The following is a 72,089-nucleotide window of genomic DNA, read 5'->3' on the forward strand; positions in this document are numbered from 1 at the left end:
CCCCAGCCAGCATGGCGCTGGCTGGGGCTGATGGGAGTTGTAGTTCAAAAAAAGTAACTTTTCCAAGCTCTGGTCAAAGCTCCTCAGGCCTCAGTCCCAGGATTTGTTTGCAGGGCCAAGGCTGACTCGTGGATTAATCATAGAGTAGCCTCTCACTGCGTGCAGAGTGCCTTTCCCTTATGACTAAGTTACTTGGGAAGACAGATGGACAAATGTTAGCGTTTTGGAAGAAGCAAAGGCTACCAGTGTTGAAACAACGATCCTTCAACATCAACTTCGCTGGACCTGCCATGTTGTTCAAATGCCTGATCACCATCTTCCAAAGCAGCTACTTTACTCCCAACTTAAGGATGGAAAACGGAATATCAGTGGACAGCAAAAGAGGTTTAAAGATGTTCTTAAAGTGAATAAAAAAAAAAGTAAAATGAGCATTGAGAACTGGGAAGTCTTGGCCCATGAACGTCCCAAATAGAGGTATGCTATTATCAAAGGTGCTGTGGACTTTGAAGAAGCACGAATACAGGGTGACCGGGACAAAAGAGCTAACCAGAAGGCACGTCAAACAAATCCTCAACCTGACCATCTTCCATCTGGAAACTTATGTCCTCACTGTGGGAGGCTGTGTGGATCCAGAAATGACCTCCATAGTCACTTACGGACCCACCGTTAGACCTTATCTTGGAAGACAATCTTACTCGGCCACGAGTGATCGCCAATGAATGATGACCAAGCAGAACAGGTCTTGCGGGCAGTAACAGCCCCATTAGGGCTACCAGGTTCTTGGCATGAGACATCCTGTATGTTTAGGAGAAGAGAAAGTCAGCCAAGTGCAGGTGTTCTTGCAACACTGTAATGAGAAAAATCACAAGGTGGAATTCTCCCTTCCCCCTGCACAACTTTTAAAGATACAGAAGACCTTTTGGTTGCCAGGCCCAGCCTCCAAGAGGTCTTTTGTATCTTTAAAAGTTGTGCAGGGGAAAGGAGAATTCCACCTTGTGGTTTTTCCCATTACAGTGTTGCAAGAACACCTGCACTTGGCTGCCTTTCTCTTCTCCTAAAGATACAGGACCAGTCTCAGGCCAAGAACCTGGCAATCCTAAGCCCCATAGCCTTTTCTGTAAATTTAGGATCTATTTGTCTTTTCACGCCAATAAGGCACTCGAACCTCTGTCCACACGCAATTTTTCTACGCTACTCTGAGTAATATTGTTGCGTCCTTTACCCTTTCAAATTCCAACTCCGACCACACAGCCGCTGGCCCCGCCCTACTCCCCTCCTACACGGGGGCCCCGCCCTCTCCTATCCGGTCCGGTGAGGTCAACGGCTCGCCAGAGCTGCCACGTTTCCTTGCTGACGTTGCCCGGCCGGCTGAACCTGTCAGCCAATCCGTTATCTGAATATCAAAGTTGAGTCAACCGGGAAACAGGAAAGAAAGTGTTCGGATTGCGCACGCGTCGGCCGAGCGGCCGGCGTTGCAGGGAAACCGAGTTTTTTGCCAAGGCATATTTCCGCGGCGGGCCAAGAGCTGTTGCGCATCTAGGAACTCGGTTTCCCAGCGTCCCTTGAGCGGGCCGCCGCCACTTCCTTATCATCATGTAAGCTCTAGCCCTCCTCCAGAGGCTTCTCTGTTTCCTGGTTCGGGAGCCGGCAGCCATTTTGGGTTCTAGGTACCAGAGCGGAGGCTGCCGCCGCCACCGCTGCCTGTGAGGGGAGGAGTCGAGCCCGGTGAAAAGAGAAACGGTGCCCGCGGCCGGCGCTGCTCGGTTGGATAGGAAGCGTGACCCCCGAGGAGCTGCCGCCGGTGGGTCTGGCCGCCGCTTGCTCCGCGGAGCGAGTTCGTTCTCTACAGGCCGCGGGGCCCCCGCTGACATGTCAAGCATGAATCCGGAATAGTGAGTAGTGCGGCGGGGAAGCGCGGCTTGCCTCGCCCGTGTGTGGATGGAGTGATGCGGATGGGGGCAGTGGGGAAGCAAGGAGCCTGAATGGGGCGGGAGGGATTGTTGCTCATGCGGACGGCGAAGAGGAAGGCTCGATGAAAGAAACGATGGAAAGAAAAGCAGAGGCTGTAGCAGAGGTCTTGGGGAAAGTGGTGTGGACGCTCAGTGAACTGGTGCTCATGGGATGGGCGCGGGAGGGGGACGCTGAGATAAACCAGCGAAACTGAAATGCCATCAGGCGTCTCCCAGGCCCTGATTCGGAGAGAATAGGGCATGATGGGATTAGGGACATTTGGAAAGAAGGTGCTTAGAGGGTACAAGGTCGGTTAGGTTGTAAAGGGGTTCCAATCTGCAATAGGAGCATGGGTGTTACGAGTGGTGTCTTGGTGAAATCAGCATTCTTGCTAACGGTGTCTCCTGTGGATTTATTCCTTCTTGAAAGGTAGGCTTCAGCCTGAATCTGTTCTTGTGGGAGTCGTCGTCTTTATGTTTGTGTTCTGTGCACCTAAGTAGTATGCCACTTAAGGTTTCAATAGTTGAGCAAGTAGCATGGGTACTTGCTAGTAAACTTTATAGTAGGATTGCACAACTCAAATTGCTTTGAGGGATGCTTCTACTTATGCAAGAGGGCTACATTTTAAGCTCAGGAAAGCATTTTTGTTTTTTATTTCACCTTTCCTCCAATAATCTCATGGTTCCCTCCTTTTTATCAGTCTTTGGAGGTAGATTAGGCTGGAAGATGGTGAGTGGCCCAAGGGCACCTAAGGAGGTGTTATGGTTGAGTGGTTTCCCCGATCTAAGTCAGCACTCTACCTCCCTTCATGCTGCTCCTCAGCTTAACTTTTTGTTCATTATAACCTGTTTTCTTCAGCTCCTCTTTTCCTCTATGACCCATAATGTGCATATGCTTGTGTCTTTCACTCCCCACTGCTACAGGTCTCCCTGAACTTACCTCTCTGTTAACAGGTCTTCTGTTCTCTTTACACTCTACAGCACTCTTCTCCTCTTCGCAGGTGCAATCTCTGCCTACCACAAATCTGCACCTTCGTATCTTAGTTGTGTCCTTTTTTGCTTTCCTAACGGAGCTCTCAACAGTTACTTTTCGGCTGCTGTTTCTTAATTTGTTACCAATTGATTCTCTTTTCCCATCTACCAATGTCTCTCCTTCTCACTCTATTTTCCCCTCCCCCACACTTGCTGTCTGCTGCTCCCTGCCTGCCTGCCTTCTGACTTGTCTCAGCTCTACTATAACTTTAGTAGTATCAGTATAGAAGGATTTTCCTCCCATCACTCCATACTAGTGAAGGGATCTGAGATTCAGGTGTATACGCAGCTAGGTGGGTTAGCTGCAAAAGATGGGAAAAACTGTTATCAATGTGCTTTTCAGTCCAGGAAGAGGAAAAACAATACAGATGTAGTGATGCAGACATTCTTCTATCCCCGTTCTTGGTTTTGATGGCCTGTTCTTACAAAGATGTGGAGACAGGCCACAAATACTGGGTATTTGAGATTTCCTTATTGAGGTTTTTACGCTACCGTGCAATACGAAAGTGTGTTCTAGAAATATTTTAAATAAAGAACTTAGCTGGGATGGGAAGTCTTTGTCAGCATGTGGGCCATGCTGTCTTCTGGGGTCCATGCGCCAGTCATGGGCAGGGCCAAAGGCCAAAGTGGCTGAAATAATTAATATAAATGTTACCTTTGTTCATTTGTAGGCTAGCTTCTATACACACCCACACACTCTATGTCCTTCATCCAGGCAAGCAAGAGGCATTCTCAGAGTTCAAGGACGCATTCCAGCCAGGCAAAAGCACTCAAGTAGAGTGTGAAGCAAGGCCAGTGAAGGGTGTGGCTGGGGAAGGGTTGTAGTCTGGGGATAATCTCAAGGGCCAAATCAAGAGGGTTGCGTTTTGCCCTGGGCCTGAGATTCTCCTCTTTTGTCATATAGGACCACAGTTGGCCACGAAACCTTATGATTTCAGCCCTGCCTTGACAGACAGAAACCCTACAAGAGAAGTCAGTGTTTTTACCTAGTGCAGCAAGTGGAATGAAACTGAGAGTGGCCGTCTAATGAATTTAACCATTGAAGCAAGACTTGAACCAGAGACTCCCTGGCTGAAAACTGCATTCTTAGGGATTGACTCTACACTACTACAGTACTTAAGGACTTTAGCTGTCTTTCAAATGTTGTAGAAACTTGACAGATCTGAAGACAAATGAAAAGAGAAATGAAGGAAACCTCTAATGTTGCCCCATGGGAGTTTGGGTTACAAACAGCAGTGGTCACAGATGGGGTGTAAGAAGATTTTATGACACATCATGAAAAGTTAATGATATTTTCTCCTCTACGCTCAGAATCAATTGCATATATAGCCTGCCTTCTTTGCAAGGTTTGTTTATGCCCTCAGGACTGCCGATGCAGAACATATGAGCTTATTTTCCAATTAATTCTGCTGTTGTGTATCAAAATGCAGGGAGACTTAGTTGGTTTCTCAAAATACTAAGCTGTAAGGGATAAAGTGAAGTCTGGCCTCATTTTGACAGTTGATCCCACTCACTTTCCAGCCAATTGCTGTCGACTGCTTAACATTGATGTCCACCCTTCACTCAGCTGCAGGTCATGTGTTTACCACATGATTCTTACAAAATGCTTTCTGGGCTTATGTTGATTTTGCAATGTTGCTACATTGCAGTGAAACACTTCTAAGAATTGATAATTTAGAACTGTAAGACGGAAATGTCAGGAATGAGAAACATTGATCTTTAGCTGTTAAAAATGGTTTTCCACTGTTTAACTTTTGTGCACCTTTTGAGTTCTTTCTCTGGAGAACTGTGCTGGCTGCTATCAGGAGATCCTGTTTTGCTGTTTCCTGGCTACAGTAATGGCAGTGACACTCTAGGGCAATAAATCTAATTTTATTATTGCTTTTGAAACCTTCTACGGGGAGGCACTAGGCAGAAGTGATGTTAAGGATTGGCCCAGTGACCTCAAGCCCCGGACCCTGGATTTTCTGCCTCTCCCTCTTTCAAAACTTGCTTTAAAAGCAACCAAACAAACACCTGCTTATAGGATGGCTGGATGAAGTACAAAGCACAGCGCTGTGAGGTCCCAGCACCCTCTGTTTTAATTTGCTTTCTATTGTACAGATTTTGTGGTTTCTAGTTGTTGGATGGTATTGACTGGTGATAGGGGGCTTTTAAGTACATGCAATAGCTGATTGGAGTGGGGATGTGTGTGTGTATGTGTGTAAGAAGAGACTGTGAGTGTTATATATATAATGCAAGTGGAGTGTAGGACTCAATTCACATACACCGTCCTTGAGAAATCCTTTTGAAACCTCATAGCTCAGAATAAACCCTGACCACAAGAGATAGTTTTTTCCTCTCTGAAATTCAGTCTCAATTTTGCATCAGTACATATAAATTAGCATATGTAGATTTTATGCAAACTTATGTCATGGGGTTGTTCTGTGAGCCATTTTAGTACTTCACAATGCCCCGGCACTAAGTCCTTCTGGGAGGAAGGGCAGGATATAAATTAAAAAAATAATAAAGAAATAAAATAAATGGGTTTCTGGCATTTTACAACATCTTGAAAATGGAAATGGACTGCCTTCAAGTCGATTCCGACTTATGGCGACCCTATGCATAAGGTTTTCATGGTAAGCGGTATTGAGAGGTGGTTTATCACTGCCTTCCTCTGAGACTGAGAGGTAGTGACTGGGCCAAGGTCACCCAATGAGCTTCATGCTGTGTGGGGATTTGAACCCTGGTCTCCCAAGTCACAGACCAACACTAACCACTGCGCCACACTGGCTATCAACATCTTATAATCATATTTAAAAAATGGTTGGGTGTTGTAAACGAGTTTCATCTTAACATTGCACTTATTGAAACTATACCTTGTTTTGATATGCAGCGGAAACGTAAATTATGGTAACAACTTTTTGGATATTTCAAATTGGAATACTGTGTGATATCTTATTGTAGCTTTGAGGTGACCTCATAGGTACACATGTAGATAATATGACAAATCAGGTTTGTCTATTAACAAGAATGTTCTTCCTGAAATTCTTTATGTAGATACTGTGGAGGTATGATTATTTTGGAGAGCACCAGTGTGGAGTTTGCTGTATTATGAAAAAATAATTTAAGAGAGATGGTCAAATAGTGGGAAAGGGCTGATGATTAAAAAAAAGTCACATTGCCAAAGACACAATCCTCCCATAGTTAAGCATTTTCAAATCTTATTGATTAGCTGAGATAAATTTAAGCAAGTACTCCAGTTGAATGAATAGGATTTAAAAGCACTTAATTTTGGACAGATTGTGCCCTACCCATCAATAGGCTCAAGCTGTAATTTCATGTGCAGTACTGTTGTTGGGTGAGATTCAATATCAATGTCACTGTGCCTCCTTCCCCAGGTAAGGCACGAGCTGGATTGGACCCTGAACCAAGCTTAGGAAGGAAAACACATTTACACACAATGAAATCTTTGGCCAAAGGTTCCACCCAGACAAAGCAGCCCTCAATCCAACCAAGCGACAGCCTTGGTCAGTTGGATGAGTTTATTTAGGAAGCATCAACACTTTATAGATCACCAAGGCACGATAAACAGTAAACAGATGAGAGATAGAGTCATAAACAAAGGCGTGTAAACAGACGTAATAAGAGAACAAAAGGTGCATTTTCACTCTTCCTGTCTTCCTGTTCTTAAAGTTATCACCACCCCCCTTTGACACAGACCCTTCATGACTTATTGGAAAAGAACAAACACGTTTGTTCTTTTCAGGGTTAAATGCATCTCTGCAGGGAACACATTCTTTGCCTATGTCCTAGATACACAAGGCAATTTCAGCAGATTCTAAATGCCAGTACTTTACAAAGAATTAACATATACTTAGTTCAAGCCTGAAGGAAAGGCTAAGGAGAGATGCATTGTAGAACACTCATAAGCCTACAAGGGGATAGTTTACATCCATTTGGGATTGCTACTTCAGGCACTCATATTTTCCACGCCAACACTGTTACATTGATTGTGATGGGATGTTAGGGTGGTACTAGCACTATTGATGTAAGAAACTCATTTGATCTGTAGGGAACTGTGAAGTAAAAACTAAGATATCTTTTTAGTATTGTTTGGGTAAAGTACTGTGCAGAAAGGCTGCTAATGCAATGAAAATGTCCATTATGATTTCTAAGTTGGGTTCATAAATTTTAATAATATGTTTTTGCACCCATGCACTTGATTTTGGTTTTACAGGTCCTCTTCATGTGTTCTGCTGAAATTGATGTTGGTGTAAGAAGAGTATGTGTGCCTGGGAGATGGGGGGCAGGGAGAATTCATTGGCAAGGTCATGAGTAGGGAAAGGTATGAAGTGTGGGATAAGCTTTGTCATCTGTGGAGAGGGGAACGCTCTTATCCCTTCTGAGTGAACAGGCAGTAATATGACAAATGCATTTCAATGTAAACAAACTTAAAGTGATGCATGTAGAGGTAAAAAATTGTAATTTCACATTTGCGCTCAGGGTCCAAACTGGTGGTGACTGACCAGGAATGAGATCTTGGGGTCATAGCGGATAGCTTAATAAAGATGTTGACCCAGTGTGCAGCAGCTATGCAAAAGGCATTACGAAAGGTATTGAAAATAAAACTGCTGGTGTGAGGCCATTATGCAAATCTATGGAGTGACCACATTTGGAATACTGTGTACAGTTCTGGTCGCCTCACCCCAAAAAGGATATTGTAGAGTTGGAAAATGGTTTTAAAAAGGGCAACCAAGATGATCAAGGAAAGGTTGCAGCATTTGGGGCTTTTTAGTTTAGAGAAAAGGCGAGTAAGAGGTGACATGGTAGAAGTTGCTAAAATTATGCATGGCATGAAGAAAGTGGATAGAGAGGGTTTTTTTCCTCTCTCATAACACTAGAAGTTATGGTCATCCAGTGAAGCTGAATATTGGAAGACTGAGGACAGATAAAAAGTATTTCACACAGTGTTTAGTTAAGCTATGGAACTTGCTCCCAAAAGAATAAGTGGTGACCGCTAACTTGGAGGGCTTTAAAGGAAGATTAGGCAAATTCATGGAGGATAAGGGTATCAAAGGCTACTAGCCATGATGGCTATGTGCTGTCTCCACAGTCAGAGGTAGTATGCCTCTGAATACCAGTTGATGGAAACTTTAGGAAGGGAGAGTGTTCTTGTGCTCAGGATCCTTCCTGCAGCTTTCCCATAGGAAACCTGGTCAATGTGAAAACAGAATGTTGGATTAGATGCACACTCTTACGTTCTTAAGGTTTTGGTACTGTGTACAAAGCTCTAAAAGGCATGGAGTCCAAGTATTTGAAGGACAGGCTTCCACAATACCTACCAAACTGTGCTTTCAGGTCTATGAGGGTGGCCCTAGTAGTGGTGCTGCCAATGAGTATGGCTTGTGGAGTATCAACTAGTGACAGCTTCTGTGCAGCAGCACCCTGTTTGTGCTACTATCTCTCCAGGAAGGTGTGTGTCCCCCATGCTGATGGCATTTAGATGCAAATTGAAGACATCTCTGTTCACCCAAGCTCTTGGGACATCAATGACAACTAGACTTTAAGCAGATGGTATTGTTTTCGTATAAGCTTTTTATTTTTGAAATGTGTTTTTAGATGCTTTAATATATGGTTTCCCTGGGCTCTTATGTGAGGAACAGCAATATAGAAATAAAATGAATGATGATAAAAAAGTGCATTACATTTTTTGGTGTATTTAACTATATTCAGCAGTGAATATACCAAGCAAATGAGCACTTATATGAGTACAATAGTGGCTGTGAACTGACAGTACTTAACATGTTTTAATAATAGCACCTTTTCACATTAAAATAAAATGTTGCTTGCTATATTGGCCTATATTCATTGCTGACATTCCAATTCAGATATTCCAAAAAATGTAATGTGCTTTTTGCATGTTTGCTGGCCCACACATCTTTTAATCTAAAGTTTGATACAACACCGGGAATAAAGGAAGAGGAAAATCATAAGGGTAAACATGGGAAGCCAATGAAACAAATTTACCACACAATCCTATATATGCTTTCTCAGAGTAAGACTCACTGTCTCCCAGAAAGTGTGCATAGGACCGCAACATTAAGCTTTGCTTCTAAATCTTGTAATTTAGATCTCTGCTAGTAGGTGCATGCTGATCTGATTCTGTTGCCTGCTCATGTCTGAAATTTTGTCAGCCTATCTCTGAGTTTTTAATATCAAAAAGCATCTGATATGTCATAAGAAGATAAGAAGAGCCTGCTGGATCAGGCCAGTGGCCCATCTAGTCCAGCATCCTGTTCTCACATTGGCCAACCAGGGGCCTGGGGGAAGCCCGCAAGCAGGACCCGAGTGCAAGAACACTCTCCCCTCCTGAGGCTTCCGGCAACTGGTTTTCAGAAGCATGCTGCCTCTGACTAGGGTGGCACAGCACAGCCATCACGGCTAGTAGCCATTGATAGTCAGTTGAGGAAATCAGATCCTTTCTATCTGAAGAAGCATATCAGTGTCAAATCTGATTAAATATGCACAGAACCATCTATACCACCCTAAGCTCCTTTGAGGAAAGGTGGACTATATATGTAATAATGAGTTTGGGCTGCCTTTGTTAAAAATACTTTTGAATAACTGGTAAAACAACATTATTGTATTGAGCTTTTGCTGAACAATAATGTTGTGTAATGCGATGGTTCAAGCAACATGGCTTGGTCCATATTGTTAAAATGAGGGAGATTCTCATTCACTCCAATGCCAAATCTGCAAAATGTATTTGAATTCTTGCAACTGATCTAGGACATCTAAAAACGTAATAGATGCTTATAATGAGCTTCCCTTCTATTTCCTCTATTACTAACTGGATTTAATTACAGTTGTCATAGTATTTAATGATATAAATAGTAAAGAGATTCAGATTAGGTAAATCTAACCATGCAGCAACATAAAGTGCTAAACAAGAAAACTTTTCTAAGGAAGGCTTGGCACTGTGGTGCACTGTTACTCAACCTTCTGCCCCAGATGTTACTGGACTACAACTCCCATCCCCAGACAGCATGGTCAGGGATGATGAGAGTTGTAGTCCATCAGCATCTAGGGACCTAAGGATGAAGAACACTATTGTAGTGGGTGTCTAACTCTCAGTGTTGTTAACAGGCTCAAAAGGTTTAGGACAAACATTGTACAGTAGGGCCCCACGCATATGGCAGGTTAGGTTCCAGACGCCCGCCGAAGAGCGGATCAACTGTAGTACGGGGGTCTGGAACCTAACCTGCTGATTGCATCGGAGGAGAAGATTCCCCTCCTCCGGCATGATCAGCTTGAGCGCAGGAGTCTGATTGCGCTAGAAGAGGAGAAGATCGGCTGTAGCGCTCTACAACGGATCTTCCCCTCTGGTGAGATCAGCTGGAGCACGGGGAGCTCCATCCCCCCCTCCAGCTGATCGCCCCACTGGCACCGTATTAACAGAACACTGACAAGCAGGGCACCGAGAAGCAGGGCCCTACTGTATCCCTGGTAGAGTGTATTGCCTCAGCAGCTGGCAGTACTGAGATAGGTTATTTAAAAGTGTCAGTGGCAATTATTTGCTTGTAAGCCATATATTTAAATGAATATTCACTAATACGCAAAAAAAATCTTTACAGTTTAAGAATGTACCTATAGCCCACGGATATTTCTATCAAACTTTAAAAAGCAGGGAAATTGGGCAGCTATAGTAAATGCACTAGGGGAACAGGAGATCTGACCTCCTCTCTGAGACATTGTGCTGCCATACAAATTTGTAAAAATTCAAACACAATTTCGGTTGGTCTTGCACAGTCCAATCCACTTCCTGTGTAGCTTGGAAGAATTTGGTATCGTGCCTCTGAGCATATGTTGAGTTGTGGCAACACCTGCAGTGAGGACTACATCTCCAAAGATGGAGAATTACTTTTATTGTATGCTTGTTGGTGTTCTTCTTACTTTGCTTTTCTGTGTTACTACTGTTTCTACAGAGAATCTAACCTAGAAAATTATATTTCTCTCATTATTCATCCTAGAAATCTGTGTCAAATTTAATTATTTTCAAAGCCTTTTTATTGGTTAGTGTCATACGATAGTGAATATAGTCTTTTGTGTTTCAAACTGGAGGTTATGTTCTCGGTCAGCGGAGGAGTGGAGCAGACAGGAATGGGTTAACTCCTGGAGGCAGAGTCAGCTCTATAACACAAAAGGTTTAGCTGGTGGCCATCCAGAAGGGAAGGAACCTTCTCCCATTCTTCAGTTTGTGACTCCGCCTTCAGCGAGCAACAGAGTCAGCTTATTCCTCCTGGGTCCCCATAACAGATTCAGGAACAGTTTAGCTATGTTCTCTGTTCTTATCAAAGAGTTTATCATCATCAACTGCAGTCAAAGTGCAGACTTCTGCCTTTCTTCTTTCATTTCCCGCCCTCACTGAATAGCCAGATTTGAGGGAGGAAGAGAGGGATTGTTCTTTCTGAAGAGGTGCTGGAAGCGGTGGAGGCCGGGATCTGTCTCGCACCTCCCCTTGCTGTCCCTTATCAAACACTCTTTCACAGTCCCAAGGAGAGGGAAGCTTCCAGGAGCGTTTTAGGACCCTGGAGGAGCAGGGATTGGGCCTTCGCTATCCAAGGCTTTTTGTTGATTCAAAACCCCCCTGGGGCAACACGCCTCTGCTAAACGTGGTTGTCCTCCTTGCCACATTGTTCTCAGGTAAAGGGCTAAGCTTTCTTTTTCTAATTGGGGGGAGGGGGCAGCTCCAGGCACAGCCTTTTCCCCTCTTCAGCTGGGATTTTAACTATGCCTGTAGGAAGAGACAGCTCTTCTTGTGCCTCTGCAGAGGAAGATGAGTCCCTGAGTGGGGAGGAACCTACATCTCAATTAAGCAATCCATTAGTCACCCTCACCTCAGTGGTGGGAAGCATGCTAGACTCCCCGCCTGAAATAGTTTTGTTTTCTCAGCTCCCTTTTACTTAGCCAGAGGAAGGGGAAGATGCACATGTGGCTCCTGCAGGGGGGAAAAAAGTATGCCAAATCTCACCATCTAGATAAGCCCTCTACCTCTTCGGCTGTGCTGGCCTGGCTTAACAAGGCCATGATGAAGGAGGCAGGGGCTTTCTTCGCCAAGCGTTGGGCCTGTGCACGTAGGAAGAAAGGCTCCAAGCACTCCAGGGCATGCTGCCATGATTTCTTCTCCTCCTGTTCCTCCTCCTGGGAGGCCAGCCCAGTTAGAGAAAGGGGGAAGAGTAAAAGAAGGGGCTCCTTACAGAAGCCTAAACCACACGAAGATAAACACAAAAGATGCTCCTGCTCTGGGTTCCCACCTGACCGCCTTTCCTTCAGCCCATGCTCCTGGGGAGAGAGTACTCCCCCATCATCTGCTGCATCAGACTCAAAAAAGGAAGAAGGGGAACTCTCGGGAGGATTCCCCTATGCCATCCCCGGTGCATAAGAGGCTGTATTCTCCTGACTCCTATCCCATTTTGATTTCTAAGGCTATGGCCTGCTTTCAGTTAGACCCTCCTTAGGAAACTCCTCAGGAGGGGGAACTAGAGGAAGGAGAACAGGGATCTTCAGACGTCTTCCCCAGGTCGGGATCAGAAGGTGGTCATTCCCTTTCCAAAGTTCTTCAAGGACATTGTTAAGGAAGAATGGGATCATCCAGCCAAATCCAATGCTCCACATGCTCTGTCCAAGAAGCAATATGCTCTTCCTGCCATGACCATGGCAACCCTTCAAGTCCTGGCCATTGATGACCCTGTGTCTGCCCTCAGGGCCAAGACAGCTATTCCCAAAGAAGGAGCGGATACTCTTTCAGACCAAAGAGACAGGCGCAGTGAGGCTATCTTAAAACACACACACGAAGCATCTGCATTGGCCATGAGAGCTTTGGCAGCCAACTCCTTCCTGGCACGGACTGCGGTAAAGTGGGCTAAAGCACTACTATCAGAAGTGCCTCCCGATGCTAGACACGTCAGGGAGGGGCTGCACAAATTGGCTAAAACAGCTGAATTCCTAGCTGATTTCTCCTACAGTACTCAGCAAGAGTTCTTGGATATGGAGTGTTAGTAAGACGCAATATATGGCTGAAACAGTAGGAAGTGGACCATCACTCCAAAGCCAGTCTTGCAGCTCTGCCCTACTCAGGTGGGCAGCTTTTTGGCAAGTCTCTAGAGCAGGGCTGTGGAGTTGGAGTCGGAAGCAATTTTGGGTGGAGTCGGAGTCGGTAGAAATGTACTGACTCTGACTTCAAAATAAAATTAATATTTTAATATTAATATTAATTTATTAATATTAATACATTAATATACATTTGCCATTTATGAAGGAGTCAGAGTCGGACAGTAGAAAAATAGAGGAGTCAAAGTCGAAGGTTTGACATACCGACTCCACAGCCCTGCTCTAGAGTGCCACCTGGTGGAGACCAAGGATAAAAAGAAGGCCTTCCATTCCCAGGAAGGATGACAAATCCCATAAGAAGGCTTCACATTCCTTTTGTCCCAAGGGCTATCCAACTACCTACAGGACTACACATCAGTTCCGGGGATCCTGGAACTCTTCCTGGAATTCCTTCTGCCAGCGCACCCATTCCACACCCTCCAGTGGTGGGGGAGGCAACACCCCAAGCCCAGTTTCAAGCAAAGCCATGCATGACACCAGGACAGCCCAGGTGGGGGGTAGACTTCAATTTTTTGCACATGCCTGTGCGGCCTCCACCTCATACAAATGGATACTGAGCACCATCTGGTCTGGCTACTCGCTAGAGTTTGCCACCATCCCGCAGGACAGATGGAGGGCAGCTTCTCTATCTTGTCAGCTGGAGAAGCTGCAGTGAACCCTGGATCACATTTCTCACCTCCTTGAGATAGGCGCCATAGAACCCGTGCCAGAGCATCAGCGGTCCTCAGGAATCTTCTCTGTGTTCTTTACAGTCCCCAAATGCAATGGCAATTACTGCGCCATCTTGGATTTAAAATTCCTGAACCACTTCCTGCAGACAAAGGAGTTCAAGATGGAGACGCTCAGGTCTATTGTGGAAGTCATTCAACCTGGGGAATTCCTGGGATCTATAGATCTCACAGAGGCGTACCTGCATGTCCCCATTCTCCAGCAGCACAGATGCTTCCTCCGCTTTGCACACAGCCACCACTATACAGGGCCATACCCTTGGGCCTTGCCTCGGCCTCGCGGGTGTTCACCAAAATAATGGTAGCAGTAGTGGCACACCTTTGCACTCAGGGAGCCCACGTATACCCTTACCTGGACGACCTTTTGGTGAGGGCCTCTTCATTGACAGTGGCACAACGGGATCTCCAGACTACCATCCAGTGTCTGGAGAACCATGGCTTCATCATCAACAGGGACAAGAGCCATCTGATACCCATCCATCGCCTTCAACATCTGGGAGTGATCATCGACACACCGCAAAGCAAGCTCTTCTTGTCCACCGATCACACGGACAAGCTCCTGCACCAGCTGCACGCGTGCCTGCAAGGCAGCCAGGCTCCTCTGATAATAGAACTGGCTCAGGTATAGGGCTCCATGATAGCAGCCATAGACTCAGTGCCGTGGGTGCACTTCCACTCAAGAGTGCTTCAGTGGCGGCTGCTTCCATATCAGGACCAGATCATCTCACGCCAGAACTGGCTCATCACCCTCCCGAGGCATGTGCGGGAGTCCCTCCAGTGGTGGGGACTTTTACCTCATCTGGAGAAAGGCCTTTCCCTCAAAGCTCCAACAGTCTCAGTAGTCACCACAGACGCGAGCCTATATGGTTGGGGAACAACCTGTTGCTCCAGCATCACACAGGGGAAGTGGTCAGTGCAGGAGCGGTGCCAGTCAATCAACTGGTTGGAGCTCAGAGCAATCCGACTAGCACTCCAGGAGTTCCTACCTCTTATTTATCAGACTCATGTGCTAGTACGCACCAACAATGTCACCACCAAATCGCATGTCTGTTTACGGGGGCACAAAATCAGGCCCTCTTCAGAAGGAGACCAACCTGCTGATCCAGTAGGCAGAAAGGCACCTGGTTTCCATTTCAGCCATACATGTACAGGGGATCCTGAACACACAAGCCGACTGGCTGAGCCAGGAACAAGTCCACCAGTGAGAGTGGGCCCTTCACCGGGACATGTTCCTAGAGATCACTCGGAAGTGGGGGCTCCCATTCATGGACCTGTTTGCCTCATCGGTGAATGCCCAACTGGACCAGATCATGGCACAAGTGCGGAATCCACACGCCCAAGACATAGAAGCCCTGTCAGCCCCCTGGCCTCAGGGACACCTCTACACCTTCCCGCTTCTACCTCTTCTGTCCAGGCTGCTGTGCAGAATCAGAGTTCTCCCGGTCCAGGTGATAGTGGTGGCTCCACACTGGCCACGGAGACTGTGGTTTTCCAGCCTAGTGGACCTCAGCTCCAGTCCGCGGTTGCATCTTCTCTCCAGATCGGATCTCCTCTCACAAGGACCCATCCTTCACCCAGACCCAGAGTAGGGGTGAAGAAAGGGGGAGGGGAAGGGGCAAGAGGGAGGGGATAGGTTGGAGGATAAAGGGAGGGCAGGTTTGATCTTTTGCATGCTTTTTGACTTCAGTGGGATTTACTCCTGTACAGTCATGCCTAGGATAGGTGAAACTGACCTGGGGGAGGGATGGGGTGAGAAGGGAATGAAGGGGAGGGGAGGGGAGGAGATTGGGTGGGTGGGCACTGGGCAGAGGGAAAGCCCCTTTCCTTTCCAAAAGGAGAACATTGTGAACAGTATCATTGTTTTTCAGGGTTTCCCCCACCGTTTTATTCTACACAGGTCCGGCTCCAAAGGGAATAGAAGTCTCCTAACAACTCTCAGTCCTTCACAAACTATACTTCCCAGAATTCTTTGGGGACAGCCATGACTGTTTAAAGTGAAATAAATGTCTGGTGTAGCCCCCTGATTAGTCCAGCCAAACAGCTGTGAGTCTGGCTTTTAGAACACTGACAGTTGGTTCTTACTGAGCCATGCCCGTGCTTGTTATTGACTACAATTTAAATTTCTTAAATTAATTAAAAATCAGCCATGCATATTTAAACTTTTAAGCTGCAGGAAATGAAGGTCAGAGTATGGGGCAAGGTCAGTAATAGGATTACAGGTACTCTGTGAACATGGCTGATTTTTAATTAATTTCAACAAATTATGAGACACAAAAAAGTCCAAAAGGGGTCTGTTCCCCCCCCCCATTTTTTATACTTTGACCTCTTGATTCTCTGAGTGTTTTCTGTATCACCATGAAAATTTAGCAGTTTGTTAAGCAAACGTTTCTGAGTTCAGGACTATAAGTTCTGTAAGGTTTTTTTAAAAATGAGCTTATGGGAAGCATCAGAATGGCATGGGGGTATTTTCAATTTAACATTGCTGAATGCAAAAAATCCATGCTGACTCTCGTGGCTGTATAATGATATGCTGGACTTAAGCTTGCGTGTGCATTATCCATTCCTTCCAACAGTGGCATAGGACAAACAACAAATCAGTTCTTTTTGCTTTCAGTATTCTACCTCTTATTCTTTAACATTAATCCTAAACTAATTGGAAGTAAATCCTATTTGTTTGAGGAGAACTTTGTCCAAGTAATGAGTTTAGAATTGGGGTGTTGTATATACAAAGCTTTTCCATAATTGCTGTTCATGATTTACTTTCAGTTACTCTAGGGCAGCCTTTCCCAACCAGTGTGCCTCCAGATGTTGGACCACAATTCCCATCTTTCCTGACCATTGGCAATGCTGGCGGAGGCTGATGGGAGTTGTGGTCCAACCACATCTGGAGGCACACTGGTTGGGAGAGGCTGCTTTAGGGAGTTTATGGTCACCTGAAACTAGAATTGTTGATGATGTTATATACTGGCTTTGTAATGCAGTCTATGGCAGATATTAAAGCATAGGTGCTCAAAAGGCTTTTCGTAGCAATGTTAATGAAAATGGCATCGCCTGTGTTTTAAAGAGAGGGCATTGCAGGCTAGTAAGCTCATGGACCTAGTGTATAAGTTATGTGGCGGGGGGCTGATCCTCAGATTTGTGGGCCCTCTCCTATCGTCATGATCTCTCTTCTGTTGAAAATGGATCCCATGTATCATTGGTCATTGGCCTTATTTCTGCTAGTAACTGCATTGAAAAGTCTTTGACAGTGGTAACACCTTCTCATCTGGCCTTCAAGAAGGGGTGATAGGGCAAGATGGCATAGTTGATACCAGGCTTCGGAGTCGTGGAGTTGGAGTCGGGAGCAATTTTGGGTGGAGTCAGAGTCAGTAGAAATGTTCCGACTCCAATTCCGACTCCTTCATAAATGGCAAATGTATATTAACTAGTAATAACAAATTTACTGTAGTAAAATGGTAGCACGAGGCATTTCATCACCACCACGTGAATCCAGAGCTTGGAAAAGTTACTGTATAAAACTACAACTCCCATCAGCCCCAGGGATTGGGCTCGTGGGAATTGTAGTTCAAAAAAGTAACTTTTCCAAGCTCTGGATTCACATGGTGGTGATGAAATGCCTTGTGCTACCATTTTACTGCAGTAAATTACTAGTTAATATACATTTGCCATTTATGAAGGAGTCGGAGTCAAACAGTAGAAAAATAGAGGAGTCAGAGTCGAAGGTCTGATGTACCGACTCCACAGCCCTGGTTGATACTTTTCCTGTCACAGATGTCTTAAGCATCCTGCTACTCATAGCTACTGAACAGCTGGATCTTGAACGATCTCTACAATGGTGCATGCATTTCCTGGAGAACTGGAAAGCATCTCCCATGCGTTTATGTATTTGTTACACTTTCTTATTGCTTATTCAACTGTGCCCTTTATGTAGTTCACAAGAAGTTAAACTCAAAAACATCATAGAAGCTTTGCCAATAAAACAATAATTGAAAATCCCAACAATACACATAATTTAAAACAGTATGGAACAACAGCCAAAAATTCAGCACCAGCAAACAGCCTGCAAGGCAGCTCTAGTACAAGATCCAGAAATGTCACTAAAAGGCCTGGGATAACAGGAAAGTCTTCACAGCACTTAAAAGGCAACAGACAGTAATTCACCTGGGAGGTTACCAGAGTGTAGATGACTGTAGCAAGGCTAAAGTTGCCCAGATAGAGTCATCATTGATGGATAAGCTGATAAAAGGTTTTTCAAGACACCTGAGCTTTAAGCAGCAGCTAGAAGTTTCCCAAACAGTACCTCTGATGTGTCTGGATTGCATCTCTGTGCTGATCCCCATCCTGTCTATTACCAAGTTGAGTTCCTGGTTCAGAAAGCCCATTGTCTCACATAGATAAGATTAAAAGACTGTAAAGCTTGTTGTCATCCATATATTGTTGACAACAAATATAATATGTAATGTTATATGTATATATAATAACATATATTACAATATATGTAGTAATATTGTAGCCCAGATCTGGGCTAATCTGTGGTTTCATTTAGGTGTTAAATGGTATGGGGGATAGAACCCTGTGGAACCTCATAGCGTAATCACCAAGGAACAGAAATAATCACTCTACACCACCTGCGGGAATCAGTAGGGGCAGAACCACTGCAGTGCAATACTCCCAACCCAGATGCCCCATCCCAAAGAATACCATGGTCAGTGATATCATTAGTCGCTGATCTCTCAAGAGAATCAACAGTCATACTTCTCTCTATTTATGTGCTGTTGATTATTGATTCATGGTTTTTGTTGACATCTGGAGACAGGTTCCCAAAATCTGCATTAGAGGGGTCATAACCCCATCCAGAGTGTAAATCTCATTTTCTCCAAAATTGTATTAATTCCTACCAACAGTACTTACTTTTATCTGCAGTGAATTTCAGATTATTGGCATTCATCCAGCCTGTTACTGATCTCTGACACTAATTCAACACATCCACCACCTCATCAATGTACCTTACTCCAAATCTCTGGATGATGTCACCCAAAGACAAGATAAAGCCCTATGGAACATGATAGTACTAGTGCCACTGTGTGGAGCAATAGTCTCCCAACATCACATTGTGGAGCCAGCCAGCTAGAAATAGGACTACCGGAGTGTAGTGTCAGCATTTCCTACCCTGGATAGCCTGTAGTTCTATGAGGATGTCTTAACAGTTCTCAGTACTTTCACAAAACTGCAGTTCCACAGAGCCATGGAATTTAGGTTTAGATTTCTGCTTCAGGTACATGTATAGGTACTTGTAGTTCAGGTACTTGTATAGACCTTAGTATACTTTCAGAGTATGAAATTACCCTGATTTGTGATTGGAAATAGAACAAATCAAGTTATAAATCAACCGTTTCAGTTGCTATATGTCATAGTATAGTAGATTTAATTATGGTTTTCTCTTTACAGTGACTATTTATTTAAGCTGCTTCTGATTGGAGACTCTGGTGTTGGAAAATCTTGCCTTCTGCTGAGGTTTGCAGTAAGTTGTCATGTGTTTTCAACTTCTTGTTAATGATTAATGTTCTTAAAACTGACTCTGATACAGAAATGAGTATATTCCAGGTAACCTGATGGTTCTTTCCTGCTGTGTAGTCATAATCAAAAGAAAATACTCATTTACAATTGCATGAAAAGGAATACTACTTATATGGGTGCGCTCAATAAAACATGCAGTTAACACTTCACAAAGCTAAACTGTGCCTCTCACAGGCAGAACTGATGTTTTGTTCTTTTGCTGCATGCATATACACCTAAGAACTGGTGCAGTGTTGAATTCTGCTTGCTGTGTAATTATGGGAAGCTCATTTGCATGATTGGTTCAGATCCTAGCTGATAAGTGGTAAGACTTCACTTGATACGCTACCCTCCATCGGTAGCTTGAATGGACAGCTATCAAAATATGCTGCTATATGATATTTGCAATTACCACATGATAACTGTAAATCGTACTGAGTTGATCCTGTTTGTAATATTTGTAGAATATGAAACACAAGCTTGTTAAACTCTTAGCCTAATTTCATGCACAGTTACCTTTCATGGAGTTCAACAGGACAGACTTTGAATACGTATACAGTAGGGCCCCGCTTTACGGCGTTCCGCTGATGCGGCGCCTTTCATTTTCAATTTAAAGGGTTTTTTTCCCCTTTTGCAACGTTTTCACATCATTTTCGCACAACGCGACCCATTAAAGTCAATGGGGTTCCGCTTTACGGCGTTTTCTGCTTTACGCCGGGGGTCCGGAACGGAACCCGCCATATAAGCAAGGCCCTACTGTACTAAGGATTGCAGTTGTAGGCAGTGCATAAAGCTGCCTAAGACAAGGAAGCTCTTGAACTACATTTAGCTCATAACTGATGAGCATTGTGCTTGGTATTCTCCTTCATTGAACTTACGACTTGGCAGTAGGGAAGAATCAATGGACTGGAATGCAGAGAGCCATCTTGGGCATGCCTGATGTGTTTTTACTTTGAACAGCAGGCCTCAATGCCATGTCACAAACTGCTTTTGAAAGACCTCTGTGGTTTGACCCTTGCACCCTTTTTTATCAGTCTGCTCTTTAAGAGCCCAACAACTGTAATAATGGTAATGGTTTCAAATACAACTCCAGTTGTATAAATAACAGTTGTATAACATAAATATATTAGTGGTATCACATTCCAAAAACATAGTCTTAACGCAAAAGTTCTTGGGGTATATTGGACCCTGTAGGTTTGACCAAATGAGGAATTTAATATCGGAAAGCCTTAGATGAGAAAACAGAAGAAATACATAGGCAAAATACTGGACTCAATACTGAAACCAAAAAATGCCTAGATGAAATATTCGGTTCATAGTAAAATAGTGGAAAGGGTCAAATGTTTCTCAATAGTCCTAACAGCTTAATAGTTTGTTTTTTTTAAACTCAACATTATTACAAACCAAAGTTGCAAGTTTGCTCCATGAGATAAAGCCACATTGAAGCAGAAATAACCCCCTAGGGTAAAGCTTACTCCTTGGGTCCAGTGAACTCCTGTAGTGCCTTCAATTTATTTATTTATTTATTGCATATGTGGGAATTTGCAGGAAAAAGGACCCCTTATTATGGCTGAGTCAAAACTGTTTTCATGTAGAGCAAATAATAGCTCTATAACAGTTACTAACTTATACACTGATAACTAACTTATAACTGAACATTTTTGTTTATAGATGTCAATTTATAGTTTTGTGTGGACAGAATGTGGGGTAATGGAAAACCATATGTTTTTCTTTTTGATAATTGCTTTCGATGTTGAAACAGAACAGCAGGGTTTAAGGGTTTAAGTCAGCAAACTTGCTCTTGGCTCCTAAGAACTAGCTCCTTTTCCAGCCCTAACAGAATTATCATGTGAAGGAGCCCAAAATGCTACATCAGGCAGATGGTGGTTTAAGATTTCCTCACTCATTGCATTACTGAAATATATCTTGCAAGAGTTGTAGCTGTGGCCATACTTTGGCTGCACTGTGCCATGACACAATGAGCCATACAACAGGACATACGAAGAGTCCTGCTGGATCAGGGTAAAGGGGACCCATCTCATCCAGCGCCCTGTTCCCACAGTGGCCGACCAGATGTCCATTATGGGAATTCTGCAAGCAGGAGCCAAGTACAAGAGCACTCTCCCTACTTCTCATTCCAAACAACTGGCATTCAGAAGCAGACTGCCTCCAACAGCGGAGGCAGAGCAAAGTCATTGTGGCTAATAGCTTTATCCTCCGTGTATTTGTGTCGTCCTCTTTTATAGTCATCCATGTTGATGGCCATCAATGCCTCCTGTGGCAGCAAATTCCATAGTTTAACTATGTGCTCTGTGAAGAAGTCCATTCTTTAGTCTCTCCTGAATGTTCCATTGTTTAGCTTCACATTTTCTAGCGCTATAGGAGTGTCTATCCACTTCTCCTCAGAATGCTTAACTTTATACACTACTATCATGTTGTAGTAGTAGTAGTCTTTATTACGGTCACAAGACCAGCCTTAAACAAACACATTTTAATTACATAGAAGAGGATATAAATAAGTAAATTTAAAATTACAGATATCATAGTATGAGTCCTATGATCAAACAGCATAAATCTGAAATGTTAAAAACTACATAGGTGTCAATTATATGAGTCGATTAGAAACAAATTAATCTGATAATTAAAATTAATAGTGAAGTTTTAGTTCACTTCAAAAGTCAGATGAAATTTAAAAGAAATCAGTTCAGTTATTTTTCTTAAAATTTATAACTATCAGACTAAACTTAGCAACTGCTAAAGTTATCTCTGGGTAGTGGTCTGATAATAAATAATCCATCCAAAAGGATTCCGTTTGATGGCTATATGGGTCTAAAATTGGGAGAATTAAATGAGATCTATAAGAATGATAATATCGGCATCGTAATAAGACGTGAGCATTGGTCTCTATTTTCCCCAATCCACATTGGCATATGCGATCTTTATATGGAACTTTATTGTATCTTCCTTCAAGTACCGCTGAGGGTAGAACATTTAGCCTCATCTTAGTGAATGCCTTGCGATATTTAGGAATGATTAGATTAGATATATACGGCAATGGTCTTAAAAAGCTTAAGTTACAGCGATGATTTTTTATAAGCATTTGTTGATGTTGCACGTCAGTATCTCTTAGACGTTGATTAATTTTGCACCAGGCAGCATCAAAACCCATGGCTATAAGTGATGGTAAAGAGAAACCTATTTTTTGGACTTTATTTTGGATCGTGTTAGCCCAGATTGATTTATGATTATCGTAAAGGATAGAAGGAGTTAGGCCAGTCGGGTCCAATATTAATTTTAGCCATGTGGTGATTCTATAGAACCAAACCTTGGATTCTATAGACTGAACACCCAGCTCCAGCCTTAAAACACAATTAGGAACGCAAGGGAAAACTGCCATAATCGATCTTAAAAAACCATTCTGGACCGTTTCCAGTTCAGATAGGTTATCATTTTTACCCAACTGCGACCCAAAGGTTAACTGCGGGATAACTTTAGCATTAAAGATTTTTAACGCCGGGAGAATGGACTGTCCACCTTTAGCATAGAAAAAGGTTGTCAATGCTTTCGTGGTCTTTTTTGCATTGAGCACCGCCAATTTGGTATGTTGTCAGTAGCTACCAGATGATTGGAAAATTATTCCTAGATATTTGAAGGAATTCACTTGTTCTATCTCTTGGTCTTGAATTACCCAGCGATGTTTGGATCTTGGTTTATTAAAGATCATTACTTTCGTCTTTTGATAGTTGATATTCAATAGTTCGGAGGAGCAATAGAAGGCTAATTTAGAAAGTAAGCGTTTCAGACCTATCGGGGTTTTTGAAATTAATATTATGTCGTCTGCATATAAGAGAATGTTTCTAGATTTACCTGCTAAAATAGGAGAGTGAGAGGATGTAGTAGCCATAGTTGTAACAACATCATTAATATAAATATTAAACAGAGGTGCAAGAATGCAACCCTGTTTTACGCCCTTGAATGTCGGAATAGGGTTAGTCAAATGTCCCTTGTTGTTACATCTAACTTGTAAAGAGGTATTTTGATGTAATCCTTGTATTAATATGAGCAGGCGCTTGTCAATCCCTAGGTTAATTAATTTAGACCATAATCTGGCTCTATCAACCGAAACAAAGGCCGCTTTCAGATCTATAAACGCTGTGTATAAAGCACCACCTTTTTTTTGCGTATTTTTTAACTAGATGTTGTAATATAAGTGCTTGATCTAGTATGGAACGTTTAGAACGAAAGCCTGCCTGTTCTGGCGCAAGAATATCGTTTTGTTCCGACCATAAGACCAATTTAGAGTAAAGATGGGCTGTGTATAGTTTACTTATAATATTAAGTAAGCTTATTGGCCTATAGTCGGCCGGATTGGTTTGAGAGCCTTTCTTAAAGATTGGGATAACAATTGCCTTACCCCAATCTGATGGAATTTTCATTGAGGAGTCAATATAGGTGAAAAGCGCCACAAGGATGGGGGTCCACCATTTAGCATTAGCTTTGAAGATTTCAGATGGCAAATTGTCAGGACCTGGTGCTTTGTTGGATTTTAATCGGGAAATAAGCTCTGAGATTTCCTCAAGTGTTACAGGTGGCCAATGTCACCTCTTACTCGCCTCTTCTTTGAACTAAAAAGTAGGGCTGTGTACAGCCCCCCCGATCTGCCCCATGGCTCCAATCAGGGGAGGGCCATCAGCTGTTGAGCAAAGGAAATGATCCCGTGCAATGCTGCCTTGCAAGATCAGCAATTTTTGTTAGCAGATCCGTAATTTTGCATTTGAGTTATTAAAGAAATTTTTGTAGATGCCATCTGGACTTGGCAATTTGTCCGTTTTTACTCATAACTATTATTCGCCTCAGTTCATCAGATTCCCTTCCCGTGAAACTTAGTTGAACCACAGGAATCTGCCCTCTCTTCTGCTGTGAAGACAGATGCAAATAATTCATTCAGCTTCTCTGCAACATCCTGCAAAGATCCAACCACCTTCTTAGATAGTCTCCTGCTACTTATGTATTTAATATTTTTTTATTGTTGGTCTTCATATTTTAAGGAATGTGTTCCTCAAATTCTTTTTTAGGATCCCTTATTGTCTGCTTCCTTTTCCTTTCCCAAAGTTTGTGATCCTTTTTGGTCTCCTCATTCAGACAAGACTTCCATTTTCTAAAGGAAGCCTAGAAGGCAAACCATGGGCAAAACTGGGACAGCGTTCTCCTAGAGATATGTAGCAAAAATAGAGACTGTCCCTGGTCAATAGAGTATGAAATCAACAATGTTAACCCCAAGTGAGGCTAACTAGTGATGTGAACATTGTAATTCTTGATTCAGAAATATTAAAGGTGGTAGTCAATGCTAATCTCATTCAGAGTAGACCCACGGAAGGAAATAGGAGTGGGGCTTTGCACTGAAAATGGGCAGGTGGATGTCAAGTGACATACCTCTGCCTATTTTTTGCATGAAACCCTACCTGTGCTGATACACAGTCACATCACTTTTTGCATGAGGTTGGAGCATAGACTGGCATACAGTAGGGACCCCCTTTTTCGCGTTCTGCTAATACGGCGCCAGCGGGGCAATCAGCTGGAGGGGGGCTGGAGCTCCCCGCTCTCCAGCTGATCTCGCCGGAGGAGGGGAAGATCAGCTGTAGTGCACTACAGCTGATCTCCTCCGGCATGATCAGTGGGTTAGGTTCCAGACCCTCGTCCACTACATACAGCTGATCCGTTTTTGGGTGGTTTTTGCTTTTCTGCGGGGGTCTGGAACCTAACCTGCCATATGAGTGGGGCCCTACTGTACTGGCTTCAGGTGTTACTCTTGCCACAACTTTGCTTGCCTTGATCCTGGTTTCCCTTCTTATTGTTGATGCTATAGGACACAATGTTGCTGATTTGTAAATGGTGAAGTACTTTCATTTTCTGTTCCCAGGATGATACATACACAGAAAGCTACATCAGCACAATTGGTGTAGATTTTAAAATCAGAACTATTGAGTTGGATGGAAAAACGATCAAACTTCAGATAGTAAGTATCCTGCTTGGTGAATCTTGTCTAGTTCACATGTTAAACATCTGTAGTGCTATAATGCTGTTAACTGTTAGATGTAGGAACTGAATGGTCAGGGTCCTTTGCTTCTTCTAACCAGATGGCTGTGAGAATCGTAACTTTTTATCAATATTTAATTAATTTGCGGTCTGGTGATTTGAAGTCAAGTGTTGGAAGACTTGGGCTAAAAATTAGTTCCCATTGATACATAATTCCTGTTCCAGCTTTAAAACTGAAAACTCGACTGCTTTCTGGCTGTACTTTATGTTGCTGTGTTCTAATTCCTTGATGCAATGATAAACAAAACAACCTGTTTTTGTCTCAGATGGGGAGGGGTCAGAAACCTTGTAAAGCAGTGCGCAGTGTGCACATACAGGAGTTTTTCCCCCCCAGGGAAGAATTTTAATCACAGTTGACTTGTCTGTCTGCTGTTTCACATAATGTAAATTGTATTCTCTACTAAGCAAGGCAATATCTCTAAATTAAACACTTGGCAAATTACCAGTCTGGAATATCTTAATGCGCTAAATGCAGAGAGACTTCTGTAACTTATTTATTTATTGCACTTGTATACCGCCCCATAGCCAAAGCTCTCTGGGCGGTTTACAGCAATCAAAAACATTAAAACAAATATACAATTTAAAATGCATATTTTAAAAACAATTTAAAACGCAATTCCAAAATTTAAAACAATTTAAAACACATGCTAAAATAACTGTAATGGTACAACTAGCAGCCCCAGTTAACCCTGAGCTCACTAAAAACCAAGTTTGATTTTGGCATTGCTGGGTATACCAGGGTCAACAAACTAAGGAAAAACGTAGCAAGATGTAGAGCGGAGGTGGGGAACTTGGGCTCTCCAGATGTTGCTAGACTACAGTTCCCATTATCTCTGAACCCTGGCCATGCTGGCTGGGGCTGATGGGCGTTGGAGTCAAACATCTGGACAGCCACAGGTTCCTCACTCCTGTTGCAGGGCTTAAAGCCTTGGGCAATATCAAAGATGACCTAATAGAGCAGAATAATTTGATGCTGATAGTACATTATCCTTAGAACATGGTTATAGCTATGCTGTTCATGTAAGGTGCTACTGTATTTTATTTCTTTACTGAAGGTAATTGTTGTATGATATCTGATGTGTTTCTCTGCTATGGTCCTCTGAGTGCCTGTTCAGGTTAAGCCAACTCTTTTTATCAGCGTTTTAATTGCTGGTTGCAAGTTGTCTCCCAACTTCTAGCTATAGATCTTTGGATCCCTCAAATTTGGCTTGCTGCCCTCTCTTTCAGTTATATTTTCTAGTCAAGGTAGGAAGAATATTTTTCAAGTGTCAGTATGGAAACTCCACATGCACCATGGACACAATTTGAGTCTCTGAAGCCTGTTAGATAGATGTGAATCAAGGTTCCCTTCCAGTATTTGTTGCAGTGAGATGGGTTTCTGCATCTGAAATGGTTACCGGTTTTAGTAATGCTTGTGGCTAAGGTCAGCTGTGCAGGGCATATGAAGAAAGGGTGGTCATGCTGTGTTGTCATTGATGTAGTAGATAAATAGTTGAAAAGTGTCGGCAAACAGCTTTAAGGTGAAGTTTAGGTTGCTTACAGAAGCTGTAAATCTCCTGCACTCTTGGACATAGAAATGTGCGATCAGCCTCTGACACAAACTCCACAGGCTGCAGTTTCTTGTGGCACTTCTAGACTTATGGCTATGGCATAAACAGACTTGCATTACTGCCTGCCTCACATAGGGGCAAAGCCACGGGCTGCATATGTACAGGAATACATGAATGAGGGTGGCTGATGCTGGTGCAGAATTTAAGGGAACTACATGACTTTTGGTGAACCTAAAGGTGGACACTTACCTTGGAGGTGATAGCATTTTTAAAAAACAGGCTGCAGCAGAGGGCTTCTTGCTGTCTACCGGTTTCTCCCTGCACATTTTTCTTTTGTGGGAGGAGCATTGGCAGCTGCCAGGACCTGCCCTGCTGTTAAGTTCTCAATGAATGGTGCATTTGAATGTGTGGAGTTGCAGTAGTTCGAAACACTTGAAAGGCAAAGGCTTTCATGAAAATTCACACTTTAAATGATATTTTGTGCTCCATGGCACAACTGTGACCATTCAGAAATCTGAATCCTAGCATGCTAAAAGACCAGTGCACTTTTCTAAACTGAGGACCTTAAACAGGTATATGAAAATCTGTGGGTGTGAATTATTTTTTGATGTGGAGGGAAAACCTCTGGATTGTAAGTGGATACTAGTTGAAACCAGTAAGTTAGTGATACAACTTCTGCATCCAGGCCAGGAGATTTTTGTCTTGCTGCTCCACTCTCCTGTACTCTCCTTGACTGCTAATTGAAGGAGCATGATGTCAGGGCTGATGTGCTACTCATTGGTGATAGACTTTTCACTCTTCGAAGCCATGTGGTTCTGAGATAGAGAGGGATGCCATGAACGCAGTCCCGCGTTTTACATTTGACACCCCCTACCTTATTGTATGGCAGTATTTTGCAAATGACTTCAGTCATGTAAAGGTTCTGCTTTGGATTCTAGGACATTTCTTTGAATGCCTGATTTTTTTGTGACAGGTGTTCCAGAGCCATCTATATGAATAACTTCTAATATCACAGAACTTCTTTTGACCTTGGGGTAGAATAAGTAGATGTAATCTTCTAAGTTTTCTTCTGCTTTTTGTAGTGGGATACAGCAGGGCAAGAGAGATTTCGAACAATCACTTCTAGTTATTACAGAGGAGCTCATGGCATCATAGTTGTGTATGATGTTACAGATCAGGTAAGCACTTGTATGTTCAGCATTTAAGGTAATAGTGTCTAAAAGCTTGCTTTGAATTTGTGAGCAAACCATGAGGAAATGTAACTTTGTACATATGTGACAACACCTTGTGTGGGAAAAGAGACTCAAGTTAAGTGTTAGCTCTACCCTCCAAGCCTCCTGATCCAATTCTCCTGGCAGTCTTTTAATTTTCCCTTCCTAGGTGACCAGTAAGGTGTCTCTTTTAGGGTTGCCACCCCACCCCACCCTGTCAGTTGATTTATTTATATTGCTCTTATGGGTTTCTGAGCTATGAAGCTTGACAAATCCTTGGCTCCAGCCAAAGGCCTGTTGAGGAGAGGCGTAATGGACAGCGCTAGAACTTAAGAAGAGTGTTTTAAACATCTTAGTTCAAAAATCTAATGGTTTTTTTTAATTGTGGGGTTGGGTAAGAATTAAGCTAGCTTATAGCAATTTTTCAAGATCTTTTGGAGCCCCCCTCAGATATAGAATACACTGTACTGATCCCTTGAAGGCAAAATTTAACACATACCTCTTTATATTCTAGGAGTCTTTCAATAATGTAAAACAGTGGCTGCAAGAAATAGACCGCTATGCCAGTGAAAATGTTAACAAGTTGTTGGTAGGGAACAAGTGTGATCTGACCACAAAGAAAGTAGTAGATTATACAACAGCAAAGGTATGTCAACTGATTTTACATGGGTTTTTTAAACTTTAAAAAAAGTTACGACTTGGGTATGGGCTAGGTGGTGTATGTTAGCAAGAGTTAATTCAAAATATTGATTCCGTAAAGGAAGCCACAGACCTGGACTTACAAGATCTGAACAGGGTGGTTCGTGACAGATGCTCTTGGAGGTCACTGATTCATAGGGTCGCCATAAGTCGTAGTCGACTTGGAGGCACATAACAACAACAACAAAATGTGTATAATAACAAGTGCTGACTTCTAACTGGTAGAAATTCAGGCATAAATACATACCTGGCATGCTCATGTACAGTGGCTAAACACAGAGTAACGTCATTCTTAAAGTTCTGGAAAACAAATAACGCTGTTGTGTTTTTCTACAGGAATTTGCAGATTCCCTTGGGATTCCATTTTTGGAAACCAGTGCAAAGAATGCAACAAATGTAGAACAGTCTTTCATGACCATGGCTGCTGAGATCAAAAAGCGGATGGGTCCTGGAGCAACAGCGGGTGGCGCAGAGAAGTCTAACGTTAAAATTCAGAGCACTCCAGTCAAGCAGTCTAGCGGAGGTTGCTGCTAAAACTCTCCTCCCCATTTGTTTCTCAACAACGAATTTGAAATCTGAACCCAATTGAAAAAAATTGCCTGAATTGTACTGTATGTAGCTGCACTACAACAGATTCTTATCGTCTCCACAAAGGTCAGAGATTGTAAATGGTCAATACTGACTTTTTTATTCCCCCAACTCAGTAAAGCTAACTTCATTTTCAGAAATGTGTTAAACCTTTTGTGTGCTGGTTTATAAATGTGTGTAACCCTTGTTGCTTTTCTTATACCAGATTGTTTCCTGTGGTTGGCTAAACTTGGAATATATTTTTTTTGTTCTGATCATATTGGCATGTTTAGATGTCAGGTTTAGTCTTCTGAAGATGAAGTTTAGCCTTTTTTGTATCTAACAGCACAACTGTGTCTGTCACTTTTCCATGCATAAAATTAAGTAATATGTTCTATGTAAAATCTGATTTGCTAGTTCTTTGTAGAGTTGTAAATGGAGAGATTACACTCTGACCTGGATCCAAAGAACTGCACCAATTAGTTCCATGTGCCCAAGGCAGGATTGGACTCTACTTGCACCTCTTCCAGTAAAACGTTTTTGAAACTGTGGCATGTTTCATGGGGGGTGGCTGCCATTCAAAGGAAAGTTGTAGATTTCTATTGGCCACGCCTAAGACCTTGGGCAATCCTGAAGGAGCTCTTTGGATCCCAGATGCTGATTTTTCTTAATACTCTGCATATAATTTCTGGCTGCAGAACATTGTAATTTGTTGCACAATATGTAACAAACTGAAGAAATGTTTAATAAATATTGTACTTATTGGAAGTAGTATCAAACTGTACGGTGATTAAGTACTGTCTTAATTCTCATGGCTAAGGGGAAAGGCTTGCATTGTGCCCCCAAATGTACCTTTTTTGTGCAGTAATGGCACTTTAGAACCTTTTCCTAGACCATACCTCCCAGCCCAATAAATAACTAGCAGGTATAGCCTAAATGACTTAAGGTGTCATGGTGGTTCCGGCATGTATGCCATACTTGGAGCATAAAACTTATAACATTGTTTATAGAATCATAATCACTCTAAATGTACCATATTCCCCTCCATCCTAAGTGTCTCGATCTTTCTAAATGGTTTCATTTAGAAAACTTGCGTTTCTTGCTCTGTCGTAGAAGAGGAAACCAGTATTTTCCTAATATATGAATGACTTCAAACTAACAAGCTGATGTTAAAATCTGATATGTTTTTTCTAAATAATGTTACTTCCATTCTCTCACAATCAAATACTGTTGACTTTAATAAAACTTAGTGCAATTTATTGGTTGGCTTGGCTATACACGAAGGCACGAGAAAGGTAGAGTGGTGGGAATGGGTAACAACGGAGTAGCTGATCAGATGACTCATGTGACCTGCACAACAAGAGACTCTAAAATGTAAGTTTCAGCAGAAATGGTGACTCTCATTGTTGCTACAATGACCACATGTAGAACTTTTATATAAACTAATCCATTAGTGCCTGATAATCTGGGTTTTACAGTTACCAACTTGATTAAAGAATCTCTTATAAAAGAGACCAAATCTGCCATTAATGCTTTTATTTGCAAGAAAACATCCAGATGTGACTGCAAAATATGCCAGTTAGATATATTGAGGCAAGTGTATTAACAAATCACTTAAATGAATACTCATCCCAATTGTGGGATAAACCTTAGTGATTTGTATCCAAAACTGGAATACGTACTACCTTGAAACTTTGAATATGCTCTTGAACTTCACAATAAAGTGTACTTCATAATGAGATGTGCTTAGTGGATCAATTCCTAACATGTTTTCAGGGTAACATGAAAACAGTACTGTTCTTGTGTAGAAAATATTTAGCTACAATAGTTAAGGCTTCACTTGCACTGTACCTTTAAAGAAGTATTATACCACTTTGTACAGTTGTGGGTTCCCCCAAAGAACCCTGGAGGATGAGAGTTGTTGGAAGCCATAATTTCCAGAGCAGATTTAACAGTCAATTGCTCTTCCCAGGGAATTTTGGGATCTATAACTCTATGAGGGGAATACGGGTCTCCTAACAACTTTCAGCACTTTTAACAAACTCTAGTTCCTAGGATTCTTTGGGGGAGAGCCTTGACTGTTTAAAGTGGCATACTACTTTCAATGTGTAGTGTGAGTGGGGCTGAAGTTGTGTTCAAGGAATTGTTTATTGAACACAAACTTTTGTTTCTGAAGTTCAGAAAACTCCTAGAACACATTTGGGAGGATACCTTAACATACTTGTATTCTTATCTGTACATCTATAGTATTCAAACATCATCTGGTTAGCATGCACTTACAAATGGATTACATACTTGCTTCCTCCTGACTTCCCTGGGGTGATGCTGATTCCAGCAGGTTTTAACATTGAGAAACAGCCTACAGCAGTTAAGATAAAGGCAATAGAAAGAGTAGATCTTGTTGATAAACAAGTTTTCACAACGATATTTAAACCATATGAAACTAGCTCTATAGACAATAGGTAGTCATAGTTTGTTAGTATAACAGATGACCCTTCTCATTCTGTCTTTGTTTACTGGGGACAAATGGCCTTTAAATCTTGGGAAGTTCTAGCAGTTATCCTGAAATCACAAAAAACTGTGTAAATGAGGTCCTGCTATTTTTAGGGTAGGTATAAGGATAAGAACAGCACCTTCATGCTAGTCATGTAGATAAAACAGTATTGTGCTTTGGGCACTCAAACGTGATAAAAGGTCAAGAGTTAAACTATGCTACAAAAGTGTCACTGGTATGAGTATTTTTCTCAGAAGCAACTGAATTGTAACTAGCTGATTGTTTGCATCTCAGTGACATGTAGGTTGAGTTCTAACCTGTAGCAGGAACTTAGAATTTAAGGAACTGTTATACAACTTCAGGAAGTTCAGCCACTGCTTGAAAACGCCAGAATAGTTTAGGGTTACAATGCGTATATCAGAGCTAGCAGAGCATAACTGCGGCTACCTAGTGTTCACGTATGTTAATAAACTAATAGGATAGCTTGAATATACATACACACGTCACTTTTACTATCTATTTTATCTCCCAGTGAACAATTGCAAAAACAAAATGACCTCCCACCTCCAAATGGGAGGGGGGAAGTAGGTGACTAGAAACAGCTTTTTGTACGGGAAGAACTGATACCAAAATAATACCCTCTCAGACTTCTTTAATTACACCAGCCTGATGTTTGGCCTCCCCTTGAATAGCAGCCACAATTCAACACACTGATACCATAATTAAGTTTAACAAGCCTGCCTTGTTTCAAATTGCTAAAGTTGGGTACACTCAGGCAAGTCATATAATGCCACATTTGTGAAGCTAACTAAAAGTACTTTGTATTGAAGAATGCAGTAACAGGAAAGAAGGTCTGAAAAGCATACTATTAAAGTCACAATGCATTTGGAATTTAAGTTAGACACTAGGCAAGTATTCAAACGCCTCATAACAGCTCTCGCTGTAGTAGTAGTTGAAATGGCATAGGTGAGAGAGAGCATATTCTGCAACCAACAGTAGAAAACTATTCAAATCGTTCAGCCTATTTAGCGCCCGAGCTCACAATGTGTTCTTTACCTGTGACTGAGAAGAGCTAACCTGAGGAAAGCCATAATTACTGTATTTTAGATGCAAACTGGTTTACTCAACCCACTTTCCCTGCATACTAGGATCAAACTATGGTTTGGGTTTTTTTGTTGTTGCAAGTGTGGGTTGAGCAAAGTAGTTCCTGAAAAGCAGATGGTTTAGTCTTACAAAGACAGCATGTGCAGTGAGTCTTACAATGAACAAACAGGCAGCCTTACCGTAGCCAAATACTTCCGTAAATACCCAGTTATCCAAAGCTTTTGGATGTCTTTCAAGAATTCAAAATTCTTATTGAGGTTTTGCCTGTAATAGGGTTCTTAAACTCATATTTAATGGCAAAACTGCTCACTCCATTTAGCTGCAAAGCTAAATGTGCATACAGCACTAAACTGGGAACAGGCCTTAGACTTACACACACATCTGCTAGCACAGCTACTATTTCAAACTGCAATTAGTTTCCAAAATGAGATAACTAGGTTCAGTTTTAACTATGGCTTCTCCAAAACAAGGCAACTTCAAAGCATAATTCAGTTTGGCAAAACGTTACTTCCCTCTTTTCACTCAAGTACACTTTTGTTCAAAATGAAAGCAAATACTTGTGGCTATTCTGGGGTAGAGGGTAAACCAAGGCCTGCACAGACTTATTCCTCCATAGCAGGAGTTCTTAACCTGTGCTCCATGGACCCCTGGGGCCTATGAACCAGGTGCAAAAATATCCATTTCCAATACAATAAAAATAATGATATGCATTTGTTTATGGGGGTTCATAGCTTTCACCAGATTCTTGAAGGAGTTTGTGACCCAAACAAGGTTGAGAACCAGTGCTCTATGGAAGGAGACCATTAGCAACCTGAACAGCTGTTCTTCAAAATAATTGAATTATTACTCTTAATTATGTTGAGAGTATCACCTTAAGGCAGCTAAGAATAAAGCAGACGGTATCAGGCCAGTAGCCCATCTAGTCCAGCATCCTGTTCTCACAGTGGCCAACCAGATGCCAATGGGAAGCTTGCAAGCAGGATCTGATGCAAGAACACTCTCCCCACCTGCAGCTTCCGGCAACTGGTTTTCAGAAGCATGCTGCCTGACTATGGTAGCAGAGCACAACCATCATAGTCAGCAGCCACTGACAGCCTTCTCCATGAATTTGTTTAATCCTCTTTTAAAGCCATCCAAGTTGGTGGCCATCACTGTCTCCTGTGGGAGTGAATTCCATAGTTTAACTACGCGCTGCATGAAGAAGTCCTTTTTTTCCTGAATCTTCCCACACTCATTTGATGTCCACAAGTTTTTGTGCTATGAGAGAGGGAGAAAAACCTTTCTCTATCCACTTTCTCCATGCCATGCATACTTTTATACACTTCTGACTTACCTTTTCCTTAAATTAAAAAGCCCCAAATGCTGCAACATTTCCTCATAGGGGAGTTGCTCCAACCCCTTGATCATTCTGGTTGCCCTCTTCTGAACCTTTTCCAACTCTATAATATCCTTTTTGAGATGAGGCGACCAGAACTGTACACAGTATTCCAAATGCGGCCGCACCATAGATTTATACAACGGCATTATGATATCCGCTGTTTTATTTTCAATACCTTTCCTAATCATCCCTAGCACGGAATTTGCCTTTTTCACAGCTTCAGGGGAAAATAGCCCCTTTAACATCAACTGCTAAAGAACTACCACCAGCACCTTCAATTATTAACTGAAGAACATGCCACTGTTATGCTAAGAAGCATTAGGTTTGATTATCAAAGGCTGTTTTGGAGCTTTGAATAACAAAAGCTGGCAGGTGTACTGAAATCACTTATTGTCAATGCTAACTTTGATAATATGGTGGCAAAATTGTTTTATTTTAAATGTAGTCTTCCATAGAAATGACATGTAAATAAACAGAACAACCTTTTCAGGGGAAACCAAAATATGTAAGCAAACAGGCACTGAAGACGTCCAATTGTTCACCTAAAGAACTATAAAATAAAAAAGGTATGCAACTTCAGAGACAGTTAAGCCAACAATCACTCCAACATCTGGGAAAGTTGTATCTTCCATACTCTCCAAAATGCCGTCGTCAGATATGAAGCCAGTTGCTAACATCTGAAACTGGAAACTATACTCGATGACACTGCAGGAGGTCACAACTTTGAAGAATAACCTTCCAATACGTCAGCACGGTGCAGAGAGCAGTTTAACATTTCCTCAAACTCCTTACTGAAGCAGTTCTTTCATTCAGTTAAAGATGGGCTGTGGAATTCCACACTGAGAGGCATTATCTGAAATAAAAGAATATGAACATTCACATTTGTATCCTGTCTTTTCTTATGGAACTCAAACTAATGTACATCAAGGCACTGACCAGACCTGCTCAACTTCACCAAGACTGCTACATTGTATGCTTTTAGACCACACACTAAACATTGCCATGATAAAGCCCAGATAAAGAAGACTGTGTGCACTGCTTGGTGATTCTGTGTGTGTGTGTGTGTATATGTACCCACAAAAACATTCATTTGCTCCATGGGATTTAAAGAAAACAAAATGGCAGGTAGCATGCTTTCATTTGCAATGAAGATTTCCTTGGGACATATTACAGTCTCAGTTCTAAGCCCCATTTCAAAGTAGTCCTCTCAAGTAAATGAGCCACTGTGTAGCCTAAGTATCCATGTGAGGATTAATTGGAATCTTAGCACGATTTATAGAATGCTACTCTTAATTCTATTACTTTGAATTGGAATCCATAATAAATATTTTTTAAAAGCCAATGGCCAAAATTCTGTCACACTGAATACAGAGGGGCAGGCTTCTGTCCTCAGTTGCTTCTACACTTTGGTATAAGCGGCTACAATGGATTACTATGACCACCTAAATTACACAACATTGGCTAGAAGCAAGGAATGGAAAAAAGCCAGGAAGTGTGTGTGCTTTGCACCTTATCCAGCTTTAGAGGATGGGATATTCACACTCTCTCTAATATAGAGGCAGCTTAACTCTTTTACAGTACCATTCTATACAGGTCTACTCAAAGTAAATTCCACTGAATTCAGGGCTAACTCCTAGGAAACTTTATACAGAATTGCAGCCTTAGTGAACTTTTGATTCATCTAAGATGGCATATCTAATTTCCTCTTCTATAAAACTATTAAAAGTCATCCTATCCACAAAGACCTGGGACAAGAGGAAAAATGAGACAGTGGAGGTCCCCTCTGGCTCAAAATGCTAGGTAAGACCTGCATTCCACATGTCCCATTAGGAACGTATGAAGCTGCCTTATACAGGGTCAGATAACTGGTTCATCTAGCCAACCACAACAATGACTGTAATGGTTTCAGACAGGAAGCTTTGTCCTACCTAGAGATGCCTGGAATTGAACCTGGGATCTTTCACATATAAAGCATGTGCTCCCCACTCTTCCCCATTGCTGCTCACCCGTTTCTTTTTGCTGAATAGTGGGATAAAAATGCTTTAAACAAGTAAACCCCCTCCAGGATGCACACCTTAATGTGGTGAGGAGGTCTGAGAGTGTCGAAGAGAGCTGCTAGACTCCTAAGCAGGGGCACTCAAGGCAGAATGGTCAAAGCTGAGACACCAGATTAAGATGCATCCAAACTCAGAGGAAGGCAATGGTAAACCACCTCTGAATACCTCTTACCATGAAAACCCTATCAATAGAGTATCCAAAATGCAACACGAGATAGTGCTGGAAGATAAGACCCCCAGGTGAGATGGCGCTCAGTGAGCTACTGCAGAAGAACAAAGGACAAGCACGAGTAGCGCTGTGACTAATGATGCCACTGGGTCAAAGCCAAATGGAAGCCCGGAGGATGATGCGCACAGATGTGAAAGGAGAGTCTGGAGTACAACATACACAATGGGAACATGGAATGTGAGAAGCATGAAACAAGGAAAGTTAGAAATTGTCAGATAATAAATGGAACGTATCAACATTACAATACTTGGCATGAATGAATTAAAATGGACGGGAATGGGACACTTTCAACCAGGCAACTACAAAATACTTTATGCAGGAAATGAGAAATTAAGAAGAAATGGGGTTGCTTTAATAGTGAGAAGTGATGCAGCAAGAGCAATTAGGAGCTATAACGCTAGGTCTGAGTGTGTGATATTAGTGAGACTCAACGGGAAACCTATTAACAAAACTATTATCCAAGTCTGTGCTCCAACAGCAAATGCAGAAGAAGAGGAATTTGAAAGATTTTACGCAGAAGTACAGGACGAAATTGATTACACACTAAAACAAGATGTGCTGATAATCATGGGGGTCTGGAATGCAAAAGTAGGGAACAGAGAAGAACTAGGAATTGTGGGAAGATGGGGTTTAGGAGATAGAAATGAAGCAGGAGAAAGACTTATTGAATTCTGGGTAGCCAATCTGTTTCGAGCAAACATTTTCTGAGCAACTGAAAAGATTACACGTGGACATCACCAAATGGTCAATATAGGAATCAAATTGATTATATAATTTGTAGCAGAAGATGGAGAAGTTCCATACTTTCTGCAAATACAAGACCAGGAACAGACTGCAGTAGAGATCACCAACTGGTAATATGGAAAATCAGAGTAAAGCTAAAGAAGAACAAAGCAATCATAACACCAAGATACAATTTAAACAACATCCCAAAAGAATATAAAGAGCAAATAAGGAACAGATTTGAGGCTTTAAGTGTAGTTGATAGAGAACCAGAAGAACTATGGAGTGAAGCAAGAGACATTATCAGGGAAGAATGTAAAAGGAGAAAAAGACCTAAATGGATGATAGACGAAACCCTGAAAATAGCTAAAGAAGAAAAGCAAAAGCAGACAGAAAACAGTTAGAACCCTAAATGCAATAGTACAGTGACTAGTATGTAGGGACACAGAGAACTATTACAACATCTATCATATAAAAACAGAAGACGACAATAAAAAAGGCAGAACAAGAGCATTATTCTAAAAGATTAGAGAAATCAAAGGAAAATTTAAACTGAGAGTAGGGATGTTGAATAATTCAACAGGGGAATACACTGACTGACCCAGATAAAATAAAAGGAAGATGGAAGCAATACACTGAAGAACTCTATAAAAGAGACACAAGGATAACAGATTCATTTAGAGGAACCGTATGCTGATGAACCAGAAATCTAAGCCGCTCTTAAAATACTTGGAAGAAACAGATCACCAGGAATAGATGGCATAACAATAGAGTTGCTACAGGTTACTGAGACTGAACCTGTCCATATTTTGACAAAAAAATTGTCAACAAATATGGAAAACAAAACAACGCACATAGACTGGAAGAGTTCAGTATAGATTCCAATTCCAAAGAAAGGGGATCCCAGGGAATGCAATAATTATCGAACTATTGCCTTAATATCTCATGCAAGTAAAGTAATGCTCAAGTTTCTACAGCAAAGGTTCTTACGATATGTGGAGCGAGAAATGCCAGATGTCCAAGCTGGATTTAGAAAGGGAAGATACACCAGAGATCGCTTTGCAAACATATGTTGGATAATGGAACAGACTAAGGAATTTCAGAAGAAAATCCCCCCGGGCTTTATAGATTATAGCAAAGCCTTTGATTGTGCAGATCATGAAAAACTATGGAATGCTTTAAACGAAATGGGGGTGCCACAGCATCTGATTGTCCTGATGTGCAACCTATACTCTGGACAAGAGGCTACAGTAAGGACAGAATATGGAGAAACCGATTTGTTCCCCATCGGAAAGGGTGTGAGACAGGTATATTTTATCACCCTATTTATTTAATCTATAAGGAGAACATATCATACAGAAAGTGGGATTGGACCAGGATGAAGGAGGTGTGAAAATTGGAGGGAGAAATATCAATAATTTAAGATATCCAGGTGATACCATACTACTAGCAGAAATTAGTACTGTATTGATTTGAACAGAATGCTGTTGAAAGTTAAAGAGGAAAGCACAAAAGCAGGACAACAGCTGAACGTCAAGAAGACTAAAGTAATGACAACAGAAGACTTATGTAACTTTAAAGTCGACAATGAGGATATTGAACTTGTCAAGGATTATCAGTACTATGGCATAGTCATTAACCAAAATGGAGTCAATAGTCAAGAAATTAGAAGAAGGCTAGGACTGGGGAGGGCAGCAATGCGAGAACTAGAAAAGGTCCTCAAATGCAAAGATGTATCACTGAACACTAAAGTCAGGATCATTCAGACCATGGTATTCCCGATCTCTATGTATGGATGTGAAAGTTGGACAGTGAAAAAAGTGGGTAAGAGAAAAATCAACTCCTTTGAAATGTGGTGTTGGAGGAGAGCTTTGCAGGTACCATGGACTGCAAAAAACACAAATAATTGGGTGTTAGATCAAACTAAACCAGAACTATCACTAGAAGCTAAAATGATAAAACTAAGACTATCATAGTTTGGACACATCATGAGAAGACAGGATTCACTAGAAAAGATTATAAAGCTGGGGAAAACAGAAGGAAGTAGAAAAAGAGGAAGACCAAACAAGAGATGGATAGATTCCATAAAAGAAGCCACAGACCTGAACTTATAAAATCTGAACAGGGTGGTTCATGACAGATGCTCTTGGAGGTCGTTGATTCATAGGGTCGCCATAAGTCGCAATCGACTTGAAGGCACATAACACACACAAACAAGTAAAACTGACTCCAAACCAGTATGCACCAGATAGAACTCAGCTTAGTCAAGTACTTCTGTAGTTTCCCATCCTTGACCTGAATTTTGCATGGCAGTATGCCAGATCACCCCTTCCACTTTTATTCATTACAATCTTGCATTTATCTTCTTGAAGAGTTTCAATCTTTAAAGCCACCCTAGTAAAGGAAGGTGCATCTCCCTAAGTTGCCCCAAATCTTTTCACTGGTTTATGAATGAATGAATATAACTTTATTGCCAACTTAGCCATAAGCCATGTGCAAAGTACAAACAAACATTCGGAATTGGATAACATAGCATAAATTAGGATGTCTTGTATATAGAATATACAAGAGTCAATCATACTTTAGAATTCAATTGATATATCCAAAGTTAAAACATCTTGTGTAGGGATTGGCATATCGGCCAATTTTGTTACGAAGGTTTTTCTTAGTTTTTGAGCCGCCACTGTGAAATTGGCAGTAGCGATAGTCATTAAATTAAAATCATCAGATAAAAACATATTTACCATCTCACTGTCGGAGCTATGTCTTAAAAAGTTGAGGAAAGGGGATAAAAAATTTTGTGTAGGATCAGCATAAAGCGGACAGTGGAGCAAAGAGTGAGCAATCTCTTCAATGGCCTTACATCCATAGATGCATTGACGCTGGGCCATTGGTGTACTACAAAATCAGCCTTCAAGGTAGGCCATAGGCATAACTTGAAAACGGAGAGCTGAAAAAGCTCTTCTGATGGGGGCTCTATCTATGGCTACTAAATAATTTGACATATAGTGATTGAGTTTAAAGCAGGGGTACCATCTTGAGAAGGGGGCTGTCACTATAGATGCTCGATCTTGTGCTGCATCGTAATCAAAGATCCAATTACGGAGAGCGATGTTACTTAATTCCATCAGTTTGGAAGGGGAAAGATCATGCTTAGAAAGTATTGCTTGCCATTCTGCGGGCCCTCTAGCTGACCGCATTTGTTCTTGCCAGCATTGCTTAGCGAGAGTGGTATCGTCCATATTAATGAGCCAAATCCAGAATCTAAGAAGGGCTAAATCTATGCGGGCATTTATTGAAGGCAGGCCCAATTCGGCTCCAAGATGGGCAGCCGGGGTCCCCTGAGGAAGGCCTAGCACTTGCCTCATAAATACATTTTGGATAGACTCCAGTTTTAGTCTGGCTGAAGCTCCCCAGAGTTCAACTCCATATAGGATCTTTGGAAGGATTTTTGCTTTCAATATTTTTATCATCGGGAGAACAAGCTGTCCTCCACGGGTGAAAAAAAACTTTTTAGCTGAGCCCAGAGCTCGGGAGCCAGCTAGGGCCGCTTCTTTGATTTGTGGGGCCCAGGAAAGTCTATTAGACAGGTGGATGCCCAGATATTTAAAGGTTGAAACCTGTTCTATTTGGACCCCGTTTAGCGGCCAGCTATTCTTAATTTTCATAAATTTCCCGCAAATCATAACTTTGGATTTGGACTGGTTGATTGTTAAGTTCTGGGAGACGCAGTATTCCTCTGGTTTATGAAAAACTGAAGCCAAGAGCATTTATTCATGAGGGGTTGCAAGTTCACAATTTGAGGAACTTCAAATGCCTTGAGAGTCAGACAAAGTTAGTTAAATCACTGTCTTCTTGTAATCACACAAAAAAGCATTCTTTAACTTCTACCCACCTTGATGACTCTGCCTGGGCCGCTGTTTGTTGAGCATCGCAATTCTTTATTAAGCCATCCCCAAGTGTATCCACAGCTGTTGTAAGAGACTGATACAAGCGTTCAGCCTGGCTTTCAAGCTTGTCAGATTGTTTTGCAATCAAACCAAGAGTGTTCCGCAAAACTAGAAACAAAGGTTAATGCAAAAAAATAAGATTTACAGCAGCTGAGTTGAGCATTGGGATTCTGCGATACTTATCCAAAACTGCTGGAGAAACAACACCTTTTTAAAGGGCTACAGTTTGGCCACAAGAACAGACATGACAGGATTCTGCTTCCCTCCCACAGCTTACTAGGGCAGCAGGCAAGACAGAAGAAGGAGGTTACTTGTCTTTCCTAGGGGCATTGGAAGCTGCTTTATACAGAGTCAGACCCTCGGTCCATGTAGCTCAGTATTGTCTACACTGACTGGCAGTGGTTCTCCGGGGGTTCAGGCAGGGGACATTCCCAGCCCAACTGGACAGTGAACTCGTGACCTGCTGCATGTAAGGCAGATACTCTTCCCCTAAGTTACAGCATTTGCCCCTATAGCCCTACCGAGGGGCAAATGGAGGAACAGTGGTTGATTACGGTATATGCCGTTTATGGAGAGACAGTGCTGTACGAGTGAGTAAGCACCTTTAGTAGGTGGATGAAGCTAACAAGAAGGATCCACTGGAAAGCGCTACCTAAAAGCCACATTTTTAATCAGTGGATGTGCATGAGTTCTGATCACAGTATTTTCCAATTTTCTAGCCTTTATAGTCAGGAAAAAAATAGTAACACTGGGCATATTTCAGCAAAAACTAAACATTCTGAAATCCCAGAGTATCAAATAAGTGCACTATTTAAATTGATGTGACTGATTACATTTTGGCTGGATCATGCAAAGTATCTTTAAAACCATAACAGCTGGAAAGCTAAACTCGGGTTTAGAAAAGAATACTACAAGGTCTCTTAATGGCTTGCAACCGACCTGTCCTTCCCCGTATCATATTTTGGTTATGGTTCCCATATACAGTAGTCTCTCCTCACCCGGTGAATTTGATGCCATGCATTTGAGGAGCTTTTCGCCGCCTTGCAACACATTTTCAGTCAGCGCTTGGTGGTCGGCTAAATCCTTTTTGAACTTCTGTAAATAAGTGTTGGATACTGTGAGTGGCAATATGCAAAGCATTAAAAAAAATTAATGTGTAAAGAAAATTACTCATTATCCACAAGAGGGCACATAGGTTTATCAAAACATATTTAAATAGTATAGGTTGTGTTCAATGGTTGTGTGGTCATGACAGCTGGTGCAACCAATCTCGCTTTCCCTCCTCTGCTAGTAGACTCTGAAACACCCCCCCCCCAAAAAAAACCTTCTCCAGAGGGTGAATGGGGCCCTCCTGAACAGTAGAGACTGTGTCGTACAGGGCTGAAGTGCAAACAGGGAAATCATCTAAAAGCAGGCAGAGGGATATCGTGCTAGGAGCTCCCACTGGTGGCAACACAGCCTCTACTTTTCAGGAGGGCCCTCAGGATCTGTGGAGAGGGTTTTCAGGGGTGTACACATGGGCGGGGTGGAGGGGAAGAGAAAAGATCAGTTCCACGAGCTGCCTTGTTAGAACAAGGATCAGAATGACTTTAGCAAATCTGCACCCCAGTTTCTACCAATTGTATGCCAAGAATAACAGGGCGCTCCTACGAGGATGAGCACATTCCAAATCAGGACACTGATCTATAAATGGTTAACACACACATACACACACACACACACAAGAGAGACCTGTGTCTGCTGAGGTGCACTAGGAACGTTTTACGGCAGGCATCCTCTTGGGGGACGGGGCCTTGTCTAATTTCTCACAGGCGTTTGCTTAAGAGCAGGGAAGGGCCACACCTAACACCATTTGAACTGAATTAGGCGACTTTTCAGCAATCACTTCCTCCTCTATAATGAAATCCAGGCCCCATCTGCACTACACATTAAAGTGGTATAATACTGCTTTCAAACAGTCGTGGCTTCCTCCAAACCATCCTGGGAACTGTAGTTTGTTAAGGGTGTTAAGAGTTGTTAGGAGACCCCTGTTCCTTTCACAGATCTACAATTCCCAGAGTTCCCTGGGAAGAGGGACTGGTGGTTAAACTACTCTGAGAAGTGTAGCTCTGCGAGAGGAATAGGGGTCTCCTAATAACTCTGAGCACCGATCAATAAACTATAGTTCCCAGGATTCTTTTGGCGGCATTCATGACCGCTTTAGATGTAGAGCGCAGATGATGTCAGAGCTACTCAAATTCACAATTGAGGAAAAAAGGGAATGCAATTACCAGGTAGTTTTGCAATGCTGCCTTAACACTTTCAACATCTGGCTTGGGGGGAATCCAGTTGTCTGTCACTTGTGCTACTTTGTGCAGCCAACGAATGAGCTCTTCTAGTTGACAGGAAAATATCTACTTGGATGAATCAGAACAAAGGCATCTATTAACTACATCACAATAGCATTCAGTTTCATAAACAGCAACGATCACCCATAGTTGGGGGGGTGGGGTTAGTTCCCAGGTTAGGAGAAGGTCTACAGTGGGGGCAGAATGCTTGCTGAAAATCCTGGAAATGTCATTTTTTAAACAGAGAAATCCATTTGAGTAAAATAAAATACATAGTGATGTGGCTACAAACCTATCGTGTAAGCACAGTTAGGTTCCAACTAAAATATTTATTTATTTTTATTCAAAAGCATTTTTAACCCACTTAAGAGGTTTTTTTAAAAAAAGATTAAGTGGTGTACAACAGAAATGACAAAACATTCCGTTAAAACAAAAACACAAGTTACAACCAGTTAAACAGCATAAAAGCACCAAAAAGGAATTCAAACAAACAGAAAGCAGGGTCTGGTCTTATTGATCAGGAAAAACCTGGACAAAAAGGAAAGTTTTTACAAAACCTGTGAAGTAACTGATGGCTGCTGCTTCACATATGAGAGAGGGAAGGGCAAAGGCAGAAAAGGCCCGTTTTCGGGTCCCCGCCCTGTAATATTCTGTAGGGTGCAGGGCAGTGAGTAGCATTTCCCCAGATGAAATCAGTGATCTTACACATCTATACTGGGACAGGCAGTCTTTCAAGTAACCTTCTCTCAAGTCGTGCAGGGCTTATACGTTAACAAAAGACCTTGAACATCACCTAGTAGCTAAACGTTAATTGCATTAATGCATCATGTTTCAATTCATGGAGCCACTACAGGAGTAGAGTTATTCAATACACAGAATACACCATTTCATCTCAGGAATCGGCTCAAAACCAAGGTATCCCACACCACACTATGAAATGATCACAGAATTAATCTAATATAATCCATAACTAAATCTCCACACAGACACCCCCCTCCCCAGTGAAAAAATATCCAAAACATGCTTCCAAAAGAAAACCTGAAAAAGCTATTAGTTTGGACGGGAAGAGATCAAAGTTAGCAATTGAAATGGGACTGACAGAGATCCACTCAGAGAACTCTTTCATTAGCAGGGGCGTAGTAATATATGGAAAAACTGCAGTCTTTCAGCAGAAATTGGAGACTGAAGCTGGCTCTGCCTCCCACGTTCAAAGTCAGGAAGTCAAGCATACAATGCGACAAGGGTAAATGTGAGAAAGCACAACAGCTGCCTAGATGGGCCCTGCGCATCAGTCCTAAGAAATGTCTGAAAAGTTCTCTCAGAGGAGAAAAGCAAACAAAGTCTTTTGGAAACTTTTATCATGTTATTCTCTAGATAACACAGAACTGAGGATGCAAAAGACTCCACTGACCATCACGCTCCAAGTGCTCTACTCTTTGCCCTACTTTGCAACCAGACAAAACAGTCCCCCAGACACAAACATTTATAGCCAATAGTGGTCAAAGAAATAATTATTCCTGTTGGCTCCTCTACAGACTTAAAATGTGTGGGTTGTATCTAACACAACGCCAAGTCATGATGATCCCATCAGTGCAAGGATTACTGCTAGTATAATGGAACTCCCCCACCCACCTCCCCCACATATCCACTAAATCTGTTCTGGGGGTTCCCCTAACCCTCCGGAGCAGATTTGGAGAGGGTACAGGGCATACACAGAGGGGGGTCCCATTGCACTAGCAATAATTCTTGTGCCAACAGGACAAGTGAGTTGAATACCACCCATGTGTTTAAATCCTCCGAGGACTTGAGGTGGGCTACAACGTTTGAACAATAAAATCCACCCATTAGATATAAAAACCCTCTTTCAAAAGTAAAGTTACTCCATGCTATCTAAATGAAGAAGTTCAAACAAGAGGGTCTCACCCCTTTGCCAGAAAAAGTTCAGACCCCAGAGGAAGAGTATTCTGCAACTATTGGGAGGGGGGGAGAACAATGCATGCTACCCCAAGTCCCTCAGAGGGAAAATGGGAGGAGTTGGGTATGGAAGGTGGGATCCAGTGTGGTGTAGTGGTTAAAGAGTTGAACTGGGACCTGAGAGACCAGGGTTCAAATCCCCACTCAGCCATGAAGCTCGCTGGGCAACCTTAAGCCAGTCAGTCTCTCAGCCTAACCTACCTCACCAGGGTGTTGTGAGGATAAAGCCATGTACACCACTTTGAGCTCCTTGGAGGAAAGGTGGTATATAAATGTAAATAATAATAACAATTTAATCAGGAGAAGAGATAATTTAGAAGTGATAAGATAGCCATCTTCAAGTATTTGAAAGGCTGTCAAATAGATAGAGCTTATTTATTTTCTGTCACCTCTAGCTGTTGCTCTAATCCCTGTCCATTCACCATCTTAGCAGGGGGTAATGGGGGGTGTCCCACAACAGCTGGAGGGTACCACAGTAGCTACCCCTCCCCTGAAGGTAGGACCAGAACCAAAGGTTGGGGATGGGCCACAGCTCAGTGACAGAGCATCTGCTTCACAGGCAGAAGAACCAAGTTCAATCCCCAGCGTCTCCAAGTAGGACTGGGGAAGACTGAACACCTGGAAAACTGCTGCCAATCAGTATAGACAATGCTGAGCTAGATGGACCAATGGTCTGACTCAGCATAAGGCAGCTCCCTATGTTCCCAACAGGTTCAAATTACAAGAGAGGGGATTCAGAATGAACATTAGGATGAACTTCAAAGGTGCAAGGTGCTCAATACCAGAACAAGGAGAGAGTCACCTTTCAATTCAAGGTTTTTAAGGCAAAGGGTGAATGGCCACCTGTCAGGAATGCTGCAGCAGTGAGTTCATGAACTGGCAAGTAGTCATAATAGGTTACCTTTGAGGTCTCTTCCAATTCTGTGAAACAGGACATCTACAAGTCTGCATCTCATTTGGTGAACCAAATACAATAAACTACAGTAGTTGTACATCTCATCGTAATCTGTCACATACTTCCCTGTTCAGCCTAAAGATTATAAAATTTGAGTCAGCCCATCAAAAGTCACACATTCACCATGGAAACTCCTTTCAAGTCAAACTACCATATGACATAATAGGCACTTTTGAGAAGCTGTCCATATTTGGAATTTTTTTTAGGTTTACCTTAATATGCAGTGCAAGGGAGTCTCCGTAATGGTCTTGCTTCATACAATGGCCTCCGCTCTCCAGGAACTTGAGGCATCTTGTTTTGAGCAAGTCAATGCCTGCGGTCTCTTTTGGCACGTTCTCATGGTCCTGGAAGCCTCGACTGCTCAGAAGGTCTTCTGCGCCATGTTCTTGAAAGCTACAGCTATGACAAGAATTACAATACATTTCCCAATGGCTCTTGTTGGCTCCATTATCTCCCTGAAACTCCAGTGGAAGCTGCTCTCCATCCACACTGACACATGGGAAATGTTCAGGTTTCTTTACAGTCAGTGAAAGATCAGTCAGTTGCTGAGCCAATGTCTCTAACTCCTTGAGTCTGGGTGGCAAGGAGAGATACTCTTCATCACTGGAATTCCCTTTTTGTAAGGGCAGCATCCTTGTGGAGCGTATGAAGTTGCTACTAGCAGTGTCTCTCTTTGTAAGGTAGTCGTGTCTCCTCGTGTTCCAATCTCTTTCGTCCAAGTTGGTTGCAATGAATGGACCAGGGGACAAACTGTGCACCATCTCTTTAGAAATGCCAGTTCTGCCAGGAGAGGGAACCCAACTTGCAAAGGATACTTTCCCAACAGGCGATAGTCTGTAGTGAGAAACCGGAACGGAGCATTCTAGCTTTTTCAATAAAGGGGTCGAACATCTCTCTGCACTCTGGATCCCCATAGCCTGACATTCTTGGCCCTGCATGTTCACAGACTTCAAGGTACTTTCAGGAGAAATGGAAAGACTGTCAAGGTCAACCCCAGAATCATGGACAGAAGAGTCTTTGGCATTCTTTGCAAGCTTGTATTTTGGCCTTAAAGGATAGGTGTAATCAAGCAAGTCCTCATATTCTTTATTAGGGTTCCAATGCGGGGACTGACGATCTGGAGATGGTGGTAAGGTATCAGGTATGGCACATGCCCAATAATCAGCCTGGAAAGAGGACATCTTTCTCATGTGTCCCACTGTTGGACAGCTATCCACAGGTAGCTGCTTGTGCGTGCCTAGCATGTGGCTTTCTGCAGGCTCAGACAGACTATGGAGATACCAAGGAGTAGATGTTTCAGACGATGGACAAACCCCGGCACCTGAAAAGCTTTTCGATCTTGACAATCCCTGCTGATCAAAATCAGAGTCTTCTGGAGGCTGTAAAGCGATGCTAGCCCTCGGGCACACAGGTGTCATGGCATCAAAATGAGGGGTTCTTTTACCTGATAAATGTTGAGGAGTGGATGAATATGGGGCAACCGTCATCTGACTCCGACAGTCGGCATCATGGTTGGGGGGGGATTTGGTGGTAGAGGAATAAAATGTAGAGTCCACAGCTTTGGTTGGAAGTTCCAGCAAACCCTGAAGCACCTCTGTAGACTCCGAGCACTCACCTGTATGCATCTGTGTGAGTCATTTTAAAAAAGGAGAAGTCAGACAAAGAAGGCAGCCTTGTTTCGTTTACAGAGAAAGAATATTTCAATCAACTCAATTCACAGTGAGGGTGCTTTCAGGTGGGGGCTTAATTTGCAAACATGTTGATGGCAAGTTTTTTTAAAGAAAATCTCAGCAGATTTTCCCTAGAAAGTGTACATCTGGATTAAATTTATTTGGCGGTGGAGTAGGGAATACAGGCTAGCAATTGTGAGGCAAACAGCATAATGTGGATTCTGCAAAATACTTGCATATATGAGGAGCACTGATCCCACACCCAACACTCCATATGGAAGGACCCTGGCTAAAAACATTCATTAGTGCACTCACATTATTTATGCTTATGTTGTTCACATGGGACTTAATATAAAACAACTAGTTTGTTTATGTGTTTTAAATTTTTAAATTGTGTTTTAAATTGTTTTTTAAAAAGATGTATTTTAAATTGTATTTGTTTTTAGTTACTGTAAACTGCCCAGACAGCTTCGGCTATGGGGCGGTATACAAGTATAATAAATAAATAAAATAAATATCTTGTGGACTGTTTTGGTGGGTTTTAAGAAACGTTATTAATGCTGTCCCACCTCAAAGAATACAATCAATAAAGTCAGCCTCTCATGTTTCTTCCCCTCCCTTGCAAATGTATTTACAAAACAGCAAACACCATAAACTAGAAAGCCTAAAATACAGATTCTCAGCACAATCCTATGCACATTTACTCAAAAGTCATTCCCACTGCATCCAATGGGGCTTACTCCCAATTAAGTGTGTTAAGATTGCAACCTCAATCTTTAGTATCCTTCTCATTGATCATCACTGCTCCCCATTCCTACCTACCCCGACAAAATGTTCCATAAACAAACTTTTAAAGGGGTGTGTGTGACTAAATGCTACAGTGCATTTGCTTTGGTCTCCAATTTGGATAACTCCTAAAATGTCTTCCAAACTGCTTATGCAGCACATCCCATCTATTTTATGCCTGGTTTTTTCCCATTTATTCCTAAATGCACATGGAATCATTCTTGCCCAACTGGTGCGCTCCAGATGATGCTGTACTACAATTCCTATCATCACTGAACATTGGCCATGCTAGCTGGGGCTGATGGGAGTTGGAGTTTGCAACCTTTGGAGGGCATCACGCTGCAGTAGGCCGCAACAGATTACCGCTCTATCATTCGCTATTCCTCAGCCTACCAGTGCTGTAAAACTATAGGTTGTATCCAGTGCTTTTGGAGGAGTAAAAAATGAGATGTTGGTACTCACACCTTGATAAAAGTGCCATGGGTGCCAGTACAAAATGGTTGTCATAGACAGCAAAAAAAGAGAGAGAGAGAGATGCCAGGACCCAGGACCAGCGAGTACCGCTACAAAAAATCCTGGTTGTATCTAGCTGAATTGTTGTGCACACAGAAATACTTCTGCAAGCACAGCAGAATTTCTCCTCCCCCTCCCACATGCCCCTCCAAATCTGCTCTCCCCCCCAGAAAAAAAAACTCTGGCGCAGATTTAGGGAAGGTAAGCTCTGAACATGCAAAAATGTAGTTTGAGACAACCCTATATGTTTAACCATTGTTATCAGCTCTAAAGCCCAAGCCAAACAACATTCGCACGAACAAGCATTTCCAGAACAGAAGGAAACTATTATTTTTTAAAACAATATAAACCAAAGCTTTTTCCTCCTTTTGAAAATGTTTCAGTGCAAAAGATACAAGAATTAAAGAACATGGAAGCTCATTTGTTAAACAGCAGAATTGCAGCCAGAGCTCAAAGATGATGCTGGGACTGCGAGAGGAGAGCAAATCACCAGTTGCCAAAGGAACACGAAAGGTAAAAAAGTAGTTTCTTATTTTGAGCCATTCTCGATGGCGCTGTTGGCCAGACCTGGCCCAAGACATTTTTCTGCAAAGTCAAGATGCCCCCCCCTCGGCAACACCCCACCACCACCACATCCAGAAATGAGGCCAAACTGGCAGCTGGATTTTGTTTCAACCCTGGGGACAAGATAGCATTCTTCACTGCACCTGAGGCCAGCAGGCAACCTTAGGGATGCAGGGGGAACTCTGTGGCACACACACCCAGCTTTGTCCTCCAGTAGAGGGGAAACAGTCTAGAGGAACAGCTGAGGGCGCTGCTGGTGTCTCCCCAACACCCCCTCCACCATCCACTGCCTGAGGCAGCCACCTCACTCTCCCTTAATGGTAGGGTTGGCCCTGCTAGTGGCAGGTAATTGATTTTATATGGTCAAGCAAGCACCAATATTAGGTTATGTTCAGTGAGGAGAAACAATGCAGGATCTCGTACATAACAAGGAATATATTCAGGAAAACATGTAAATATGCACTGTACTTGGAAAACTTGCTTTCAAAAACGTACATTGATCAGAACGGCATACCAAATTGTGTTTGACAGGAGAAATTAGCACTAAAACGCTGAAGGTTTTTCAAATTGCTACACAAATGTGAAGAACTGAATTTAAGATTGCAAAAATGAGAAACTGAGGAGAACCGACATTTTAGTAAGGATGGACGGATCTGTCTGACTATTACTTCTGAGAAAGAACCCCAGAGCTCAGAAAGGATTATAAAAGACAAGCAGCGCATGCTGCCACCATTCCTCCTGCTGCCACAGGGGAGCACACTGTTACCAGAGCGGCAGTGCCTAAGAGGAGGGCAGCCTCCCAGAAGACATTTGCTACAATGCTTCCCTAGTTACAAGTGTAATGTTAAGAGAATCCAGTCTGTGTTTTATGGGATCCAGTGCACTAGAGCCCGGGGGACAGGGGGAAGATACAGTCCAGATTTTACAAAAAGCTCAGGAGCTGTAGAGACTAGGCCAGCCTTTCCCAACCAGTGTGCCTCCAGATGTTGTTGGACCACAATTCCCATCTTTCCTGACCATTGGCAATGCTGGCTGAGGCTGATGGGAGTTGTGGTCCAACAACATCTGGAGGCACACTGGTTGGGAAAGGCTCGACTAGGCCCTGAGGAAGCTGAGATATAGTGATTTATGGTGGGCTTTTCTCATATCTAACGTGTGTTCGTTTGGTCATCATCCTTTGTGGAAGGAGTACATCTTACAACAGCAAAGAGCTGAACAGTTATAACCTAGTGCCAAAGCGAGTAATACATCTAATGGACATGAGGCTTCAACCAGTAATCCTTTTCAGGGGTTATGGTCCACGCGATCATAGTCGCATGGTCAGGACAGGGTGGGGCATGCCTGCTGGCCCCACCCTCTCCACCACATCCCCATGGGCCCAGCCCCACCACTCCCCGCCCAATGGTGCTGAAGCAGAGAGCCTTCTGTACACACACAGGTGCCCACGGTTCTAAATTAGGCAGGCTGCCTACATGTACACAGGCTTCTGCTCAGACCTTCAGTCCCAACCTGCGGACAGCGGTGGAGTCAAGCCACTAGGATGTGACCGTGGGGGCGGGGGTAGCAAGCTCAGCCTTACAATCGTGCAAGGGGTTCAACATCTGAAGAGAGATGCATTTAGCTGTACATCATAAACTAAAATCGTAACAAAAATGTGTTCTACATCATTACTGGTAGATAAGCCAGGAACCAGAGATACCTTGTCAGTTGACAGGAATGCAACAAATGAATCTGTTCTTCACGCCAGTCTGTCCAAATCAGCCTTTGCCAACCTGATGCTCTTCAGATACTTTGGACAACAACTCCCAGCATACTGGCTGAGGTTGATGGGAGCTTTATTTATTAAATGTATATTCTACCATTCCTCCCAAAGGACCTCCGGTTGGGAGTGTTTTGTAGCCCCAAACATCTGGAGGGCACCAAGTTAGTCAAGACTCATCTGAATGGTACCCATGCCACACTCGACTGTCCAACTTTAGGGTCTTCCTAGAAAGGGTGTGAATGGGAACAGATGTTTTTTCTCCTTAAGAATATTTTGGAAGTACCGCAGAAGTATGCTCACCTGTTGCTCTTCAGGGTACATACCACCTCTGCTAAAACTGTGAAATACTTCACTACCATAAGTGGTCCCGCTGATGGGTGGCCATCTCTCCACATACTTTGCTTTGGCTTTCATCTTGTGAAACCTGTTAGAAAGCGCTGAAGGTTGTTTATCACATTTCCGAGTCCTCTGGAGAATGCCAGGAAATGCATGGCCAGCTTCCTCTATAGATATGAGCTCTTGACCCTCTATTCCTTTGGGCAAAGGCTCTTCACCTTCCACAGCTGAGGGCTGGCAAACTTTGCTAGCCAGTTCAGGGTAGCCCGTTTCTAGTTCTGAGTAATTCCACCTTCCATAGCACTTGGCCTTCATGCTCAATGAAACATCAAAAGGAGATTTTTCTACTTCCAAGGCCATCTATGAAACAGTTTTCTTTTCCTTCTGTGACCAAAATGTGAAGTCTTGTAATCTGAAATAGACAAAAGACCCACCAGAAGTTTTGAAAAAATTCCCACATATCTAACACATTGGCTGCAATCCTATCCACACTTACCTGTGAGTATGCTCTAGTGCAACTATCTTTCCACGTAAACATCCACAGGATTGCTATCTACATCTAGAATCCTATGCACATTCATTTGTAAACGTTAACATTTTTGTTAATCTGGATGAAAACAGAAACATTAAAAGTCTATGCATTTCCTAAAAGTGACCATCTATTGAACAGAAGAGAAACTTAACAGAAAAGTTAAGTGTTGTAAATAATACAATAAATATTGTATTTACTATTGTGGGCTTCCTACTGAACCCAGGAACTAACAAATAATGGCAGGCACTAGTGTATCCTATTATGTATATCCTATTATGTGTATCACCAGGATCATCTAAGGAAACCAAATGGTGATCTTGCATTCCTATTTTATGCTCTCCTGAGGCCTTGGGTGGGCCAAGTGTTCTCCATGCATAATTCTTTTCAGTCATATTCATCAGCCCTCCTGTACAGTTGGAATTTTGTTTCCTTAAATTAAGGAAGTCTGGACTATCGGGCCTCATAGTGTTCTTTTCTGAAGTTCTTTTTTAAACACCACAATGGCTCAAAACAGGGGCAGCCGAGGTGGCGATGCCCTTCAGATGTTGTGGACTCCCAAGGTGCATCATCCCTGACCAGGGCCGTTGAATGTTTGAGTGCAAAACATCTGGACTCACCCTAAGGCACACCTTAAGCTGGAGCTGCACAGCTGGAATTAGATTTTGTAAGACAGTATCTATTACAATAGGGAACAGTTCAGAAGTAACTTTTGGTGCTCATAGGAGGATTTGTAATTGATCAAGTGAGCACAATCATGTGTCAAAGTTACACCATAACATAACTGCTCATTGACAAACCCACGGGCAGGGTCCAATAGCAATCCCAGATCCTGCTCACAGAACAATTCTGCATAAGCAATTTTGGCCTAGGTTGCCCAGCTGAATGTTCACAAAGGAACCATCTTGAAGCTATCCTGCAAGTGCCAATACATCTTGTCAGAGCTAGCTTGCAGATCTCCCTCCCACTTCCTCCTAGTGGTAGCTGGAACATCCGCAGCAACATTTATTTTCCTCCTCCCATCGCCAATGTTCATTGTATTCTCACAAGACAGGAAAAGCCCTGCTTCCACTTTCTGTCAAACAGCTTCCAGCAGCAGAGACCTCTAAAGGAAAACAACATGATCCCAAGCAGAGAGACAATGGGAGCGTAACGTAGAACGACAGGAGGGAGATCTCTCTCACTCACTCACTCTCAGAGAGAGAGACACAGAGACACAGAGACACAGAGACACAGAGACACAGAGACACAGAGACACAGAGACACAGAGACACAGAGACACAGAGACACAGAGACACAGACAGACAGACAGACAGACAAAGTATTCACCTGTACAGATTTAACAGAAGCATCATGAATATGATTGACCTCATGCCAGTGAATCTTTCATTTTCAGAAAGTACTGCAACTCCTGTTTCAATGGACAAAAAAAGCTCCAAGTTGTTTCAGCCACACACCCTAGTCATCTCAAGATATTTGCATTGTTGAGTCTCCCATGACCCCAGCACTCTAACACCATACACCAAAGAAAATCATCCTATTGTTGTCTGTGAGCACACAAAGGGAGATGCGAGACAAGAGCCCCAGATTTAATCATGGATGCCTGACATATTCAGAAGTGCGAATGAAAGATTATTAAATAAATCAAGAAGTGTGGCCACAGGGCAGCTCCTCATACAAACAGTGCCTGAATGATTTCATATTTAATTCCTAGATTCCAACTTTTTTTTTTTACAACAACGTATTCAAAACTAGACCGCAAAATCAATTAATGCTAGAAGTTCCCCCTCTCAAATCAGATGGTCAGGAACATCCTCTGCAGCAATATTTCCTGATTTTTTAAAAGATGACTAGCCATGCAGATAATAACTTTAGACTAGCAAGCTACAAAGCTGATCCCCATCCCAGCAACCTGATTATGTAGCAGCCCTCAAAGGGAGCTCCCCTTCCTGTAGGACCAGGCTACTTCAAGGCCCAGGCATCAAATCTAGCCCCCAACACAGCCCAATACAAAGACACTGTTGTGCTTCTCAGAGTGAGGACACAGGCAAAGATTTTGAACTCCTACGCCCCAACATGAGAAGCAACAGAGACTCTGCCTGGATGCATCCCTTACACACCTGCTCACTCCTGTACATAAACACACACAAACAGTGTTGAGCTGTACAGTGCCTAAAGAAAGGCCTCTGCTAAATCCTCTATTGCATTTCAAACTGAGGGAGAGGGCATGAAAGAATCAGAGGGTACAGCTAATATTGCAAGCCATTCAGACTTTGTTCCATTCATCAATAGAGCTGCTGTTAATAGCAGGGCTGTGGAGTCGGAGTCGGGAGCAATTTTGGGTGGAGTCGGAGTCAGTAGAAATATACTGACTCCGACTCCTTCATAAATGGCAAATGTATATTAACTAGTAATTTACTGTAGTAAAATGGTAGCACAAGGCATTTCATCACCACCACATGAATCCAGAGCTTGGAAAAGTTACTTTTTTGAACTACAATTCCCACGAGCCCAATCCCTGGGCTCAAAAAAGTAACTTTTCCAAGCTCTGGATTCACGTGGTGGTGATGAAATGCCTTGTGCTACCATTTTACTACAGTAAATGTGTTATTACTAGTTAATATACATTTGCCATTTATGAAGGAGTCGGAGTCAAACAGTAGAAAAACAGAGGCGTCGGAGTCGAAGGTCTGGCGTACCGACTCCACAGCCCTGGTTAATAGCTGGCCAAGATCTTTTTGAGAAGTGATCCAGTCTCCTTTTCTAGCTCCCTTCATCCATGTCTACCTCTTGTTGGCGACTATACAAAGTGAGAAACTCAGGTAAAAGACTGCACTTTTCTTCTGGGGGTTGGGAGTGGAAATGCTTCTAGTTGTGGGTTTTAATGGGGACTTTTTTTACATCTTACCTGTATCTGATGTATTCCTTGTTGTTGTTGTAGTACATTTTCCATTTTCTTCCTCATTTCTGTAATTGCCTAAAACAGTGGTTCCCAAATTTGATTTCCCCTGGGCTGCCTGAAAATTGCTGAGAGTCTTGACAGACAACTTAACGATTGTTCAGCCTGCGGTAGCAATTTTATGCACTGTGCTAGATGCAGTATGGCTTTTAATTGTATGCTTATTGCTTCATTTATGTCTTATATATTTATTGTATTGTATTACAATTTGAATTCCATAGAGTTTAAACTGTAATATAAGAAATAAAAAAATCAATAAAAATACAACGTAAAATCAATATGAACATATAATGCGAACGATGTGCCTACCTACCATCTTCAACCACAAATCCACAGTCATCCCATGGACCACCTGAAGGACACTTGCGGCCCACGGTCCACAGTTCGGGAACCTCTGGCTTAAAACTGTAATTAAAAAAACCTAAAACACAGAAAATCCGGTGAAAGGTCTTCTGGGAGTTTTGCTACACATTTAAGGCCATGTTATCATGATCCACAAATTACTAGTTTCAACTTCAGTCCAACAACTAAAGTCCATGGACAGCGTTTACATTCCAAGGCAAGGAAAGCCTTGGCACAGGGAACAACAGCATGCTTCTTTTAGCACTGCCCTCACCTCGCAAGAACGTACCAGCGGCTTCAGGCTGGGTGGATCTTTATCTTGGTGTCTGAAAGGAGTCACAAGTGTTTGTTTCCTGTAGCCCAAAGATGAGGAACCGGGGTTCAGTTCGCATTGTCCCTGGGCAATGGGCTTGCTGGCTGAGGCTGGTGGCAGCTAGAGTCTAACGTAATATGGAGAGCCATAGGTTCTCCATGCCAGCTGCAGACGATAGATGAATAAGTGTCTGAAATGCATGTTAATGTGACAGGATTAAAATACAGATGGATAGAGAAATAAACATCTTGTGTAACATCAGCCCATAACCACGAGCCTCTGATCTTTTATGTAACACAGATGTGATTGTGTTAAGTTTTGTAGGATTTTAAAAACACATAGCTAAGAGTGACTGATTCTTGTACGCTAACACAACACATACACAGGCTGCTGCTCTATTTTTATTCTACGGTGTCTCAACTCGAAGGCTGTGACAGAAGCAGGCACATGATCAACATCCATGTCAAGAAACTGAGACAGTAAACAAACTAAGGTCACCGGGAGCAAAGCAGTACTACACAAAACATCAAGTGATGATGGTCCAAACTGGGGAGATCATTCTTTCCCCTAAAGAAGCACCTCCTTTGAGGCAATGCTCTGGAAGCAGGAATAAAAATATTTACACCTTGCAGAAGGCAAGTGGGCCAATATTCCCTTCTTGCCACAGTGTGAAAGTATGCAATGGAAGCATCAGAGGACCATGTCAGGACTGGGAGTGTTGGTCTGGCTGTCTTGGCATGGGAACCCATTCTGTCCATGCACACACCACATTCCCAGCAAAGAGCAAGGTCAACGAGAGAGCCTCATTTGCCCTTAGTGACATCATCATGATGATGACTAATTGGAAAGATCACATAATAGAAATGGTCCTGTCAGTGGGAAGTCCACAAAATGCACCCCTAATACATAAAGAATTTATATCTATGCTGATGGCAGCAGCTCAGACGGAGGAGGTAGCCAGACACGTGAAAGGCAGAGGAGGCCCCAGAGAAAAAGGTGGACAGACAGCGCATGGGAGATTACATGTTTGGAACACTTAACCAAGCACAGAAGGGTACTCAGTGGAATTGCTAAACACAACCATTTTGATACAGTGTGGGTCCCTTTTATGAGCTATGTGAATGAGCAAGCAAATTTTCCCCAACAGGACAAGGCTCACTATGGAGAGGTTATGCGGTGTTATCTTCAAAATAGGAATGTCCTTCAAGGGCTGAATTAGTGTAAAGCTGGTTTAAGACTTTCAACCAAATGGAACATGAGCTTTAACATTTCATTGTGCTCCAGACTACAGATGTTTGTATTGTTACAACTGGTTTGTTGCTCCTTTTTACTGTATTGTAAAAAGCCATTTAAAAAAAAATGACACTAAGATTAACATGATGGTTAATTGGTTGGATCAGCAAAAGGTAGCAGTTGTTTAAATAAGAAAACTGGTAGTGCAACAGCTGTTTCCAATAGGGACTGTGAACAGACACCGAAGAAATGCAGAAGAGGTGAGCCGAGTAGCAGCGTGCAGGAGCCTCAATAGCCCCATCAAGCACGCCTTCTTTTGTACCACAACGCTCACAAATATTTGGCACACCGCTACTTCAAACCTTATTGCTAAGTGTGTATCAACACAAGCTGCATCCCACAAACACTTCAAGGTAATGTTAACATTATTTCAGTTGTGTTTCAGGTAAAATATGTAGAGGAAGAAGAAAGTTAAGTGTTTTTTTAAAAATCCCATTTACTGGATTGGAAATGATTACATGATAAGTGGTCCCCTCAGCCTATATTCATCACTTGCACTGTGTACCATGATTTTACAGGGATCAGCACAGTCTTCGATATAAATTGTTAAAGTTAATAGTTCACTCATACCTAAGTCAGCCATTTTGTGCTGTAAGATAAAAAAATAGAAAGAGACAACTTTCGTAAAGTTTCCCTTCTAGGAGATGTCTTTTCCACCATAGGCAACTAGCTATTTGCAGACCTGAATGAACAAGATAATATTAATAAGGTTTCATGCAGGAGGAATGTTTATGTATGGAGGATCCTGTCTCAGTGCAGGAGAACAGGGTACATACAGAGCTCTCATTTTTGTTTTTGTCAAGTCCAACCACTATATCACCTTTTACTTATCTGCTAAAAATGTGCAAAATCAGATGATCATGCATCCACAGCAGGAAGATGCAACCTAAGTAAAAGCACTCTTACTGGACCAACATCTGACGGTAAGGGAATGAAAATGTTCCAGTCACATTGGAACGAACTGCCCATGCAACCCCCTCCTATAATTGCCCATAACTAAAGCTGGCACAGCATCTCAGGAGTTCTACTGCGCTCCGCTCAGAAAGGGAATGAGTAGCAATGCATGCAAGGATGATGATGCAACAAGAGCAATTAATAGGGAGGCATTACCTAACTGCAGGGACCCACAACCCAAAACCAGCTGCAATCTTGAAAACAGCACTAAAATTGTGGATCCCCATTTCCCCTTATCTGAGAAGATACTCAATAAAAGACCTGCCCTGTCCAGTCTCTTGGCTGATCCTTCTCCTGTGGGAAGAAATCAGTTCACAACCTCTGAAAATGATATATTCCCAAACCTTTACATCTGTAGGGCAGTCTGAGGTTGCAGTGTCTATTAACTTACTCCTTATTGCTACTTAACCCTTACTGCTACTTTGTGATTTTTCACTTGGTCCTAATTAGAGCACCACACTACTACTGTTTTGGGATCCCCCCCCCGATGAGCAAACATGGCTGTCTTCAATTTTCTGTCTTCCCATTTGACATTAGAGTAACTGGAAGGATCTATGTTATTTTTTTTAAATGAACTCTGTCACACAACACGAGATTAATATTTATCCCTGAACATCTAGAAGAGGAAAATCCTTGTGCGATCATATTTCCAGTACTATTAAAAGCAGAAAAAACTAGGCCTTATTCAACCAATATTGGGTTTTAATATCATTCCAGCTGTAAGAAAACAGTAGTGATGAGGTACAACACAACTGTCACATTCCACGTGGCTTCTTTTGGACGCCATCATTAGATCCACTGTGGTATAATCCCCCCGACTGCCTAATTTTGTCCTTCCCATTGTCCTGTGCTTTTCCAGGTTCCCAACGTATAGCATGTTATTTATTGGAGCAAATGAATATTTAAAACAATTTTTTTTTACCAGAGCTACTATACATTAAGCAGTTTGTTGATATCGCTAAGCAATGGGCAAGCACTGCAGTTACCAAGTGCACCACAAACCCAGCACAACAAAGCACGAAAGAAGCAAATTAATTTTACACTGCTTGCATAATCAGCACACTGTTCAGCCCAAAGAGCTGGAAAGTACCACCAGGGATCAGTAAGCTGCAATTCCCATTGGTGACAGATCAGCTCACTGTACAAATAAAGAAAAAGGTTAAGTAACTGTGAGGATTCATCACAGAAGTGACACGAGAATTAGCCCAAGATGTATGCACAAGGGGCCTTTCCAGATGGTTGTTTACTGTACAATCATTGAACAACTGTTAGTCCATCACTGTGGCATACACAGACAACCCAAAGGTAGCACTTCTGTTGAGGGGAAATTCCTATTTTCTCAGCAACGAACACGTTCTGTTAGAGCAAGTTCTGTATGGAATGTGGTTTGTGTGTAGGAGGAGAGTCTACTGGCTAGTTTCCAGGACAGCACTGTTGACAAACCAACGCACTACCTTCTCTCTAACTCCATCACACATGTTTGTTTTAAAACTGTTAAAGACAGATTGTACTTATTTTCAAGGTGTGTTACACGGTGAGTTCCAGTACCAGACATTCATGTTGCTTTTGACGCGTCCACCTTGCAAAATAAAAATAAACAAAACTTGGTAAACATTTTGTTCTGGGGTTTGTCCACACTTCTGTCCTGTACTTTTCATTAAGCTGCAACAGACTACTCCCTCCTGCCAATCATACCCCTGGAGAAAGCCCTTTTATTGTCAGCAAAGTCTCTCATACTTTTCTAAGCACAACTCAGGCAGCTTTGGGAACATACACAATACCTACTTGCCCTTGCATTTATACACACAGTACCTTTAAAGCACATTGAAAGCAAATTTTCACCTCAAAGAGTTCTGGGCACTTAAGTTTACCCCTCACAGCGCTACAATTCCCAGTAACCCTTAACAAACTACAGTGCCCAGAATTCTTTGAAGGGAAAAATGTGCTTTGAGTGTGTTTTAAAGGTACAGTGTGTACTCTCTGGTCTGCATTAACTACCACTACCACTCCAACACCCACAAATCACTAGTTCTCTTAAAAATATGAACTTTTAAACACAAGAATATTGAAGAACTATGCAGCCTGGGTCAGTATTCAACTACCATACCCTGTCAACACAAGGATTTCCACTTGCGCAACAGGACTCCCCCTTCATCTCCTTCCCTCATGAATGCCCTGTAAATGTGCTCCAGAGGCTTGGGAGAACCCCTAGAACAAATCTATGAGGCACACGGGCAGGAGGGAAGGGGTAGAATGTTCTATTGCACAAGGAGAAATCCTTGCGCTGACACAAGAGGCTTCCAAACGGTTAGAGCAGTGGTATAATGGAACCAATGACCTAGGGAAGTGGTGGGCTGTCCAACACTGGAGGCTTTCAAGAGGCAACTGGGCAACCATGTGTCGAGTATGCTTTAACTTGCACTGAACAAAGTGTGGACTCAATGGCCTTATAGGCCCCTTCCACCTCTATGATTCTATGGTTCTATGATTCTATGACTTAGCACTATGATGGATTCCACCTCAGGCAATTATAATACGGTCATAAATGAACAAGATTTAGGTATATAAGTCATTATTATGGTTTGAATGGTTTTTGCCACTCACCACAATGTCTCATGTTACAGGTACCGTGAAGATGCCGGCTTGCCATTCAAATTCAACTGCACCCAGAACAGCAGTGTCTTGACTGACAAGTGTTTCAGTGGCATAGAGCCTGTGCAATTTTAGCGCATCTTGGCTCCCGTTCACCCTTAACAGCTGAATCAGAGCGCAGGAGGAGCTGGATTTCAGTTTAGTGATTAATATACAACAAACGCTTCTGGATCAAACCAGAAGCTTCACTGAGTCCATAATCATGTTTCCCACAGTAACCAACCAGAAGCCCACCAACAGGATATGAAGGCAACCATCATCTCTCATTGCTCCTTCCCCAGCCACCTCCGAACCTGGAAGTTGCATATAGTCACTGTGACTTATCCTCCATTAATTTGTCTATACCCTTTCAAAAGCCATCCAAGCTGGTGGGCTTCACCACATCTTGTGCCAGCAAGTTCCTTAAATTGCTGATGTGTTACGAGAAGAGCTTTGTCCCAAATTTTCCGCAAATCAGTATCACTGCATGACCCAGAATTCTAGCATTTGTCACCTGGCTGCCCTGGAAAAGGCCTTTGGCATTTTCCTATACGCCATCGGAAGCTATGTCTAAAAAAATCAAGGCTCCCTACAGAGTCTTCTTAAGATTTATTATTGCTTGGCCTGTTGTGGTTATAAGACCAGTTCTGTAGGTTACACTCACTCCTATCTTTGAGCACAGCAATAGGCAACCTTAAAGAAGAGGAATGGACTAAAGAACTATGTGCATCTGTGAAAATTAGATAGTCTATCAATACTGTATTATGAATCAGCCTGTTAAAAATGTGAAGGAACACAGTTCTCTGGGCATCTACGAGTTCACATAAACACACAAATACACAGGAAGCAGGTCACGTTTCCCCTACCAACTGCTTGTGCTTGCCTGCCTCACACTTCGAACATTTTGGCTTGATTCCAATTGCTTTTATGGACATCCATTAAACACACTGCCTAGTCTAAATTTAAGCATACCTCTTAACAAATTCCAGCACTGACTTCAAAGCTCATTGCTTTGAGACAGGTCTTTTTTAACAAAGCTAGATGGATAAAAGCACCATCCGAGAGAGGAGGTCACTGTGTACGTACATACATTCACACATATGCAACTACTGCGCCGTAACAATCTCAAATACAGGAGGATGAAACACAGGCGAAAATCAAAGCGAGAGAGATAGGTTGCTTAACAGCATCCTTTTTGTTAACCTGGAAGAAGACCAACATGCTTTCTTTAAAGCGATCTCTTCTGCAATAGAGGCCAGCCTTCACTTTCACGCCGCCACAGAGACAAGAGCGTGCATGCTCGGGTTTGCCCGGACAACAGAAGCAGGAAGGTCAACAAAACAAATGCCCAGCATGGAGCGGCTACCGCCAGTTTTTCGGCTCCAAATAATGCTGCTCACGTCGGTAGGCCAGGAAGCCCTCGAGCATGCAAAAACGCATACACATAGCAACGATGGGCCCGACTCTGCCTTCCCAAACAACGGCACACAATTTCACGCGGTTGCACCGACAGCGGGAGGAGCAAATCCCAGGCCGGGGAAGCTCTTCACCCAACCTACAGAGGCAAACGGAAAGCGGGCAGGCGGGCACTTACCGGCAGGCGCTGGGCTGAAGCAGCGCTCGAGAGACCCCGCCGAGCTCCCCGCGGCAACCTCCAAAGTGGCCCTCCGCTCGTCCGCCCACTCCGCCACAAGGCCACGAGAGGGCGCTCGCGCACCGCCAGCGGGGACGCCGCTTCCGCTAATCAGCAACCGCGGGGCTTGACATGGATACGCTGAAAGCAGCTGGGATCGCGACTCTGAGCCAATCCCGAGCCGCCTCGGCTTGGTTAGCGGTGGCGGCGGCGGCTGGTTCGGAATGCTGGCCTAGGCGGGGGCTGGCGGGGCTCCTTTGCGTGGGCTCCTCACGGGAAGGAGGGGAGCGGGGCCCTGCTCAGCCAGCCCTGCCATTGCGGAGTGCAGAGGGGTGGCATTGTTAAGCCTTGCCTCTCCGGGCCGGAAGAAACTCCAAGCTGCGGAGAATGTGCAGCTGGCGCCAAAGCTATGCGGACGAGCTGTCACGCCCCACACCCGCTGCGCCGCGAGCTAAAGGGCCAGATGGCCATTAGACGCGGACAAAAGCTGGCTTTCATACTCGACAAAAGGACACGGCAAGTTGGCAGTTGCGAAAGACTGCATCTCGGCAACCTCCCGCCGCTGCCGCTACAGCAAATCTGGGGGTGTCCCGGCCAGACGGATCAAAGTTTCACCGTTTACCTCCTTCCTCCCCTCTCTTTCACGCACATGCACACACGCGGCATGAGATGGGGGCATCCCTCCACGAGCATGTGTCAAAATGCTGATTAAAATCTGCAGCTCTCACTCTACAGCTCCACATCCGCATCTCAAAGAGCACAACCCAACAACAAAGACAAGTGGCTTTTAATCCACTGAAAAATTATCTCAGCTGCCTTAAGCACACTTAACTCTGGGCCTGGGCCACTCTGAATCAAACCACTAGCAAGCCCAAATCAACATGCCCAGGATTTCCAGTTCACTGTTAAGTTGCATGGACTGGCCAGCAGGACTAGAATCACAAGTGAGACACCTAAACGCAGGGACGTACTAAAGTTACTGACAACCACCTATGGCTACTGAGATAACACAAATCGGTTCCTTCTGGATGGCCATAGGGATGCACTGCATTTCAAAATACTCATTTGGAAAGGATGCATTAAATCCTGAGTGATTGGCTGCTTATACAGCATATAATATTATGATATTATATATTATAGTAGATACAGTAGATTGGTTGCTTATACAGTAGTAGACTATGTCCTGGGAGACCAGGGTTCGAATCCCCACCCAACCATGAAGCTCCCTGGGTGACCTTGGGCCTCTCAGCCTCAGAGGGAGGCAATGGTAAACCACCTCTGAATACCACTTACCATGAAAACCCTATTCATAGGGTTGCCATAAGTCGGAATCGACTTGAAGGCAGTACCAACAACAGTAGATACAGTAGGGCCCCGCTTTTTGGCGTTCTGCTAATACAGTGGCTAAAATTAGAGTAAGGTCCCCACTCATACAGTACTTGTTCTGCTTTTACGGCATATTTCAGGCGTCGGGTGCCATTTTATTGAAGGAGTTCCGCTTTTCAGCGGGTTTCGCTTTTAGGCGCCGGTCTGGAACGTAACCCGCCATATGAGTGGGGCTCTGCTGTACGGGGAATGTAGTGAAATGGCCAAACAAAAGGGTATTGTCCATCCAAATGGCCATTGAAATGCATTTGAGTGAGGTAGGTGATGAACCCTGAATAAAAAGCATATTGACAGGTGACTTTTGAAAGAGCCTTAGGAATGCATTGAGATGAGTTGCATCCTGCTGAATACATAAATGCTGAATGATGTTGAGAGAGAGATGTTGGGAGAAATGTCAGTGTAAACCTTTGAGCAATCATGTTCACCTTGTAGTGTTTAGACAGCTTTCTTTTTTCAGTACAATCACAAGTTATATAGTGTCATTTTGATGTTAAAAGAGGTAATAAGGTCACCTACCCACATTTAACAAAGGTGGCTGTGTTCAAATAGCAAAAGACACATGCCTTGGCATCCCTTGTACATTGCAGCCATTTGATAATAAACGGCATTATTTTCTTTATGTCTATTTAATTCTATTTCTATTTCTCTTCTTTCTATTTAAGATATGCAGACAATATCATACTCTTAGCAGAAATCAGTAATGATTTGAAACAAATGCTGTTGAAAGTTAAAGACGGAAGCAGGACTTCTGGGAAGGGTGATTTAGGGACTCCGGGGAAGGGTGATTTCGCCTGTGCTGCCTCTGAGACAAGCTCTTGTCTCAGAAGAAGCTTTTTCAGCTTTAATCAGTCAGAATGTTTTTTTTTTTACTGGTTAAGATTTTCTCCCGGTCAGGGAGAAACCTGAGATTAACCACAAAGCCTGTTTTTGTTGGGGGGACTGGATTTCATTAATTTATGAGAGAAAGTTCAGCCAGCGAATGCTGGACGGACTTCCATCAAACCTCTTGCTGATTAAGCGACACGTTTATTTTATTATTTATTTATTTATTTAATTACATTTCTAGACCACCCTATAGCAGAAAGCTCTCAGGGCGGTGTACAACAAATAAAATCACAATTAAAATATGAGCAAGTGTGAAAAATATAATACAATTATAAAAACATTAAACATGATAAAAATCCGAAATAGAATTGCCATTGAGTTTATAAATTAAAATCCATATTAGGTTTAAAATTAAATTTAAAATGTTTAAAAAGCCTGGGCGAAAAGGTAGGTTTTTACCTGGCGCCGAAAAGATAACAAAGAAGGTGCCAGGCGTATCTCGTCTGGGAGGGCATTCCATAGTTCGGGGGCCACCACCGAGAAGGCCCTAGATCTAGTTGTTGATCTCCGGGCCTCTTTATGAGTTGGGGCCCGGAGAAGGGCCTTCGACGTCGAGCGTAGTGAACGGGTAGGTACATAGCGAGAGAGGCGTTCCACCAGGTATTGCGGTCCGATGCCGTTTAGGGCTTTATAGGTAAGAACCAACACTTTGAATCTGGCCCGGAAACATATCGGTAGCCAGTGCAGCTGCGCCAGGACAGGTGTTATATGGTCAAATTTCTTTGTCCCAGTGAGAACTCTGGCCACAGCATTTTGCACTAGCTGAAGTTTCCGAACCGTCTTCACAGGTAGCCCCACGTAGAGTGCATTACAGTAGTCCAATCTAGAGGTTACCATAGCATGGATAACTGAGGCGAGATTCTCTCTGTCCAGATAGGGTCGTAGTTGGGCTACCAGCCGAAGCTGGTAGAATGCATTCCGTGCCACCGAGGCTACCTGAGCCTCAAGTGACAGGAGAGGATCTAATAAGACCCCCAAACTACATACCTGCTCCTTTAGGGGGAGTGTAACCCCATCTAGGGCAGGTCGAACGTCAACCATCTGGGCAGAGGGCCCTCCCACCAACAGCATCTCAGTCTTGTTAGGATTGAGTTTCAGTTTATTAGCTCTCATCCAGCCCATTATCGCGGCCAGGCAGCGGTCTAGTACATCAACAGTCTCACCTGACGAAGATGAAAAGGAGTAGTAGAGCTGCGTATCATCAGCATATTGCTGGAAACGCACTCCAAAACTCCTGATGACCTCACCCAGCGGCTTCATATAGATATTGAAAAGCATGGGGGACAGAACTGAACCCTGCGGGACTCCATATTGGAGTACCCAGGGACTCGAGTAATGTTCCCCCAGCATCACCTTCTGGAGACGAAGCAGTGCCTCCCACTCCTAAATCCGTAAGTCGCTCCAGAAGGATACCATGGTCGATGGTATCAAACGCCGCTGAGAGATCAAGGAGAACCAACAGAGTTACACTCCCTCTGTCTTTCTCCCGACAGAGGTCATCATACAGGGCGACCAAGGCCGTTTCTGTACCAAACCCCGGCCGAAAGCCCGATTGAAATGGGTCCAGATAATCAGTTTCATCCAAGAGAGCCTGGAGTTGGCGAGCGACCACACGCTCTAGGACCTTGCCCAGGAATGGAACATTTGCTACCGGCCTATAGTTGTCCAAATTATCAGGGTCCAAGGAGGGTTTTTTTAGGAGCAGTCTCACCACCGCCTGTTTCAGGCAGGGTGGGACCACTCCCTCTCGTAAAGAGGCATTAATCACCTCCTTGGCCCAGCCGGCTGTTCCATTCCTGCTAGCTTTTATTAGCCATGAGGGGCAAGGATCCAGAGCAGAAGTGGTCGCCTGCACCTGTCCAAGCACCTTGTCCACATCCTCGAGCTGTACCAACTGAAACTCATCCAGTAAAACAGGACAAGACTGTGCTCTGGACACCTCATTAGGATCAACTGCTACAATAATGGAGTCAAGGTCCCGGCGGATGTTCATGATCTTATCACGAAAGTGTCGCGCAAACTCATTACAGCGGGCAATTGATGGTGTTATTGCGTCCTGGGGACCAGAGTGTAAAAGTCCCCGGACAACTTTATAAAGTTCCGCTGGGCGGTTAAGAGATGACTGAATAGAGACAGCAAAGTATTGCTTCTTTGCTGCTCTCACTGCCTTCACATAGAGTTTGGTAGAGACCCTCACAAGTGCATGATTACAGCCATCGGGAGTTCGCCTCCATTTGCACTCAAGCCATCTCCTTTCTTGCTTCATCACTCTTAGCTCCGGGGTAAACCAGGGAGCCAATTGAGCTCTGCAACGGAGAGGGCGCACCGGGGCAATCGTGTCAACTGCCCGGGCCATTTCTGTATTCCACAGCGTGGCCAGGGTTTCGACAGGACCGTCAATTCTATCAGCCGGAAAATTCCCTAGAGCCATCAGAAAACCCTCAGGATTCATTAGTCTCCGGGGACGGACCATCTTAATTGGTCCTCCACCCTTGCAGAGGGGAGAAGACCATGTGAGTCTAAACCTTAATAGGTGGTGATCTGACCATGACAAAGGAATAGATGTAAAATTCCTCACTCTCAGATCACCATCCCCTAATCCAGAGGCAAAAATCAAGTCCAGAGTGTGCCCCAACACATGCGTAGGGCCAGTAGCAAATTGAGACAGCCCCATGGCTGTCATGGAGGTCATGAAGTCCTGAGCTGCTCCAGATAAAGCGGCCTCAGCATAAATGTTGAGATCCCCCAATACCAAAAGTTTGGGGGAACGCAACAATAGATCCAAGACCACCTCTGTCAGCTCAGTTAGGGAGGCTGTTGGGCAGCAGGGTGGACGGTACACCAACAGTATTCCCAGTCTGTCTCGCTGACCCAACGTTATGTGTAGACACTCTAGACCATTAGCCACCTGGATAGGGTGCCTAACAAGAGGGATGGAACTTCTATAGACCACAGCGATTCCCCCTCCCCGACCCTCGGATCTACCCAGATGCTGAACCGAATACCCAGGGGGGCACAACTGGGAGAGATTAATACCTCCCAGATCCCTCACCCAGGTCTCGGTAATACATGCCAGATCGGCCGCCTCATCCACAATTAGGTCATGGATGAGGGAGGTTTTATTATTTACTGATCTGGCATTGAAAAGCAGCAACTGGAGATCCGAGGGTTGGCTGATAGAACTACCAGCAATCCTGTGGGTGTGGGGAGGACCGGAACACGTCACAGCCACCAGTTGTCTGGGGCGAGTTCCCCTTAACTGGCATGTCCTACTCACAGCGCCATACCTCCCATTACCTGTCACTACACTAATAGGGGCCCCCTTTGGTCCTCCCTCCCACAACACTGTCCTCTCGCCCAGGCACATAATAAAAATAAAATAAATAATAAAACTCATGGCATATACACACAATCACACACTCACTCATACAACCCACTCATACAACCCACTCATACATTCAGACAGCACAGCAGCATCCGAGGGGCTTCAGCAACCAGCAGTCCGTAGTAGCTGATGTAATGGGGCCCAAAAGCGATGGACAGCAGGCACTGGATCTCCCAAGCCCCCTCAGCCAGCCGGCTTATATATCCCCTCCAGAGAAGGGACAGGTGGAACAGTATCAGGCACAGCTGGCTGAGTACCTGGAGCCTGGTCCTGCAAGGTGCCCACGTGCAGAGCAGGAGCCCAAGAAGGAGAGAGCAGAGATGTTGGCCAAGCAGCAGCAGCAGCAGCAGAGCAGGCAGATGGCTCTCCCTCCCTGGGCGGTGATGGTCCTCTTCCCTTGCAGGCACTGGATCTCCCAAGCCCCCTCAGCCAGCCGGCTTATATATCCCCTCCAGAGAAGGGACAGGTGGAACAGTATCAGGCACAGCTGGCTGAGTACCTGGAGCCTGGTCCTGCGAGGTGCCCACGTGCAGAGCAGGAGCCCAAGAAGGAGAGAGCAGAGATGTTAGCCAAGCAGGAGCAGCAGCAGCAAAGCAGGCAGATGGCTCTCCCTCCCTGGGCGGTGATGGTCCTCTTCCCTTGCAGGCACTGGATCTCCCAAGCCCCTCAGCCAGCCGGCTTATATATCCCCTCCAGAGAAGGGACAGGTGGAACAGTATCAGGCACAGCTGGCTGAGTACCTGGAGCCTGGTCCTGCGAGGTGCCCACGTGCAGAGCAGGAGCCCAAGAAGGAGAGAGCAGAGATGTTGGCCAAGCAGCAGCAGCAAAGCAGGCAGATGGCTCTCCCTCCCTGGGCGGTGATGGTCCTCCTCCCTTGCAGGCACTGGATCTCCCAAGCCCCCTCAGCCAGCCGGCTTATATATCCCCTCCACAGAAGGGACAGGTGGAACAGTATCAGGCACAGCTGGCTGAGTACCTGGAGCCTGGTCCTGCAAGGTGCCCACGTGCAGAGCAGGAGCCCAAGAAGGAGAGAGCAGAGATGTTGGCCAAGCAGCAGCAGCAGCAGCAGCAGAGCAGGCAGATGGCTCTCCCTCCCTGGGCGGTGATGGTCCTCTTCCCTTGCAGGCACTGGATCTCCCAAGCCCCCTCAGCCAGCCGGCTTATATATCCCCTCCAGAGAAGGGACAGGTGGAACAGTATCAGGCATAGCTGGCTGAGTACCTGGAGCCTGGTCCTGCAAGGTGCCCACGTGCAGAGCAGGAGCCCAACAAGGAGAGAGCAGAGATGTTGACCAAGCAGCAGCAGCAGCAGCAGCAGCAGCAGCAGCAGCAGCAGCAGCAGCAGCAGCAGCAGCAGCAGCAGCAGCAGCAGCAGCAGCAGCAGCAGCAGCAGCAGCAGCAGCAGCAGCAGCAGCAGCAGCAGCAGCAGCAGCAGCAGCAGCAGCAGCAGCAGCAGCAGCAGCAGCAGCAGCAGCAGCAAAGCAGGCAGATGGCTCTCCCTCCCTGGGCAGTGATGGTCCTCTTCCCTTGCAGGCACTGGATCTCCCAAGCCCCCTCAGCCAGCCGGCTTATATATCCCCTCCAGAGAAGGGACAGGTGGAACAGTATCAGGCACAGCTGGCTGAGTACCTGGAGCCTGGTCCTGCAAGGTGCCCACGTGCAGAGCAGGAGCCCAAGAAGGAGAGAGCAGAGATGTTAGCCAAGCAGGAGCAGCAGCAGCAAAGCAGGCAGATGGCTCTCCCTCCCTGGGCGGTGATGGTCCTCCTCCCTTGCAGGCACTTTTCTTCAAAGAAAAATGAACTAACAGGCAAGCATCCTTCTTTCCATTTTTTTTTTACTTGGTTTAAATTGTTGCACCAAAAAGAGATTTGTCAATGAATCAGCTATAAAGAAATGGGTGAGTTAAAAATTTTCTCTTTCACTCACGAAACTAAGGAGGAAAGAAATCGAAAAAAGCTTATCTTTGTTTTTATTGCAAAAAGCAGGCCTGGAAGTGCATTCTAAAGATATTAACGGAAGAGGGATTTTTATTTCAAGGAGGGAAAAAAATAAACAAATTTGATTTATGAACTTTGGAGTATTATGTCTGGAACTATTTTTTTTTTTTTTTGGTCTATTTCATTTTGACGAATCTGCTTACTCACGACGCCACTAACTGTTTGAAGCTGGGAACTAAACTTGTTTTGTTTTCATGAATTTATAAGAGATAAGGCAGGCTGTATTGATGTCTGCAAGCCTGAAACATTAACCCAATTGTGGCTGAAATAATTTTTTGTTTTTGTGGTTTTAAGAATGACAACCAGGAAAGTGACTGAGACCATGGAAGAAATTATGTTTCAGAAAATAATGAGTGAGATTGATATAATGAAACAAACCCTGAGACAGGGCAGACAGGAGATGAAAATTGAACTTAGCAAAATGATGCAGGAGTTTAAAAAAACAGGGGATTCTGTGAAAGAGGATTTTGATGGGATTAGAGATGAGAAAAGAAAAATTAAAGGGAAGATACAAGCCATGGAGACTGGAACAAATGAGGAATTGGAAAAAGATCTGGAGTTTACGGATGTTAGAAATAAAGTTTACTGTTTGGAATTCAACGTTGTCTCTGAAGAAACTAATGAAGATATTAGTGATAAAGTTATCAACGTCTTGGATAATTTTCTTGACTGGAATGATGTGATGGAGCTTGACATAGAAAAAATCTATGGAATTAATTACAAATATGTGACAATGGAAACACTCTTTAGAGATGAGCCAGTGCATTTTGTAAAAAAGAAGAGCAGAGAAGTGACTTTACAACAATATTTCAGCAACATAGTCAGAATTGATGGCAAGGACATATTTGTGAAGGGGGAAATTCCCATCAGACTCTTGTTATATGACTATGGCTATGACAGCAAGATCATCATGGGATACTGATAATGGATGAATGGATACTGAAACCACTGGATTTAACAGGACTATTGAAGATGGAAGATGGAATTAATATTGATAATGGAAGAATGGATATGGAAATTATTGGACCTAATAGATTTGACGAGATGGATTAATCGATATGTTTATTTGGATTATGGCTATGACAACAGATAATGGAAGAATGGCTACTGAAATTACTGGACTTAACAGGATTATTGAAGATGGAAGATGGAATTAATATAGATAATGGAGGAATGGCTATTGAAATTATTGGACCTAACAGATTTGAATCAGATGGATTAAGCGACATGTTTATTTGGAGAAAAATTGAAAGATATATCTCTCAAGGAATTGAAATCTCTTTTGGACTTTTTGTGGAAAGAATAAAGTAATGTTTATGAGATTTGATAATTAAGATAACTACTGGAGGAAAGTGATTTTGTAATATAATTTTAGAGACAGGATTGTTATATATTGTAGACCTATGGTTGATCTGCGACAA

The 72,089-nt window shown here is 43.3% G+C and overlaps 2 protein-coding genes across 6 annotated transcripts; one reads left to right on the forward strand and one right to left on the reverse strand.

Moving 5' to 3' along the window:
- Positions 1-1,562: 1,562 nt before the first annotated feature.
- RAB1A (RAB1A, member RAS oncogene family) lies at positions 1,563-30,308 on the forward strand. The gene is made up of 6 exons (XM_061622241.1): positions 1,563-1,892; positions 19,310-19,382; positions 25,338-25,433; positions 28,146-28,241; positions 28,789-28,920; positions 29,310-30,308. The coding sequence occupies exons 1-6, from the start codon at positions 1,870-1,872 to the stop codon at positions 29,505-29,507; spliced, it is 618 nt and encodes a 205-aa protein (XP_061478225.1). The 5' UTR covers positions 1,563-1,869; the 3' UTR covers positions 29,508-30,308.
- Positions 30,309-34,920: 4,612 nt separating this feature from the next.
- On the reverse strand, positions 34,921-63,384 carry CEP68 (centrosomal protein 68). 5 transcript variants are annotated; one of them, XM_061622237.1, is made up of 11 exons: positions 62,978-63,384; positions 56,467-56,695; positions 56,164-56,271; positions 55,800-56,079; positions 54,221-54,302; positions 52,327-52,774; positions 46,944-48,356; positions 43,746-43,868; positions 42,474-42,570; positions 41,421-41,583; positions 34,921-35,369 (listed from the first exon to the last, which is right to left on the reverse strand). In XM_061622237.1, the coding sequence occupies exons 6-11, from the start codon at positions 52,720-52,722 to the stop codon at positions 35,366-35,368; spliced, it is 2,196 nt and encodes a 731-aa protein (XP_061478221.1). In that variant the 5' UTR covers positions 52,723-52,774; positions 54,221-54,302; positions 55,800-56,079; positions 56,164-56,271; positions 56,467-56,695; positions 62,978-63,384; the 3' UTR covers positions 34,921-35,365. The 5 variants fall into 5 exon arrangements, with proteins under 5 accessions (XP_061478221.1, XP_061478220.1, XP_061478223.1 ...); XM_061622236.1 differs by having other exon boundaries at positions 56,164-56,695; XM_061622239.1 differs by lacking the exon at positions 54,221-54,302 and having other exon boundaries at positions 56,164-56,695.
- Between the last annotated feature and the right edge of the window lie 8,705 nt (positions 63,385-72,089).

This window comes from Rhineura floridana, chromosome 4, assembly GCF_030035675.1.
Source record: "Rhineura floridana isolate rRhiFlo1 chromosome 4, rRhiFlo1.hap2, whole genome shotgun sequence".
In the NCBI taxonomy this organism is placed as follows: Eukaryota; Metazoa; Chordata; class Lepidosauria; order Squamata; family Rhineuridae; genus Rhineura; species Rhineura floridana.

Coding starts and splice junctions, on each gene's coding strand:
- CEP68 (XM_061622235.1), bottom strand. CDS start 52,722: ATGGCCTTGGAAGTAGAAAAATCTCCTTTTGATGTTTCATTGAGCATG. Junction 48,357..52,326: donor TGTACCCTGAAGAGCAACAG/GTGAGCATACTT, acceptor TGACTCACACAG/ATGCATACAGGTGAGTGCTC. Junction 43,869..46,943: donor CCCTTGCACTGCATATTAAG/GTAAACCTAAAA, acceptor TCATCCAAGTAG/ATATTTTCCTGTCAACTAGA.
- RAB1A (XM_061622241.1), top strand. CDS start 1,870: ATGTCAAGCATGAATCCGGAATA. Junction 19,383..25,337: donor GCCTTCTGCTGAGGTTTGCA/GTAAGTTGTCAT, acceptor TTCTGTTCCCAG/GATGATACATACACAGAAAG. Junction 28,242..28,788: donor TGTATGATGTTACAGATCAG/GTAAGCACTTGT, acceptor TTTATATTCTAG/GAGTCTTTCAATAATGTAAA.